Source organism: Leiobunum rupestre, chromosome 4, assembly GCF_980474605.1.
Source record: "Leiobunum rupestre chromosome 4, qqLeiRupe1.1.hap1, whole genome shotgun sequence".
Lineage (NCBI taxonomy): Eukaryota > Metazoa > Arthropoda > Arachnida > Opiliones > Sclerosomatidae > Leiobunum > Leiobunum rupestre.
In genome coordinates, this window is record NC_143387.1 from 22,345,519 (window position 1) to 22,417,401 (window position 71,883).

The following is a 71,883-nucleotide window of genomic DNA, read 5'->3' on the forward strand; positions in this document are numbered from 1 at the left end:
AACAAAATCGGTGGGTTACACTTCGGGATGTCTCCTTGTTAGTTAAAGTCCTGGCCCCCATAGTTGGTAACAACACCCATCATATTGTTAATTCTTATGATTTTGTTGAAAAAATTAGAGTTGTTAAACTGGATAAATTAGATTGTATTCCTAGTTTGGACGTCGTAAGTTTATTTACTAATGTTCCTATATAGGGTGTCTACCGATTTGAGCCAAGACTTCATTTTGGACTTGACCAAGATATGTTGTGATAGGACATACTTTTCTTTCACCAATTTTGGCCAATTTCTATATGGAATATGCTGAAAGCAAGATCCTGTCTAACATTAAAAACAGTCGACGTATAAAATACTGGTTCAGATATGTTGATGATATTTTTATTGTTTTTTAGAATATTAGAGTCGGTACGGATAATTTGATGGATTTTGTTAATTCGGTTGATGTATCTATAGAGTTCACCCTTGAGATGGATTCTGTAAGAAAACTTCCATTCATTGAACACACCGGGAATGGAAATTTGAAGTGTCTTTGTATCAAAAACCAACGCATTGTAAACAGTTTCAGAATTTTCAATCTAACAGATAAAAATAGGCATCGGTTATTTCGGATACCCCTGTTTCTGATATAAATATTGTCACTTCCCATTGAATTGGTTCTGGTTACCCCAAATCTCTCGTGTCTGGAATTTTGAAGTTACAAAATTTAAAAAACCACCAATTGACACCGGTGAATGGTAATTCCATCCCAGTGTTAGTTTTACCGTACGTTAAGGATAAAAGCGAAACTGTCGTGACGACCATTTTCGTAAGCTAGGCTTATTTAGTATTAGGCTGTATATAATATGACATGTCAGTCAATCTCGTTAAATTTTAAATTTTAATACAAGAGTTCTGACTCTTTCTCTAGCCCTGCTCAAAATTTCAGAAACATATTAACATTCTTTCCTTTTCCAATCGGCCCATGTGTCATTGTTCGGACGCTCCCTCTCCATCTTTGCCGCTGGCCGTTGAAGATGTGGAGAGCGTTGTGAATAAGCTGTTCTTGGCCGAATTGCCCCAATTACCGAGTGAAGGATTTATGGTATTTAATGGCCATAGGCTACTGTACCCCATCACCCCTTTCTTATCTTTAAAACGTCGCTTGAAGATTTTGGAATGTCCGCGGTGGCCATAGAAGTTCAGGGTTTTCCCCCAAGGTGCTATGAGATCTGCTAGGGTAGTTCGTATTTTTATAGATATTATTTTTGTGTTATTCCCTCTCTATATTGTTTGATTTTCTGGGAAAACTGTTGTATTTCGAAAGTATTGTATTTCTTAAACCGTAAAAAGTATAATTTGAGAATGCGGGCAAGCGAGGACTGCGGTACCTAAATATAAGTATGGGTTATGGGCACTGCTGTCGTGATTTATAGTAACAGTAAGTGCTCTCTAGTGAAATATTTCGAGTTACGAAGCGGTAAGGTCTTTGATTAGACCCTGGGAGAGAATTCCTAGAGCAATTAGGATGGTGGGAGGTTTTCACTTTCCCACGACCTCTGACCTGGCGGAGCGACCATAAAACCAAGTTCGGCCCCCCTTGGCCTATTGGTCAATTTGAATTGAGCACGCCTTGCCGTAATTGGAGGACCAGGTCAGGAAGAGGGCACCAGGATGAGCTTGGTCACGTGACCTCCTGGTAAAAACGAGGAACCCGCGCTGTCGGAAGATGATGTTGTCCCGAAATCTTGAAGGAAGCAGAGTTCCGGAGTTGGAGACCAAGCTGCTCAGTCGTTAAGCCCGGAGCCTGGAGAAAGACGCTTAAAGCGGTTCAGCAAGTTAACGGTTCTCGAGACTTAGCATTTTTCGGAAGTCGTAATGACTCGCGACTGAGTTCGGAACTTCGGTTCGGATTGAAGCGAGGTCCATCGAGACACCGGCTGCGTGGCCCAACCGTGACTCTCAGTAAAGCTTAAATTTAACGGAAACGTTGGCAGATCTAATTTTTCTTACTCAAGAAAGGCTTATCTAAAGGTCCCCTAGACAACGACCTACTCGTTAACGCCCAATAGTAAAAGTTACACGAGTAACCTCTGTATCAATAATCCCTCGTATTGTAGCCTTGGTAATTTGGCTTTCGGGTTAAGAACAGCGTGTAAGTGAAGTATTTTGAGATGCAAATTAAAGGGCAACACTGCCAATAGACTTCTAAAGAGCAAATTTAATAAAAGATTGGTGAGTAGTGGTGGTAAAAATCTTAAATGTATTTTTAAAAATAATTCCGGGGAAAATTCTGATATTAATGAAAAAATATATATAATGTGAGATGCGTGGTGTATAGTTTGAATGCATGTGTAGCAACCTTATGTTGGAGAAATAAAGTAAACGTGTAAGTGAACATTAATGCTGTATAAAAACTGGTGATTTCGGAAAATGGGATGGCAAACGCGATTTACCAAGATGTCAAGTAAAAAAATATCTCGATGTGGTTCCATATCAGGTTTTAAGAAGTAGTAGTCACGTGACTTTGTGGAGAACTAAAGCGCCATCTATCCTAAGAAATACCAATTATTATTCATTTTCTTTGGCTAATGGCGGTTTAAATTTTTATCGATTCATCTAAATTATCTAATTATAATTATTATTTAAAACATCTTGTAATAAAAAGGTAGTTCGTCTGCGGTATCTGGAAGGATTTTTTTTACGGCCATTTATGAACACGAGTTACCGAATCGAAGTTGGCTGTGATATGGTAGTCAAGTGATTTTGTTTTCCCATCTTAATAAGTTGGTTAAGATCAGATTTACTTTATAGTTTCGCCTATTCCGAACAATTTATAACCATGCGCTCTCACTAATATAAATAAAATGAATAGAGAATATCGCACGGAGAGGAAGCACGTGGTGATTGTGAGCGTGAGGGAGCTTTTTAAAATGGAGGCGCGTGAATAGAGCCGTTAGGGATTAGTTTTAAAAGTGTGAAGACGTGTAAAAATATTGGAAAAATATATTAAATCTTACATTTAAGAAAAACGTGCTTCCCCGCAGTACATGCTTTTATTGATTGATCCTTTCAAAATGGGGGGGGGGATGGAAAACAACGGGGGTAGATACTATGACGTCAGTTTAGGGAGTGCCCTTTTCCCTCGTCAGGTGTAGTTTTACTCGGGTGTAGTAATATTTGGATATTTTAGTGCTTAACTAAATAAAAATTAAAGTTGCAATATATTATGGTTAATTGCTGTAGTGCGTATGGTGAAGAAAGGTTTGTAACCAATTAGAAAAGTGAACGGTAAACTGTCGCAAGGGCAAAATGTTTTCCGATTTTATTTTACCTAATATGTCTTCAGCTGAGTTTGTAATAGTTCTTTTTATAAAATAACTTTGGCCATCTTGTTGAAATGTTGTCTCCCCGCTTCGGCTGTGGATCCGTTTTCTCTCCCACTAAAGAGTTTATGAACTTATTCTTAGGCATTGGCTAAACTATTCCAGGGCAACATTTCAACAAAATAACAAGTAATGAATAAAATATTTTTTATTTGGCACCGATATTAAAGAACAATAATTTATTTTACGTTTAGTGTATTTACATTTTAGGAAGGTAAGAAAGCCAAAAGAATAGTTTCTTTCAGATTGGTAATTAGGTTATCTACCAGATAGCTCCGAGTCCAGCGAGTGGAGCAGCCTTGACGGCAAGTGGAACCTTTTGGATGGCGACAACGGAAGCTGGGATGGCTCCACCAACGGCGGATGAGACCACTTGGGCTCCGATGGATCCGAGGTTGGCTCCGGCTTGAGCGGCTCCTTTAACGGCTCCAGTGGAAGCGATGAGAGTGGCTGATGGACCATCGATGACAGATTGAACACCCACGACGGTGACGGCGGTCTTTGGGCCAACTTGGTTAGCTCCTAATATGTAATATTCAATTTTTAATCACGATTTAATACACCGGGAGTTTCTTTGGGCTTAGATGAGACCACGTTCTAAATAACTTACCAATGTTGATTCCTGGAATGGTGGAAGTAACAGTTCCGCCGGGGCTGGAGGCAATGGCGCCAGAAGCTCCGATGGCTCCGAGTGGGCCCACAACAGCGGCTGAAGCCAGCAGACCTCCGTGAGCTAGACCCAAGGCGCCAATTCCGGTATAGCCCAAAGTGTTGACGCCAGCCAATCCGTATGGACCGACTCCGGCGAGACCCAAAGTGTTGAGTCCGGCGAGACCATAAGTGTTGAGTCCGGCGAGACCATAAGTGTTGACTCCGGCGAGACCATAAGTGTTGACTCCGGCGAGACCATAAGTGTTGACTCCGGCGAGACCATAAGTGTTGACTCCAGCTAGACCCAATGGGCCCACTCCTACGACTCCAGCGTTTGCAGTGCCGAAAACGGCCAAAACCAAAATAGCTACCTGTAAGCATGGGCCAATAAAAGCCCATGCTGTAAGGATGTAAACCGCTGTTACTGAATACAACTTAAGACTGTCGTATTGATAATTCAAGGCTGTAAAGCACTTTATGCACAGTTCTTTTTTTTTGCCCTAAACTAATAGTTTAAAAATAAATGTTCTTTGTATTAAACTAAAATAGAACGTTAGCTTGACTGGTTTATAAAACTAAGCTGAACAAATTTTAATACTTTATCAATATGGATTAGCATTACATGTAGCTTTTACATTTCGTTAAAAAAATACAATAATGTTTACTATTTTTTACAAACTCATTTCAAATTGCCTTCCCTTTAAAATATTTGTAAATTACGTTACTCTTAAATTTAACACGAAATAATGAGCGTTGTATATTTTCGTTTATAGAGTAAATGGGAATAGATATAGAAATGTATTTGTTACCTTGTACATGACGGTTCGCAGGGGCGTCTGAAGGGCGGAGAGTGGAGCGGTGTTGATTTCCGGAAATAATTGGGATAACGCAAACTCGCTATTTATATCAGCTTCGGAAAATACGACAGGACCAGTTTTGCGTTTAATTTCATTCACAATTTATTATTCTCGGTAGAAGGAAAATTATTAATAATCCAATGACAAACCAAGGTTTTTTAAACGAATGAATATTTCAATTAACAAAATAGTTTAAATACCAAACAAATAAAAATAAAAATTAACAAATAAATTAGTTAGGCTAATAATAGGCTAATATCCAAGGCACCACCTTAGGCCTAAGTCATCAAGCGACTTTTGAAGCCATTAATTCAGGTGGCCGGGTTACAATGCGTAGGAGGGTGGTGGCAAGCCCTGCATGCCACGAGCTCGAGCCAACAGCTCCCTACACCAACTATTACCGTTAACCTCGACAAGTTTTTATGGAAGGGGAAACCGAAGAACTCGAGGGAAAACCCCTTAAACCAGTGGGGAGAGAACTTGCAAACTCAACGCAGAAGGAGTTGTTCCGAGTTTTCACCCAGTGCCACAAGCTGGGATCGAACCCGGCTCCTCTTGCTGCGAGGCGAAAGTGCTAACCACTCCGCCACCCCACTTATTTAGTTTAGTTTAGTTTAAAATTCTACCGTTAGATTATATTTGTACTTGAACTCTATGTTACCTGCTCGACTGTTAAAATTCCAGATGATTCTTGTATGTCAATCGTCCTTTTGGAGGAATATATCATTTAACATCAGTTAAAAATCACAAAGGTGGTATAATCTTAATGAAATGAAAATTGAAATGCCGGTTTCCGTTGTAATATTTACTGTTTCATCATGAGCAACTAAAGACGAAACAATAACGAACTCAAACTAGTCGTGTATTTCCACGCAATCCCCAAGCGATTTGTGCGTACTCGTTTCACGTACAATGTGGCCACTGATGCTGACGATTCTCGCGCCGAACTATACAAAACCCCTTAACAATTAGGTCTAAAAGGGTCAAACATATGTCAAAGGATAGAGAAAATAATGTCCACGGTAGCTCATAATTTGGCGATTGTCCTACAACTTTTAAGTGCGTGATTTGCCCATTTTAGTGATTATTTTCTATTTCGTTGAAAATTATAATAATAATTAATCCTCGTCAGTTACCTTTTACGATTATCGTTGCATCAACCACAACCCGGACACGCACTTTTGTGGTATTGGAATTTTGTACCAATTCAAGATTTAGAAACAAGTGCCATCTGTCTCCAAATATTGGATCTTCGCCCTTGAAAAGCTCTAAATACTGTGTCTATTTTCTGCTACAGGGCGTTGGCTATGCTACCTTAAGCAATATTGGCTATTTCTAGATAAGATGTTGGCCGTGTTAGGATATTTTAACAAGAAGAAGATGCCAACGGCCATTGAATTAAAAATATAAATTATACATAATAAATTAAAAAATAATAATTAACGGTACTATTAACATTGTTTTACTTTATTCATGTTACATGTATGTTGTGATATCTTGGGTTTTTTCGGAGTTTGTTGCTTTACCAATGCACCAATTGCTAAAATAGATTTTTCAATGGATGAATGCCAAGGTCATTGGGTTGGTTTTTAATATACTAGGATGTTGAGAAAATGCTGCTTTGAATTTTTTTGTCGTAAAGTTAATCTTTGTTTGTTAAGGATAAGTGCCCAGATTATGTTAATTTATTGTTCTGGTGTTTGGGATATTTTGGTGAAATTTGCGCTTACAGAGTCATTGAAATATTGTTCATAATTAATGGACAGGGTGATTAATAAAGCGTGGTCATGGATTTTTCTTGTAATTACGATTACGTCTTTTAAATGGACTTCAACCCCTTACAGCTCTCCTTTGAAAGTACCTTTAATTATATAAAACAACATGGTGATTTAGATCTGGTTTTTACTATACAGGGCGGATGGAAAAACGCTCATTTTCGACTCAATTTATCTTGGGTTAATGAACAGTTAATATAATAAAAATTTGTTCAAACTTAAATTTAATATTAAAAAATATTTAGAACATTGAAGGGATCGTCTGTAGTTAGATGTCTGTGACATCCTGTTATTTCATTTTATAACTGGCCGGTCTATTACTCAATATCACTTATTTCATTTATATGTTTGTGTGTAATTTATGTTGGTAAGTAATTTTGGAATAATCTTAGAAAGTTTAACCATAGATCAATTGACAGTTTTGTTTGTTGTATAGCTGTAGTTGTATTTACGAAATAAAGATTTTCGAACAAATCGGTTTCGAGGAACCATTTTCGCTATCTGCATTGCCTGTGACTAAATGCATGTAGACAGTTTTTGAAAACGGAGGTTTTGAACTATTCGCTATATTTTATACTATATTTGAAATCTGTATATCTGTTATAAAATATATAAGGAGTGCCCAGACTGGGACTATAGTTTAAGAAATTCACCCTATTAGATATACTAAGTATTTGGAAAATCCTAAAGGTGTTGAAGCAACTGAAAGTGTTTCTTGGCAAAGAGAAAGGTCAACCGAGCTGCGCAATATGAGTTAAACCAGTAATGGGTGATTAAGTGTCTAGCAAATGAACGTAAATCTAAAACTATACGCAAAATGATTTTTGAAAAGATAACAGCTATTCTGATCTTGTTAATGAGATATGTATGTATTTGTCGGCGCTATGAGAGAAACCACTTTATACTGAACGATTAGAAGTCGATTTCACCTTCGGGATGCTTGTTTCCCCTCATGAGAGAAAAACGTCAATGAAATTAGTGTAAACGTTGGGCGTGCCTTATTGCTTCGAGATCTGTATAAATAGCGCCCTTCCCAGATTGGAAGTCATTCAATCGACCAGCTCTCACCCCTTCAACACCAGAAGCCAGGACAACAGTCATGTACAAGGTAAATGCCATTTCGACAATCTTTCGGTTAAAGTAAATCCAATATTCTTTGGTCGACTTAAAAATATCAATATCAAGTTGGAACAATAAGTAACTTATTCAATTACAATTATTCAAGCTTCCATAGGTATTCTTTTAATTGTTTCTTAGAAATAAATGCAAATTGAGTTTAAATCATCAAAGGGAAAATTATAATTACAAACAACGTTGTAAATTGCCACTTTGAACACATTTGTTTCTTAAAACGAGAATTCATAAAATTCACTTTTAACACCTTAGGCATCAGAGTAGAACCAGATTGAATAAACTCTTTTTAAGTGAAAAGAAGAAAAAAGTTTTAGTTTTTCATTTTTTAAAAGGCTTAATAAGTAATAATGCAACTCTTTAAAAATTCCATTTATCAAATATAAATAATAAAATAATAAAATAATATTTTTTATATTTATATTTAACCGTTCATTCTTATTATTAAAATAATAAAATAATAAAATAATAAAATAATAAAATAATAAAATAATAAAATAATAAAATAATAAATAATAAAATAATAAAATAATAAAATAATAAAATAATAAAATAATAAAATAATAAAATAATAAAATAATAAAATAATGAAATAATGAAATAATATAATAATAAAATAATAAAATAATAAAATAATAAAATAATAAAATAATAAAATAATATTTTTTATATTTATATTTAACCGTTCATTCTTATGATTTCTTTTCGTTGTTGCTTAGGCCTACGTTAATCGGAAATTGCATTTAATTACACCGGTTTACATTTAACGCATTACAGGTAGCTATTTTGGTTTTGGCTGTTTTCGGCGCTGTGAACGCTGGAGTCGTAGGAGTTGGTCCATTGGGTCTAGCTGGAGTCAACACTTATGGTCTCGCCGGAGTCGGTCCATACGGGTTGGCTGGAGTAAACAATTTGGGTCTCGCCGGAGTCTCTCCATATGGATTGGCTGGCGTCAACACTTTAGGCTACGCCGGAATTGGCACCTTGGGTCTAGCTCACGGAGGCCTGCTGGCACCAGCCGGTGTTGTGGGCCCACTTGGAGCCATCGGAGCTTCTGGTGCCATTGCCTCCAACCTTGGAGGAACTGTCGCCGCCGCCGTCCCAGGAATCAACATTGGTAAGTTATTTAGGGCGTGGTCTCACCAAAACCTCAAGAAATCAACAGTGTATTAAATAGTGATATGATATAAAATGGGATTTTCCAAATTAGGAGCTGACCAAGTTGGCCCAAAGACTGCCGCCACCGTCGTTGGTGTACAGTCTGTCATCGATGGTCCATCCGCCACTCTCATCGCTTCCACTGGAGCCGTTAAAGGAGCCGCTCAAGCCGGAGCCAACCTCGGATCCATCGGAGCCCAAGTAGTCCCATCCGCCGCTGGTGGCGCCATCCCAGCTTCCGTTGTCGCCATCCAAAAGGTTCCAGTGGTCATCAAAGCCCCACTTGCTGGACTCGGAGCCATCTGGTAGAGAACCTTATTACCAATCTGAAAGAAACTGTTCCTATTTCTAAAATGTAAATACGCTTTACGTATTTTAAATTATTGTTCTTTGGATTTTCTATTTTTTCTGCAAAATTAAACAAATTTTAATTTAATCAGTACTCCTCCTTGTGTCTTATTATTTATTAAACAAAGACGTACTAAATAATTTAACCGAGAAGGAATATCTGTTACTTTGTCTGATAACACCAAGAGTTATTTAACTCTATCCAAATCAGATTAACACCATTTTTAAGCCCACTGTGGAAAACAGATAGTAATCTGAATAAACAAATAGAAATGAAAATTTATCCGTTGTCTTTAACCTATTTTAATATCCGTTTCTTCACCTGAGATATCAGATATTAAAGGTTTTAAAAAGCTTTAACGTTGTATAAGTATTTTAAATGCTTTTAGCTGGCAAAAATAAAAATAAAGCTTCTCTAAATTATTTTACTATTTTCTTATTGAACAACATAATATTAAATCAGTGATTAACTGATTTTTTATTTCAAAAATCAGATCAGTTAAGAAATTCAGATAAGGTGTGGAAAAAAAGGTCGTTTCATCCAAATTAAAATAAATAATTATACTTAAAACCAAAAATAAAACTGAACTAAGAATTAAATGTATTTAGAACCATAAACTAAAGTAGTTTTAAACCTCCAAAAATTGTAGGTGTAAATATATATAAAAGGTATTCATTTGTATATGTAATATATTTTAGCGCATTTAACTTTAAAATTAAGAACGCGTGAAAAAGGCAGGAGAGTTGTGTTTTGAATTCTACCACGAGCGGTCGTGTGAAATTTGTCTTGAATAAAAGCTTATATATTTGAAAGTTATTCTTAACTTTTTTTGGATTTAATTATAACGGTTAAGCCTAGCGAGCAGTTTATATATGATCCTAGTTTTTCAGTCGCTTAGGATTAGCTTAGAGAATAGTTAAACGCTCTCCCACAAGTACGCGACGGGCTACTCCGTTTCTAAAATAGTCGCTTCATAATTTGGTGCCGAAACCCGGGAAACTTTTAAGGACTATTTTGTGAAGTGCTACTACAAACGAAGGTGAAAAATTGATATAAACAAACAAAAAAGTACAAGAGCCGCTATCCGGAAGAACATTACTACAGCTACATCGCAGATCGATACTCTACTAAGAAGTCCTCAAGTTACGGTTCTATCGCTCGAAGAACAGCTATCACTAATCAGCATAAAGGAAAAATCACTAAAAGAATTGGACTCTCAAATCTTGACCTTATGGCCGCCCGTGGAAACAGAGGAAGACGTGGCGTTGATGAAAGAATTATCGACGGTGATGGAATACGAAGACAAGATCGACTTGGCAAAAACCAGAGCAAACAAGAAGATACAGTCGCTGAACCCAAATGCCGGAGGTCCGTTGGCCAGCGGTTCATCAAACCATGAATCTACACAGCCGAGGAAAGAAGAGTGCCGACTACCTACGCTACAAATAAGAAAATTCAAGGGAGACTACGCGGAATGGCCAGGCTTCTGGAGTCAATTCAAATCAGCAGTCCAAGAAAAGCAGGGACTTTCAAAAGTAGAAATGTTTTATTACCTAGATTCCTATTTGGAAGGAGATGCTAGAGAGATTATAGGAGGTTTAAGAGCCTCAGACGAAAATTACGTTGTCGCGATTAAATTACTTAACGATAGATACGGTCAAGAACACTTAGTGATTCGTGAACTCATGAACAAATTCCATAGAATTAAGGGCTTAGAAAATTCAAACGATACGCACACTTTGAGGGAATTATACGACTCTTTCACGTCGAATATTAGAAGCCTTAGAGCGCTTGGCGTCGACACCACTGCCAATGGCATATCTTTGTGTTCAAAAATAATAGGCACTTTGCCATACGAAATTAGATTAAAGCGTACTATGAATTGTAAAGCCAATGAGGAGTTTGATGTTGATGTTTTGTTGAATTTCATAAGACGCGAAGTTGAAGCGAGATAAATATGTGCCGTTCTAAAAAGTGATACCGCCGAGAAACACGTAACGCAAACACGAGAAAGCTCCCGAGAAAATTCAGCTACCGGATATGGGAAATACGAAACGTGCGAAAGAAGATCGCGCCTGGCAGCGGCAGTGTTCTCGACGAAGGTATCGGAGAAAACCAAAGGCGTCTATTGCATCTTCTGCAAATCATCAGCTCACTCCACCAACGATTGCGGAATCTACACTCTAGAAGAAAAAACGCGCGTGTAGAATCTGTGGAAAAAGACACAACTCAGCTATTTGTCCAGAAAACAAATCTCACAAAGCTGAAGCCAAAGACTTTTCAGATCCGAGAAAAGACAAACGGGAGGAAACTAAAGTCAAGGTCACGTCGGGAGTCGTCGGCTTACGCAAGACCGTCTTGTTGCAAACAGCTAAAGCTAGGGCAGAAAACCCAGAGAAAACAGGCCGCAGTCAAATAGTACGATGTCTATTGGACAACGGCAGCCAGGGAACCTTTGTCACGGAAGAGGTATCTAGAAGTTTGGAGTTACCCGTTTACGGAGAGAGGGACGTCGAAGTCGAAAATTTTGGAAATCAGAAACCAACTACAGTCAGACGAAAAATTGTTAAACTTACCATTCAAAACGTGAGGGGAGGAAGTGGACCGAGAATTGAAATACTGGCCGTCGAAGTACCGTACATCTGCAGGGCGTTAACCCTGGTAGACTGTAGCGAAGTTATGGCATTCATAAACTCAAGAGGGTATTATCTAGCGGATGAACCCACGGAAGACACGCACACTGTGTCAGCTATAGGTGTTTTAATAGGAGTAGACTATTACTTAGGCGTAGCAACGGGAGCTATAGAAAGAATTACCCAGAACCTAATCGCCGCAGAAACTAAACTAGGATGGGCTATCCAAGGTCCATTGAGCACTACACTCTTAGAAAAAAGGTTCCAAACCAAGTCCAAAATTGCACATAGGACGATATGTACAAATTTGTTCAATTTGGGAACCAGTAATCCAAATTTTTCTCTCTACACGATTTTGGGTAAAATTGTGTTCAATCGTTTTCAGAAGTGTCCAATATACGTGGCTGAGAGTTAACCCCGTCATTACCCCACCCAATACAGGAGGAGGTGATATATTTAATTTTTAACACTCTTCAAAACATAATCGTTTAAATATTTCAAAATTAATAGGTCGAAACGTTCATTACCTTTTTCTTGATATCTTTACGGAGCGATTTCGTTATGTAGTTTTTACATTAAACTTAAAATAGAGTTATTATAGAATCGATGTGATTCTCAAACATTTTATCGTATGTTTTTTAAAATTCATTATAAATTATTACCAAGAATGTATTTATTAATATAAATAAATACATTCTTGTTATTACTTTCTAAAAATATAAACTTCCGTATCTATAACTATAAGTCTTGAAGCCTAGAGTAAACCACTCACATAGAGTGGAAGTATCAGCGAAACTTGTTAACACTGTTCGTACGCAACGTCTTGGTTCCGAGGCGTGAAATAAACAAGTTGGCCTAAAGGTAATATACGATATGTAGATAAAAAAGTAAGTTTATACTCTAAAAAATGTAAAACCAACACCATCCCTCTTCGGACTATATTTATTCACGCCACGAAAACAAGTTGGCCCGTTAGGATGGATATTTCATGCGCTTCCATAGGGCTTTCCACTCTATGCGAGTGGGTTACTCTATGTCTTGAAGCTTGTCCTTTTATGTGTGCGTGTATGGGTGTATGTGGGTGTGGTTGTGGGTGTGGTTATAATTAGGCGGTAGCGCCATCTTTTTTTTTGTAAAGTTATGTGGCTAAAAATAAATAATTATTAGCTAACTCGCGTTACTTGAGTTAAAAAGGATCGTGTTGACAGAATAAAATTATTTTTAACTTCAAAGATTTGTTTGTTACGAGTAATCATACATTTCAATTTCGCATCAGATTCGCGAAAAAATTCAATTGCAATATAGTTGCCACCACTAGAGACAGATGCCGCCACGGTAGAACGATAAAGTTGATAAAGTCTCCTTATTGAACGAAATTTGTCCCGCGCCAGCCAGATTTAGTTGTACCTCTATTTATTCCCATCTCAATGCTTCTAAACTATCGAACTCAATGGAACACATTGTTAACCAGTTATTATTATAAATAAAATTATTACTTAACTTATTCTTTCAATTATACCTTGAAACATAATTGTAACACTAATTTAAGACCCTGTAGTGAACATTTAATTTAATAGCGTAACTTGAAATCAAAATAAGGAAATAAGGCGATCTAACAGTTCATTGTCTAAAGTCAACACTATGTATTGGACGGTACTACCTAAAGAAATAAATCTATGGAACCGCTGATATTCAACGATTGTGCGTTCGTTATTATTTAAATTATTACTCAATATCAAATAATTTCTGCTCCAAAATCATACAATTTAGAAATTGATGTTGATGGGAATAGTGTTCACTATCGAACAGGACCAGAAAACTTTCAAAATTGGACAAATAAATAGTTAATTTAACACGAATTAAACTTCAATATCGGACAAATAACCTCCTAGTGTTGAACATAACAACTTTCGAAATTGGACAAATAAATAGTTAATATTACACGAATTAAACTTCAATATCGGACAAATAACCTCCAAATTTTGAACATAACAACTTTAAAAATTGGACAAATAAATAGTTAATATTACACGAATTAAACTCCAATATCGGACGAATCCCCTCCCAATTTTGAACATAACTACTTTCAAAATTGGACCAATAAATTAATATTACATGAATTAAACTCCAATATCGGACGAATCACCTCCCAATTTTGGACAATTTGAGTCCCAAAATTAAAATATATTTGATGCTATATTGTACAATAATGGACAATTTAACTACCAATATATCCCGTAATAATGTGCAATATTGGATCCACATAAAGTCCAACGTTGCACGTATTGTTTTTGTATTGGAATGCTCTCGCATTATGTAGTTCGCGCTAAAATACTGTTTTAAAAACGTTGGAAGATACCAGAATTACAATGGGACGACGATTTATCATCAGAACTAAAACGAGAATTCGAACTATGGCGCCAGGGAATGATGTCAATAAGAAAAATTAAGCTAAGCCATTGTTACTTTACCGAAGAGAATATTATTTATCAAGAATTACACGTTTTCTGTGACGCCAGTTGTAAAGCTTACGCCACTGTAATTTATCTTCGATCCGTAACTTCGTCCAACGAAATTGGTGTTTCATTTGTCGCTTCGAAATCTTGAGTTGCGCCACTCAAACCAAACTTAACAATTCCACGTCTCGAACTGATGGCTTGCTTATTGGGCGCCCGCCTACTTTCTCATATCGAAGAAACATTCGAATATGAAAACATCTCCAAATTTCTGTGGACCGATTCGATGGACGCTCTCCATTGGATAAAGGACACCGAAAAATGTTGGCCTCCATTTGTACGGAACAGAACTACGGAGATACAGCAGCTAACAAAAACACATAATTGGAATCACTGCGCAGGCGTGGACAATCCTGCAGACATACCTCCAAGGGGCCCTAAAGCCGAAGATTTAATAATCAAAGCGACGTGGTTCAACGGCGTACCGTGGTTAAAGAAAGATCGGAAAAATTGGCCAAAAAGTAAACTAAACGGAGAATTCAGCAAGGAAGCCGAAGCCGAAAGAAAGACGAAAGTGATAGGTCTTACCGTGAGTCTAGAAGCAGATAACGAAAATGGCCTTCACATATTGATAGATCTCACAAGATATAACTCTGCAAATAAAGCCTTCAGAATTACTGCCTACGTGTTGAGATACCTTGACATAAAACTCAAAAGAAAACTGAAACCTGGTCCGGTTACCACTGAAGAAATGTGTGATGCCGAAGTTAGATGGATCAGATGTATCAAGGCGCAAGACTACAAAGATGAAATCACAGCAATCAAACAAGGATCTAAAATCGAAAAGAACTCGAAAATCGTCTCGCTTAAACCGATTATCACAGAAGGATTCTTAAGAGTAGGAGGGAGATTGGACGAATCCAGACTAAAGGAGGAAGTGAAACACCCGATCATATTAAGCAAAAATCGAAGACTAACGAATTTAATTGTCAAGAGAAGCCATGAACAGGTATATCACTCCGGGATTCAGAGTACACTCACGCAAACAAGAGGTCGCTACTGGATCATTTCCGCTAGACAAGTAGTCAAACAAGTAGTAAAGAAATGCTCCACTCTCCCCCCTTCAAACGCCCCTGCGAACAGTCATGTACAAGGTAGCAAATACATTTCTATATCTATTTCCATTTACTCCATAAAAATATACCAAGCTCATTATTTCGTATTAAATTTAGGAGTAATTTAATTCAGAAATACTTTAAAGAGAAAGAAATTTTAATTGAGTAAACATTACTGGATTTAAATGGCGAACTGTAAAAGCTAATGTAAACGATTTTGATAAAATATGCAAATTTGTTCAGCATAGTTTTTTATAGCAGTCAGGCTTAAGTGTAAAAAAGGAGGATAGAAAGTTTTTAAGAAGCTGTGATTATTTTTGTTCATTACAAAGAACATTTATTTTATAACGATTGGTTTAGGGCAAAAAAGATTTATGCATAAAGTGCTTTGAAAACATAAATTACTTATACTTTAAGATTTATTTAGTAATAAGGGTTTACACCCTTACAGGTAGCTATTTTGATTTTGGCTGTTTTCGGCGCTGCGAACGCTGGAGTCATAGGAGTTGATCCATTGGGTCTAGCTGGAGTCAACACTTTGGGTCTCACCGGATCCGGTCCATATGGTTAATACTTTGGGTCTTGCCGGAACTGGCGCCTTGAATCTGGCTCCTGCCAGTGTTGTGGGACCCCTCGGTGCCATCGGAGCTTCTGGCGCCATTTCCACCAGCATTGGAGGAACTGTTGCCGCTGCCGTCCCAGGAATCAACAGTGGTAGGTTATTAAGACATGGTCTCACCGAAAACCAAAGAAACTCAACTACTACTTGTTCGGTTTCCCCAGTTTATTAAAGTGTTGGTTGCACGAAATTTTAGCTATGGCTAATTAATGGTTAAGTGGTCTTTGAATTATTATAAAAAGAAGTCGAAATGGTGGAAATCGAGTTTTTCGGCGAATTTCCAGACTTCTCGGCACCCATGACGTCAGAAAATGCGAAGCGTATCATTGGCTAATTGTCTGTAATACATTTCTTTACATCTGGGATTAAAAGCAGGTTGATTTAACACCCAGGAAAAAGTCCTACGCAGTAGTAATTGAAATAGGCATACACAAGACTACGTAGTAGAAAAACGATATGAGACCGAAGGCTCCTTGTAAATTCTTCTTAAAACGTCGGGTCGCGCGCGCCGCGTAGCGCGCGAGTAAAAAAATATTTTTTATTTCGATAATAAGCGTAATATTATGATTAAAAACCTCTGGTTTGAAAACTTCTACAAGTAAACAGAATCCCTCCACTTCAGTTCCTTCTATTTTAGGAATAAAACTACAGCTTCGTTTTGCCCCAAATTGCTCGTGCTACGGAGGAGAAAAATTCGCCGAAAATTTCAGGATTTTGGGGAGCGAAAAAGGTCAGTTTCGGACTCAAAGTTAATACACTTTGGCTTGGAAATTTGTTTCGACAATGACATTTTTGGAAAGAGAACGTCCTGGGCTTCAAAACAAGCCCGCATTCATTCGTTTTTATTACTATCGATTTTTCGTGCAACCGACACTTTAAATCATGATTTAAAATTGAATATTCCAAAAAAGAAGCTAACCAAGCTGGCCCAAAAACCACCGCCACCGATATTGGAGTTTAATTCGTGTAATATTAATTTATTGGTCCAATTTTGAAAGTAGTTATGTCCAAAATTGGGAGGTGATTCGTCCGATATTGGAGTTTAATTCGTGTAATATTAACTATTTATTTGTCCAATTTCGAAGGTTGTTATGTTCAACACTAGGAGGTTATTTGTTAAATTAACTATTTATTTGTCAAATTTTGAAAGTTTTCTGGTCCTGTTCGATAGCGAACACTATTCCCATCAACATCTAAATTGTATGGTTTTGGAGCTGATATTATTTGATAATGAGTAATAACTTAAATAATGACGAACGCACAATCGTTGAATATTAGCGGTTCCATAGATTTATTTCTTTAGGTAGTACCGTCCAATACATAGTGTTGACTTTAGACAATGAACTGTTAGATCGCCTTATTTCCTTATTTTGATTTCAAGTTACGCTATTAAATTAAATGTTCACTACAGGGTCTTAAATTAGTGTTACAATTATGTTTCAAGGTATAATTGAAAGAATAAGTTAAGTAATAATTTTATTTATAATAATAACTGGTTAACAATGTGTTCCATTGAGTTCGATAGTTTAGAAGCATTGAGATGGGAATAAATAGAGGTACAACTAAATCTGGCTGGCGCGGGACAAATTTCTTTCAATAAGGAGACTTTATCAACTTTATCGTTCTACCGTGGCGGCATCTGTCTCTAGTGGTGGCAACTATATTGCAATTGAATTTTTTCGCGAATCTGATGCGAAATTGAAATGTATGATTACTCGTAACAAACAAATCTTTGAAGTTAAAAATAATTTTATTCTGTCAACACGATCCTTTTTAACTCAAGTAACGCGAGTTAGCTAATAATTATTTATTTTTAGCCAAATTATAAAGATGAATTTACAAATATCCACGCATACAACCACACCCACATACACCCATACACGCACACATAAAAGGACAAGCTTCAAGACATAGAGTAACCCACTCGCATAGAGTGGAAAGCCCTATGGAAGCGCATGAAATATCCATTCTAACGGGCCAACTTGTTTTCGTGGCGTGAATAAATATAGTCCGAAGAGGGATGGTGTTGGTTTTACATTTTTTAGAGTATAAACTTACTTTTTTATCTACATATCGTACATTACCTTTAGGCCAACTTGTTTATTTCACGCCTTGGAACCAAGACGTTGCGTACGAACAGTGTTAACAAGTTTCGCTGATACTTCCACTCTATGTGAGTGGTTTACTCTAGGCTTCAAGACTTATAGTTATAGATACGGAAGTTTATATTTTTAGAAAGTAATAACAAGAATGTATTTATTTATATTAATAAATACATTCTTGGTAATAATTTATAATGAATTTTAAAAAACATACGATAAAATGTTTGAGAATCACATCGATTCTATAATAACTCTATTTTAAGTTTAATGTAAAAACTACATAACGAAATCGCTCCGTAAAGATATCAAGAAAAAGGTAATGAACGTTTCGACCTATTAATTTTGAAATATTTAAACGATTATGTTTTGAAGAGTGTTAAAAATTAAATATATCACCTCCTCCTGTATTGGGTGGGGTAATGACGGGGTTAACTCTCAGCCACGTATATTGGACACTTCTGAAAACGATTGAACACAATTTTACCCAAAATCGTGTAGAGAGAAAAATTTGGATTACTGGTTCCCAAATTGAACAAATTTGTACATATCGTCCTATGTGCAATTTTGGACTTGGTTTGGAACCTTTTTTCTAAGAGTGTAGTGCTCAATGGACCTTGGATAGCCCATCCTAGTTTAGTTTCTGCGGCGATTAGGTTCTGGGTAATTCTTTCTATAGCTCCCGTTGCTACGCCTAAGTAATAGTCTACTCCTATTAAAACACCTATAGCTGACACAGTGTGCGTGTCTTCCGTGGGTTCATCCGCTAGATAATACCCTCTTGAGTTTATGAATGTCATAACTTCGCTACAGTCTACCAGGGTTAACGCCCTGCAGATGTACGGTACTTCGACGGCCAGTATTTCAATTCTCGGTCCACTTCCTCCCCTCACGTTTTGAATGGTAAGTTTAACAATTTTTCGTCTGACTGTAGTTGGTTTCTGATTTCCAAAATTTTCGACTTCGACGTCCCTCTCTCCGTAAACGGGTAACTCCAAACTTCTAGATACCTCTTCCGTGACAAAGGTTCCCTGGCTGCCGTTGTCCAATAGACATCGTACTATTTGACTGCGGCCTGTTTTCTCTGGGTTTTCTGCCCTAGCTTTAGCTGTTTGCAACAAGACGGTCTTGCGTAAGCCGACGACTCCCGACGTGACCTTGACTTTAGTTTCCTCCCGTTTGTCTTTTCTCGGATCTGAAAAGTCTTTGGCTTCAGCTTTGTGAGATTTGTTTTCTGGACAAATAGCTGAGTTGTGTCTTTTTCCACAGATTCTACACGCGCGTTTTTTCTTCTAGAGTGTAGATTCCGCAATCGTTGGTGGAGTGAGCTGATGATTTGCAGAAGATGCAATAGACGCCTTTGGTTTTCTCCGATACCTTCGTCGAGAACACTGCCGCTGCCAGGCGCGATCTTCTTTCGCACGTTTCGTATTTCCCATATCCGGTAGCTGAATTTTCTCGGGAGCTTTCTCGTGTTTGCGTTACGTGTTTCTCGGCGGTATCACTTTTTAGAACGGCACATATTTATCTCGCTTCAACTTCGCGTCTTATGAAATTCAACAAAACATCAACATCAAACTCCTCATTGGCTTTACAATTCATAGTACGCTTTAATCTAATTTCGTATGGCAAAGTGCCTATTATTTTTGAACACAAAGATATGCCATTGGCAGTGGTGTCGACGCCAAGCGCTCTAAGGCTTCTAATATTCGACGTGAAAGAGTCGTATAATTCCCTCAAAGTGTGCGTATCGTTTGAATTTTCTAAGCCCTTAATTCTATGGAATTTGTTCATGAGTTCACGAATCACTAAGTGTTCTTGACCGTATCTATCGTTAAGTAATTTAATCGCGACAACGTAATTTTCGTCTGAGGCTCTTAAACCTCCTATTATCTCTCTAGCATCTCCTTCCAAATAGGAATCTAGGTAATAAAACATTTCTACTTTTGAAAGTCCCTGCTTTTCTTGGACTGCTGATTTGAATTGACTCCAGAAGCCTGGCCATTCCGCGTAGTCTCCCTTGAATTTTCTTATTTGTAGCGTAGGTAGTCGGCACTCTTCTTTCCTCGGCTGTGTAGATTCATGGTTTGATGAACCGCTGGCCAACGGACCTCCGGCATTTGGGTTCAGCGACTGTATCTTCTTGTTTGCTCTGGTTTTTGCCAAGTCGATCTTGTCTTCGTATTCCATCACCGTCGATAATTCTTTCATCAACGCCACGTCTTCCTCTGTTTCCACGGGCGGCCATAAGGTCAAGATTTGAGAGTCCAATTCTTTTAGTGATTTTTCCTTTATGCTGATTAGTGATAGCTGTTCTTCGAGCGATAGAACCGTAACTTGAGGACTTCTTAGTAGAGTATCGATCTGCGATGTAGCTGTAGTAATGTTCTTCCGGATAGCGGCTCTTGTACTTTTTTGTTTGTTTATATCAATTTTTCACCTTCGTTTGTAGTAGCACTTCACAAAATAGTCCTTAAAAGTTTCCCGGGTTTCGGCACCAAATTATGAAGCGACTATTTTAGAAACGGAATAGCCCGTCGCGTACTTGTGGGAGAGCGTTTAACTATTCTCTAAGCTAATCCTAATCGACTGAAAAACTAGGATCATATATAAACTGTTCGCTAGGCTTAACCGTTGTAATTAAATCCAAAAAAAAACGTTAAGAATAACTTTCAAATATATAAGCTTTTATTCAAGACAAATTTCACACGACCGCTCGTGGTAGAATTCAAAACACAACTCTCCTGCCTTTTTCACGGGTTCTTAATTTTAAAGTTAAATGCGCTAAAATATATTACATATACAAATGAATACCTTTTATATATATTTACACCTACATTTTTTGGAGGTTTAAAACTACTTTAGTTTATGGTTCTACATACATTTAATTCTTAGTTCAGTTTTATTTTTGGTTTTAAGTATAATTATTTATTTTAATTTGGATGAAATGACCTATTTTTCCACACTTTATCTGAATTTCTTAACTGATCTGATTTTTGAAATAAAAAATCAGTTAATCACTGATTTAATATTATGTTGTTCAATAAGAAAATAGTAAAATAATTTAGAGAAGCTTTATTTTTATTTTTGCCAGCTAAAAGCATTTAAAATACTTATACAACGTTAAAGCTTTTTAAAACCTTTAATATCTGATATCTCAGGTGAAGAAACGGATATTAAAATAGGTTAAAGACAACGGATAAATTTTCATTTCTATTTGTTTATTCGGATTACTATCTGTTTTCTACAGTGGGCTTAAAAATGGTGTTAATCTGATTTGGATAGAGTTAAATAACTCTTGGTGTTATCAGACAAAGTAAAAGATATTCCTTCTCGGTTAAATTATTTAGTACGTCTTTGTTTAATAAATAATAAGACACAAGGAGGAGTACTGATTAAATTAAAATTTGTTTAATTTTGCAGAAAAAATAGAAAATCCAAAGAACAATAATTTAAAATACGTAAAGCGTATTTACATTTTAGAAATAGGAACAGTTTCTTTCAGATTGGTACAAAGGTTCTCTACCAGATGGCTCCGAGTCCAGCAAGTGGGGCTTTGACGACCACTGGAACCTTTTGGATGGCGACAACGGAAGCTGGGATGGCTCCACCAGCGGCGGATGGGACTACTTGGGCTCCGATGGATCCGAGGTTGGCTCCGGCTTGAGAGGCTCCTTTAACGGCTCCAGTGGAAGCGATGAGAGTGGCGGATGGACCATCGATGACAGACTGTACACCAACGACGGTGGCGGCAGTCTTTGGGCCAACTTGGTCAGCTCCTAATTTGGAAAATCCCATTTTATATCATATCACTATTTAATACACTGTTGATTTCTTGAGGTTTTGGTGAGACCACGCCCTAAATAACTTACCAATGTTGATTCCTGGGACGGCGGCGGCAACAGTTCCTCCAAGGTTGGAGGCAATGGCACCAGAAGCTCCGATGGCTCCAAGTGGGCCCACAACACCGGCTGGTGCCAGCAGGCTTCCGTGAGCTAGACCCAAGGTGCCAATTCCGGCGTAGCCTAAAGTGTTGACGCCAGCCAATCCATATGGAGAGACTCCGGCGAGACCCAAATTGTTTACTCCAGCCAACCCGTATGGACCGACTCCTGCGAGACCATAAGTGTTGACTCCAGCTAGACCCAATGGACCAACTCCTACGACTCCAGCGTTCACAGCGCCGAAAACAGCCAAAATCAAAATAGCTACCTGTAATGCGTTAAATGTAAACCGGTGTAATTAAATGCAATTTCCGATTAACGTAGGCCTAAGCAACAACGAAAAGAAATCATAAGAATGAACGGTTAAATATAAATATAAAAAATATTATTTTATTATTTTATTATTTTATTATTTATATTTGATAAATGGAATTTTTAAAGAGTTGCATTATTAGTTATTAAGCCTTTTAAAAAATGAAAAACTAAAAATAAAACTTTTTTCTTCTTTTCACTTAAAAAGAGTTTATTCAATCTGGTTCTACTCTGATGCCTAAGGTGTTAAAAGTGAATTTTATGAATTCTCGTTTTAAGAAACAAATGTGTTCAAAGGGGCAATTTACAACGTTGATTGTAATTATAATTTTCCCTTTGATGATTTAAACTCAATTTGCATTTATTTCTAAGAAACAATTAAAAGAATACCTATGGAAGCTTGAATAATTGTAATTGAATAAGTTACTTATTGTTCCAACTTGATATTGATATTTTTAAGTCGACCAAAGAATATTGGATTTACTTTAATCGAAAGCTTGTCGAAATGGCATTTACCTTGTACATGACTGTTGTCCTGGCTTCTGGTGTTGAAGGGGTGAGAGCTGGTCGATTGAATGACTTCCAATCTGGGAAGGGCGCTATTTATACAGATCTCGAAGCAATAAGGCACGCCCAACGTTTAAACTATTTTCATTGACGTTTTTCTCTCATGAGGGAAAACAAGCATCCCGAAGGTGAAATCGACTTCTAATCGTTCAGTATAAAGTGGTTTATCTCATAGCGCCGACAAATACATACATATCTCATTAACAAGATCAGAATAGCTGTTATCTTTTCAAAAATCATTTTGCGTATATAATTTTAGATTTACGTTCATTTGCTAGACACTTAATCACCCATTACTGGTTTAACTCATATTGCGCAGCTCGGTTGACCTTTCTCTTTGCCAAGAAACACTTTCAGTTGCTTCAACACCTTTAGGATTTTCCAAATACTTAGTATATCTAATAGGGTGAATTTCTTAAACTATAGTCCAAGTCTGGGCACTCCTTATATATTTTATAACAGATATACAGATTTCAAATATAGTATAAAAATAGCGAATAGTTCAAAACCTCCGTTTTCAAAAACTGTCTACATGCATTTAGTCACAGGCAATGCAGATAGCGAAAATGGTTCATCGAAACCGATTTGTTCGAAAATCTTTATTTCGTAAATACAACAAAAGCTATACAACAAACAAAACTGTCAATTGATCTATGGTTAAACTTTCTAAGATTATTCCAAAATTACTTACCAACATAAATTACACACAAACATATAAATGAAATAAGTGATATTGAGTAATAGACCGGCCAGTTATAAAATGAAATAACAGGATGTCACAGACATCTAACTACAGACGATCCCTTCAATGTTCTAAATATTTTTTAATATTAAATTTAAGTTTGAACAAATTTTTATTCTATTAACTGTTCATTAACCCAAGAGAAATTGAGTCGAAAATGAGCGTTTTTCCATCCGCCCTGTATAGTAAAAACCAGATCTAAATCACCATGGTGTTTTATATAATTAAAGTTACTTTCAAAGGAGAGCTGTAAGGGGTTGAAGTCCATTTAAAAGACGTAATCGCAATTACAAGAAAAATCCATGACCACGCTTTATTAATCACCCTGTCCATTAATTATGAATAATATTTCAATGACTCTGTGAGCGCAAATTTCACCAAAATATCCCAAACACCAGAACAATAAATTAACATAATCTGGGCACTTATCCTTAACAAACAAAGATTAACTTTACGACAAAAAAATTGAAAGCAGCAATTTCTCAACATCCTAGTATATTAAAAATCAACCCAATGACCTTGGCATTCATCCATTGAAAAATCTATTTTAGCAATTGGTGCATTGGTAAAGCAACAAACTCCGAAAAAACCCAAGATATCACAACATACATGTAACATGAATAAAGTAAAACAATGTTAATAGTACCGTTAATTATTATTTTTTAATTTATTATGTATATTTTATATTTTTAATTCAATGGCCGTTGGCATCTTCTTCTTGTTAAAATATCCTAACACGGCCAACATCTTATCTAGAAATAGCCAATATTGCTTAAGGTAGCATAGCCAACGCCCTGTAGCAGAAAATAGACACAGTATTTAGAGCTTTTCAAGGGCGAAGATCCAATATTTGGAGACAGATGGCACTTGTTTCTAAATCTTGAATTGGTACAAAATTCCAATACCACAAAAGTGCGTGTCCGGGTTGTGGTTGATGCAACGATAATCGTAAAAGGTAACTGACGAGGATTAATTATTATTATAATTTTCAACGAAATAGAAAATAATCACTAAAATGGGCAAATCACGCACTTAAAAGTTGTAGGACAATCGCCAAATTATGAGCTACCGTGGACATTATTTTCTCTATCCTTTGACATATGTTTGACCCTTTTAGACCTAATTGTTAAGGGGTTTTGTATAGTTCGGCGCGAGAATCGTCAGCATCAGTGGCCACATTGTACGTGAAACGAGTACGCACAAATCGCTTGGGGATTGCGTGGAAATACACGACTAGTTTGAGTTCGTTATTGTTTCGTCTTTAGTTGCTCATGATGAAACAGTAAATATTACAACGGAAACCGGCATTTCAATTTTCATTTCATTAAGATTATACCACCTTTGTGATTTTTAACTGATGTTAAATGATATATTCCTCCAAAAGGACGATTGACATACAAGAATCATCTGGAATTTTAACAGTCGAGCAGGTAACATAGAGTTCAAGTACAAATATAATCTAACGGTAGAATTTTAAACTAAACTAAACTAAATAAGTGGGGTGGCGGAGTGGTTAGCACTTTCGCCTCGCAGCAAGAGGAGCCGGGTTCGATCCCAGCTTGTGGCACTGGGTGAAAACTCGGAACAACTCCTTCTGCGTTGAGTTTGCAAGTTCTCTCCCCACTGGTTTAAGGGGTTTTCCCTCGAGTTCTTCGGTTTCCCCTTCCATAAAAACTTGTCGAGGTTAACGGTAATAGTTGGTGTAGGGAGCTGTTGGCTCGAGCTCGTGGCATGCAGGGCTTGCCACCACCCTCCTACGCATTGTAACCCGGCCACCTGAATTAATGGCTTCAAAAGTCGCTTGATGACTTAGGCCTAAGGTGGTGCCTTGGATATTAGCCTATTATTAGCCTAACTAATTTATTTGTTAATTTTTATTTTTATTTGTTTGGTATTTAAACTATTTTGTTAATTGAAATATTCATTCGTTTAAAAAACCTTGGTTTGTCATTGGATTATTAATAATTTTCCTTCTACCGAGAATAAGAAATTGTGAATGAAATTAAACGCAAAACTGGTCCTGTCGTATTTTCCGAAGCTGATATAAATAGCGAGTTTGCGTTATCCCAATTATTTCCGGAAATCAACACCGCTCCACTCTCCGCCCTTCAGACGCCCCTGCGAACCGTCATGTACAAGGTAACAAATACATTTCTATATCTATTCCCATTTACTCTATAAACGAAAATATACAACGCTCATTATTTCGTGTTAAATTTAAGAGTAATGTAATTTACAAATATTTTAAAGGGAAGGCAATTTGAAATGAGTTTGTAAAAAATAGTAAACATTATTGTATTTTTTTAACGAAATGTAAAAGCTACATGTAATGCTAATCCATATTGATAAAGTATTAAAATTTGTTCAGCTTAGTTTTATAAACCAGTCAAGCTAACGTTCTATTTTAGTTTAATACAAAGAACATTTATTTTTAAACTATTAGTTTAGGGCAAAAAAAAAGAACTGTGCATAAAGTGCTTTACAGCCTTGAATTATCAATACGACAGTCTTAAGTTGTATTCAGTAACAGCGGTTTACATCCTTACAGCATCGGCTTTTATTGGCCCATGCTTACAGGTAGCTATTTTGGTTTTGGCCGTTTTCGGCACTGCAAACGCTGGAGTCGTAGGAGTGGGCCCATTGGGTCTAGCTGGAGTCAACACTTATGGTCTCGCCGGAGTCAACACTTATGGTCTCGCCGGAGTCAACACTTATGGTCTCGCCGGAGTCAACACTTATGGTCTCGCCGGAGTCAACACTTATGGTCTCGCCGGACTCAACACTTATGGTCTCGCCGGACTCAACACTTTGGGTCTCGCCGGAGTCGGTCCATACGGATTGGCTGGCGTCAACACTTTGGGCTATACCGGAATTGGCGCCTTGGGTCTAGCTCACGGAGGTCTGCTGGCTTCAGCCGCTGTTGTGGGCCCACTCGGAGCCATCGGAGCTTCTGGCGCCATTGCCTCCAGCCCCGGCGGAACTGTTACTTCCACCATTCCAGGAATCAACATTGGTAAGTTATTTAGAACGTGGTCTCATCTAAGCCCAAAGAAACTCCCGGTGTATTAAATCGTGATTAAAAATTGAATATTACATATTAGGAGCTAACCAAGTTGGCCCAAAGACCGCCGTCACCGTCGTGGGTGTTCAATCTGTCATCGATGGTCCATCAGCCACTCTCATCGCTTCCACTGGAGCCGTTAAAGGAGCCGCTCAAGCCGGAGCCAACCTCGGATCCATCGGAGCCCAAGTGGTCTCATCCGCCGCTGGTGGAGCCATCCCAGCTTCCGTTGTCGCCATCCAAAAGGTTCCACTTGCCGTCAAGGCTGCTCCACTCGCTGGACTCGGAGCTATCTGGTAGATAACCTAATTACCAATCTGAAAGAAACTATTCTATTGGCTTTCTTACCTTCCTAAAATGTAAATACACTAAACGTAAAATAAATTATTGTTCTTTAATATCGGTGCCAAATAAAAAATATTTTATTCATTACTTGTTATTTTGTTGAAATGTTGCCCTGGAATAGTTTAGCCAATGCCTAAGAATAAGTTCATAAACTCTTTAGTGGGAGAGAAAACGGATCCACAGCCGAAGCGGGGAGACAACATTTCAACAAGATGGCCAAAGTTATTTTATAAAAAGAACTATTACAAACTCAGCTGAAGACATATTAGGTAAAATAAAATCGGAAAACATTTTGCCCTTGCGACAGTTTACCGTTCACTTTTCTAATTGGTTACAAACCTTTCTTCACCATACGCACTACAGCAATTAACCATAATATATTTCAACTTTAATTTTTATTTAGTTAAGCACTAAAATATCCAAATATTACTACACCCGAGTAAAACTACACCTGACGAGGGAAAAGGGCACTCCCTAAACTGACGTCATAGTATCTACCCCCGTTGTTTCCCCCCCCCATTTTGAAAGGAGCAATCAATAAAAGCGTGTACTGCGGGGAAGCACGTTTTTCTTAAATGTAAGATTTAATATATTTTTCCAATATTTTTACACGTCTTCACACTTTTAAAACTAATCCATAACGGCTCTATTCACGCGCCTCCATTTTAAAAAGCTCCCTCACGCTCACAATCACCACGTGCTTCCTCTCCGTGCGATATTCTCTATTCATTTTATTTATATTAGTGAGAGCGCATGGTTATAAATTGTTCGGAATAGGCGAAACTATAAAGTAAATCTGATCTTAACCAACTTATTAAGATGGGAAAACAAAATCACTTGACTACCATATCACAGCCAACTTCGATTCGGTAACTCGTGTTCATAAATGGCCGTAAAAAAAATCCTTCCAGATACCGCAGACGAACTACCTTTTTATTACAAGATGTTTTAAATAATAATTATAATTAGATAATTTAGATGAATCGATAAAAATTTAAACCGCCATTAGCCAAAGAAAATGAATAATAATTGGTATTTCTTAGGATAGATGGCGCTTTAGTTCTCCACAAAGTCACGTGACTACTACTTGTTAAAACCTGATATGGAACCACATCGAGATATTTTTTTACTTGACATCTTGGTAAATCGCGTTGGCCATCCCATTTTCCGAAATCACCAGTTTTTATACAGTATTAATGTTCACTTACACGTTTACTTTATTTCTCCAACACAAGGTTGCTACACATGCATTCAAATCTATACACCACGCATCTCACATTATATATATTTTTTCATTAATATCAGTATTTTCCCCGGAATTATTCTTAAAAATACATTTAAGATTTTTACCACCACTACTCACCAATCTTTTATTAAATTTGCTCTTTAGAAGTCTATTGGCAGTGTAGCCCTTTAATTTGCATCTCAAAATACTTCACTTACACGCTGTTCTTAACCCGAAAGCCAAATTACCAAATTACGAGGGATTATTGATACAGAGGTTACTCGTGTAACTTTTACTATTGGGCGTTAACGAGTAGGTCGTTGTCTAGGGGACCTTTAGATAAGCCTTTCTTGAGTAAGAAAAATTAGATCTGCCAACGTTTCCGTTAAATTTAAGCTTTTCTGAGAATCACGGTTGGGCCACGCAACCGGTGTCTCGATGGACCTCGCTTCAATCCGAACCGAAGTTCCGAACTCAGTCGCGAGTCATTACGACTTCCGAAAAATGCTAAATCCCGAGAACCGTTAACTTGCTGAACCGCTTTAAGCGTCTTTCTCCAGGCTCCGGGCTTAACGACTGAGCAGCTTGGTCTCCAACTCCGGAACTCTGCTTCCTTCAAGATTTCGGGACAACATCATCTTCCGACAGCGCGGGTTCCTCGTTTTTACCTGGTCCTCCAATTACGGCAAATTGACCAATAGGCCAATGGGGGCCGAACTTGGTTTTATGGTCGCTCCGCCAGGTCAGAGGTCGTGGGAAAGTGAAAACCTCCCACCATCCTAATTGCTCTAGGAATTCTCTCCCAGGGTCTAATCAAAGACCTTACCGCTTCGTAACTCGAAATATTTCACTAGAGAGCACTTACTGTTACTATAAATCACGACAGCAGTGCCCATAAACCAGACTTCTATTTAGGTACCGCAGTCCTCGCTTGCCCGCATTCTCAAATTATACTTTTTATGGTTTAAGAAATACAATACTTTCGAAATACAACAGTTTTCGCAGAAAATCAAACAATATAGAGAGGGAATAACACAAAAATAATATCTATAAAAATACGAACTACCCTAGCAGATCTCATAGCACCTTGGGGGAAAACCCTGAACTTCTATGGCCACCGCGGACATTCCAAAATCTTCAAGCGACGTTTTAAAGATAAGAAAGGGGTGATGGGGTACAGTAGCCTATGGCCATTAAACTATCATAAATCCTTCACCCGGTAATTGGGGCCATTCGGCCAAGAACAGCTTATTCACAACGCTCTCCACATCTTCATCGGCCAGCGGCAAAGATGGAGAGGGAGCGTCCGAACAATGACACATGGGCCGATTGGAAAAGGAAAGGATGTTAATAGGTTTCTGAAATTTTGAGCAGGGCTAGAGAAAGAGTCAGAACTCTTGTATTAAAATTTAAAATTTAACGAGATTGACTGACATGTCATATTATATACAGCCTAATACTAAATAAGCCTAGCTTACGAAAATGGTCGTCACAACAGTTTCGCTTTTATCCTTAACGTATCCTTACCATTCACCGGTGTCAATTGGTGGTTTTTTAAATTTTGTTCAGTTAGTATATTTTGTCGTCAATATTGGTTTCTTCGTGTATACGGTAATACCTAAAAAACAGCAGGAAAATCGGTGGGTATGCTAAAATCTTGGCTACCAGTAATCCACGATGGATATTAATCGGTTAAATGTGAAAAACCTTTTGCGAAGGAGTTATTCAAGAACCTGTGTAACATTTTAAAGGAATACACATTTCTAGAGGAAGAACTAGTTGGTATGATTTTATATTTAACAGGTGTAGTAGAAACACGTAAAATAAAATAAAACTATAGATAATACTAAAAATATTTAATTTTGTTTTTGGTTGAAATTACTTTATAATTTCGATTTACATCTTTTAATGTAATATTTAGTAAATTACGTAGTAAACTAATTCTTATTGTAATTTTAAATAAATTAGTTAGTATAATAATTTTAGTGTAATAATTACGTAGTATATTAATTTATTTCATTTAAAATAATTATTAATTTTTAAAATTTATGATAAACTGATTTTAAATTAGGGAAAATAATATAAATACTTAAATTAAAATTAAAATTAATAGTAAAATAGTGATCTATTTTAAATTAAATTAAAATTATTATAAAATAGTAACTTATTTTAAATTAAAATTAAAATTATTAGTAAAATAATTATTTATTTTATATAACAATAAAATAAATTAAGTTAATAAATTAAAATGAATAATATTAATAAATTTAATTTAATTTTAATTAATAAATAATTTAACGAAAGTAAATATTTTCATTAAAAAATTATAATCTAAAATAGTTAAAAATAAAATAAATAAAAGGAAACAGTTAATATTATTTAATTAACTCTTTGATCGTGTCTTTACTCGACGCCGCCATTTTCATACAGGACTTGAGATCCACTGTTAAAACATAGACAGTATATATCCCTAAGGGGACGAGAATACGCTCTGATTTTTAGACCCCCACCCCAGTCGCTTTGCGGCCAGCTGCAAGAGTTCGTGTCGATGCTAGGGCCCCAACCGAATAAAGACGGCCGTACTTTAAAAACGGGAACTTTCAAGGTCATTTGAAGCGCTTAGAAGCTTACGTGTCCCGTCCCCCCCCTCTTTCAATAACAGAGCGTCAGTGAGAGAAACAGCGACGTTAATGCAGTGGAAGGTAGGTGATTTCTCGTCCCCTTAGGGATATATACTGTCTATGGTTAAAATGTGTCCCCTTAAACCGGTTTTGGGGGTCTGTAAGACAATGACGGCGGATTTGGAGAGCACGTAAAAGAGTGAATAGGAAATAATTCAAATTATAGATTATATTAATAGTTAAAATTAAACATTATCGGCATTTTTAATGGTTTTAATATAATACTGCAAAAATATTTATGAAAAAAATTCATTTTAAAAATTTTGCTAATTTTGATCTATTATTTTCCAAATTTGGAAAATAATTTAAAAAAAAGCAATTTATTTATATAAATAATTTTCCAACAATTCATATCAATTTTGATCGTTTTTTAGTGTTATTAACATTTTTCAATTTTGAAAAAAATATTTCAAACAATTATGAGATAGTTGGTCAAATTTAGTTTATCTTTACATAATTATTACACAACTTTAAAATTGGGCTAATTTTGGTCAAGTTTGATCAAATTGACCAAAATAATTACTTTGTTTTTCAAAAAATCGCAATTTATCTATACATTAATCCAATTTTACACAACTTATAAAAATTTCCGTCAATTCCTATGAATTTTGATCGAAACTACTGTTTTTGATCAATATTTTTCCAATTTTATATATTTTTTTCAATTTTGAAAAAAAAATTATTTCAATCAATTTTGAAATATTTTTTTCAATGTTAGTATTTTTTATTTTTTTTATCAAATTTTTTCAAATTCTAGACATATCGGTTCATTTTTACCCAATTGGTTTAAATTGATCAAAATGTGATCAATTTTGATTTTTTTCGTCAATTTTTATAAATTTTTTATAATTTTGGTACTTTAAATTTTTTTAAAATCTTCCTATGGTCCCTTTCCCCCCTTGGAATCGGTCAAAATCCCATGTTATTTTCAATGGAAAAATTTCCATTTTGTATTGTCAAAAACATTTTTCGTTGCCATGGCAAAACCGTTGTCCATTGAATAAAACCCTTAAGGGTTTTTCAAGTTACAAGAAGGTCTACCAATCTCCCGTGTAACACCTCGCGTCGTCTCCTTGTAAGTGGGGTTGGGCAGCTGTATGGTTAAAGGATTATCATTGTTGATAGGCGTGAAGTTTTAGGGGAGAGTTAGTACGCGTCCGTTGTGGTCCGGAGTTGCTCATCACAAGTGCTATTCAACCCGTGGCTCTTAAACCATGTTCGCACTCAGTATTCCGACTTGACTTAGGGGGGGTGAGCTCTCCTCCCAGGGGAGTCCGACGACTGTTCGGACGTCGGGTTTTTTTCTTCGATTTCTCCGAATTTTGGAAAGCCGAAAGTTGTTCGCACGTGTCATTTTCTCTCCCATTTTTAGATCAGTTCCATTTTCAATATTTAATTATTCGGACATGGCTCATGAGGTAGAAATTGAAACTATTATGAGTTTGTTTATAGCAATTCAGGCCAAATTTCTTAATAATTAATCAACGTTTGATAACCCGTCTGATAAATGAAAAGAAATCTATAAACCAAAAAAGACAATTTATAATGAGTCAACAAAGACAATTTATAATCAGTCAACAAAGACAATTTATAATGAGTCAACAAAGACAATTTATAATGAGTCAACAAAAACAATTTATAATGAGTCAACAAAGACAATTTATAATGAGTCAACAAAGACAATTTATAATGAGTCAACAAAAACAATTTATAATGAGTCAACAAAGACAATTTATAATGAGTCAACAAAGACAACTCTATGCTAAACGGAAAAGGTAAACTACATACAAATTCATTTCATAGAGAACAGCCACTGCAGTACTGTGATTTCATTATTTTGTTTTTAATTTTGTTAAGTGGGTGTAGGGGGCTTCCCGTTCTGGTTTTCTCAAATATATTGAGAAAGAAACTACAGAAAGCTGTTCGCACGTGCATATTTTATCGAAACTGGACTTTCCATAATCCGTCAATTGTTCGCACGAAAGAAAATTTTTCGTATCTCACCCCCCTAGGTAACGAAAACGTCGGAGACGAACATCTTCGAGGTTCGCCTCCGATTTTTGGTTCCTTCTTTTCGAGTAGCGTTCGGACGACAACGGATCTCACCTAGGGGGGTGAATTGACCCTCCCAGGGTAGTCGGAGTTCTCCGTGCGAACAAGGTTTTAGACCGTGGAGAACGCGGTTTACAGTTGGTCAAGAGCCGCGATGCGCTAGCCTTCTCGTGAATTATTTCATTATCCGACACCTACTTAAGAGTACTTATCTGTTTTATTTTACTGCTTACTGGCTTTGGCGGTTCGAATTCAAACATTTTTCTTCCCCTTTTTGAAATCATTTAAAAATTTGCCGAATTAAGTACTCGCCACATCATTCCGAGACGCTGCTCGATAAAAGTTTGTAAACAAAACATTTTATAAATAATAATCGGAAATAAAAAGTAGTTCAGTTTCCCTTGTGGAAAACTTCACTATTGAATTATGGGAGCTAGCAGTGCTAAAAAGACTTTCGTCGGATTGCAGTAGTTGCGTAAGTAAAATACTACTAGTATGGACCGGTTTGATAACTTCCTTTGTTAACTTCTGTTGAAATACGTCCTCGCTCTCGTGTTAGCCGACAGAACGTCACAAAATATTCCTCTTAAATTAGCCTGTCCGCAAGAATAACGCTTACCCGAAGTACATTGGTGTAGATAAGACCTTCGCAGACACCGCAATGCAGCGACCTCGACATCTAGGGGCCCCAAATAGTAAGAGCTGAATAATAACTATCCTTTCACTCACCATTTCCTAACAACAAGTAAAAGTTCAGCAAAAGGGTTTTGCGGGCGGTTCATGATGTCTATCTACGCCACTGAAGTATCTACGACGTTTCTAAAATTGATATTGGGACTTTTTAGATTCTGGCAATAACAATGGACAACGCATCAAATAATGATACGTTTAGCCATGAGCTTGAGAAACAGAGTAGAGACATTGGAATCCGGTACAGTTCGGGCTCTCGTATACGATGCTTTGCCCACATTCTGAAGCTTACGGTGCAAGACCTCCTTAAAAAACTCAAGTCGCAAACACGTTGCGACAAGGAAGAGCAGTATTTAGAATTGCCCGAAGATATTAATGCTCCGGCAGATATCAACGTTGGTAACGCAGTTACAAAGGTAATTAAATGAATTTGAATAGAATGTTGTAACACGCGAGGCAGAGGCGTAGTCCGGATTTTCTGTTGGCAGGGGCACATAGCTGATTGATCTTGTTTCGGTGGGAGGGGGACATGCTACCGATTTTATTTTCGTATTAATGGAGAGATTTGAACTCTAACACATTTCATAATGGGCGCGGGCCGCTTGTGCTCTCCCCCTAGTTATGCCACTGACTTAAGGGTATAAGAACGGATAAAATTGAAAGGTTTAACGGTGTTATGCAGGGCCGCCGAGAACGGGCCCCTGTCAAACAATACTTTCGGGCCTCAAAAGCTACCTTATTTTTCTAAATAACCATGGTTCGCGGGAGAACTACAGTATAAGGGCTCAAATGCGGGCCCCCAAAGGTTGTACGGGCCCCGGTAATTTGTACCGGCTTCCCCTTCTCTTGTCTTACCTGGTGTCCTCTTCAAACGAAATTAGTAAGACCTAGTTCACCCGGGTCTTTAAACTTGTTCTGACATCGGTCGCAGTTAAAATCAATATTGTACTATGAAATGAGCCTAAGTGAGCTAGGACAATTTGCTTGATTATTTCAGATTAGGTCTATCGTCACGAAAATTCGGTTGTCAGTCCAACGGGAAAAGGCACTGTCAGACCTCAATGTCTCTCGGTCTTTCGGACCTAAAAGTTATCCTCGATGTGAAAACCAGGTGGAATTCCACTTACGCGATGCTGGCCAGAGCCTTATATTTGAAACAGGTTTTACTAATAACATTATCAAGAATCGAACGCTCTGTGTAGTTTCTCTAAATGCTAACTGTTTAAGTTATTGCAGTCTTTAGAATCAATGATGACGACAGATAAAGACTTGAGAGTACTAGAATTGTCGGAGGTGGAGTGGGATATCTTGTAAAAACTAATGGATCTTTTAAAGGTTTTAAATATACATTGTAGCATATATTCATACTTCTGTAATTTTCTTAACACGTAATTTTCCCAGGAGTTTGATGTTGCATCCACTTTGCTTACCTCCGCAACATATCCTACCATCTCAATGGTAATGCCGGCTTACCATTGGCTACGCAGCAAATTACATAAAGGCGACCGTGACCATATTTTTGAAGATGCCTGCTCTGCTGCGAGAGAAAAGTTATCGACTTACAAGGAAGCCTCAGATATCGAAGCTTTTTGGGTAGCAATTGGTAGGAAAATATACTTTCACCAACACCGTTGCTAATCGCCAATTACATTTCCTTGTGGTCTGCATTATACAGGATTTTAACTAAAAAATGGACCAGGGTGAATATCCTAATGTGTTTTAGTGACGATTTGGAAATTTTAGGGTGTTATAGAGCGCTCAGGGGTTCAACCGACTATGAAGATGTCAATGACCTTCACCAATGTCTTCAATATTCCCCCTGGTCCATTTTTTAGAAAACACTATGGTTTATTTCCTATTTGTACTTTAAAAGCCCACTCAACAACGTGGAAAAAATATAACTTAAAAGTCCCTTAAATTGTAATCTGTTGTGATTAAAAGTAAACAAATCGAAGTTATCCAATGCGGCCCTTAACCACTACCCCCGTCTATCGTAAACTAGAAACTGCCCTATAAGTGTTTATAGTGAAAATCAATTTTGGAAGGGCCTAAATTTTATTCATAAGTTTCCAGTCACAAATTTCGAATTTTGCCACTTTACGGACCGATTGCGAAACGTTGGGTTTTTCCACCGATTTGACAAAATTATTCGACATTGGAGAAGTAGGTGTTGCAATTTGTGGAAAACCCCCGCGTTTGGGAATCGGTCGGTAACGAGGTAAAATGCGAAATTCGCGACTGCCAAATGGACGAAAAATTTGTCTGTATTTCGCGACACACTATACTAGAATTTAGGCGCTTCTACAGCCTATTTCCACTACAGTCGCTTAAGAGCAAACACAAAATTCATCTGGCACCAAAAGACGCTCCAGAAAATCTATAATGGGCTTTTGAACTAAGTATTCGTATGTTTTTGTACGCGGCTCTGGACCCAACTTTGAAAATGGATTTTGTAGAAAAGCACTATGGGAAACCAACTGTGAAAAAAATTAAATCTATGGTTTTGAACGTTTTCAATACATTTCATGAAAAAAGTCCGATACCAACAACAGTAGTAGAAGACACTGAAGGAATATTCGCGTTTTATCCAAAGCGATCTTACAAGTTATCAAAGACAATTTACAACCACATAGAACTAATATATTAGAATGGTGGAAGGTACGTATTGAGCTACTAGTGAAAGATTGTGCAAAGAACATTTAATTTTGATTATCCCAATATCCCTGTCCTTCAAGTGTGTAGTCCAGCATATATTAAAAGCGCATATTTACAGCAAGTTTCGGAGACGCTACGCCGCAAAGTTGCGATTGTTATGATATTTCAGTCGGTTGGTTAGTCATTTGTACTCGAGAGGCGGTCAACGCGCGCCTCTCCTTAAAACGTTCAAAAAGCTCATAATTTCGCCGGAATAATATAACAAGCTCAATTGCGTAATAGATATTTTTAATAGTGAAATGGCCTGGTTTTGATGTAACTCTTACGTCACTGTCTTTAGCTTTTACCAGCTTGCTAGCGCGCGCTCTAGTCACGAGGACCTTCCGATTCAATTAGCGCGCGTGCAAATAGCTCGTGCCTTTCTATAAAGCTCAGCCTCGAGAAGTAAGAACTGCATTCTATAGGCCAAAACTATTAGCTCGTTTTGGGACGAAAGGAGTAACAATTTTACCCCAAACTACAAACTTCTTCCATACAATAACAACCAAACTGCATTTTGAAGTTGCCCGCTATTTACAAAAATTTACTCCAAAACTAGCGAATAGTTTTCGCCTAATATCTTTACTTTTTATTCTATTTTATAGAAAGACCTTGTTAAGCGTTTTGGAATGGGCGCTAAGTCAGCTTTACTTTAACGTTGACTTATACCATGTATACATTAAATTAATAATGTTAATCTGCAATAAGCTCTATTCGTTTTATCTGATTCAATAAAATTTATTCGGGTTATCGAATTCGATAAAATCTATTCGTATTAGCTAAACTCTGCTCACCTTATCTGAATTCCTTAACTGATCTTATTTTTGAAATAAAAAATCAGTTAATCAATGATTCAATATTATGTTTTTCAATAAGAAAATAGTAAAATAATTTAGAGAAACTTTATTTTTATTTTTGACTGCAGCTCAAAGCATTTAAAATACTTATACAACGTTAAAGCTTTTTAAAACATTTAATTTCTGATATCTCAGGTGAAGAAACAGATAATAAGATAGGTTAAAGACAAGGGATAAATTTTCATTTCTATTTGTTTATTCAGATTACTATCTGTTTTCTACAGTGGGCTTAAAAATGGTGTTAATCTGATTTGGATAGAGTTAAATAACTCTTGGTGTTATCAGACCAAGTAACAGATAATCCATCTCGGTTAAATTATTTAGTACCTCTTTGTTTAATAAATAATAAGACACAAGGAGGAGTACTGATTAAATTAAAATTTGTTTAATTTTGCAGAAAAAATTGAAAATCCAAAGAACAATAATTTAAAATCCGTAAAGCGTATTTACATTTTAGAAATAGGAACAGTTTCTTTCAGATTGGTAATAAGGTTCTCTACCAGATGGCTCCGAGTCCAGTGAGTGGGGCCTTGACGACCACTGGAACCTTTTGGATGGCGACAACCGAAGCTGGGATGGCGCCACCAGCGGCGGATGGGACTACTTGGGCTCCGATGGATCCGAGGTTGGCTCCGGCTTGAGCAGCTCCTTTAACGGCTCCAGTGGAAGCGATGAGAGTGGCGGATGGACCATCGATGACAGACTGTACACCAACGACGGTGGCGGCGGTCTTTGGGCCAACTTGGTCAGCTCCTAATTTGGAAAATCCCATTTTATATCCTATCACTATTAATACACTGGGGATTTCTTGAAGTTTTGGTGAGACCACGCCCTAAATAACTTACCAATGTTGATTCCTGGGACGGCGGCGGCGACAGTTCCTCCAAGGTTGGAAGCGATGGCACCAGAAGCTCCGATGGCTCCGAGTGGGCCCACAACACCGGCTGGTGCCAGCAGGCCTCCGTGAGCTAGACCCAAGGCGCCAATTCCGGCGTAGCCTAAAGTGTTGACGCCAGCCAATCCATATGGAAAGACTCCGGCGAGACCCAAATTGTTTACTCCAGCCAACCCGTATGGACCGACTCCGGCGAGACCATAAGTGTTGACTCCAGGTAGACCCAATGGACCAACTCCTACGACTCCAGCGTTCACAGCGCCGAAAACGGCCAAAACCAAAATAGCTACCTGTAATGCGTTAAATTTAAACCGGTGTAATTAAATGCAATTTCCGATTAACGTAGGCCTAAGCAACAACGAAATGAAATCATAAGAATGAACGGTTAAATATAAATATTATTTTATTATTTTATTATATTATTATTTTATTATTTTATTATTTTATTATTTTATTATATTATTATATTATTATTTTATTATTTTATTATTTTATTATTTTATTATTTTATTATTTTATTATTTTATTATTTTATTATTTTATTATTTTATTATTTTATTATTTTATTATTTTATTATTTTATTATTTTATTATTTTATTATTTTATTATTTTATTATTTTATTATTTTATTATTTTATTATTTTATTATTTTATTATTTTATTATTTTATTATTTTATTATTTGAGTATTTGATTATTTGATTATTTTATTATTTTATTATTTTATTATTTTATTATTTTATTATTTTATTATTTTATTATTTTATTATTTTATTATTTTATTATTTTATTATATAAGAGTTTAGTGCTTGATAAATGGAATTTTTAAAGAGTTGCATTATTACTTATTAAGCCTTTTAAAAAATGAAAAACTAAAAATAAAACTTTTTTCTTCTTTTCACTTAAAAAGAGTTTATTGAAACTGGTTCTACTCTGATGCCTAAGGTGTTAAAAGTGAATTTTATGAATTCTCGTTTTAAGAAACAAATTTGTTCAAAATGGCAATTTACAACGTTGACTGTAATTATAATTTTCCCTTTGATGATTTAAAATCAATTTGCATTTATTTCTGAGAAAAAATTAAAAGGATACCTATGGAAGCTGGAATAATTGTAATTGAATAAGTTACTTATTGTTCCAACTTGATATTGATATTTTTAAGTCGACCAAAGAATATTGGATTTACTTTAATCGAAAGCTTGTCGAAATGGCATTTACCTTGTACATGACTGTTGTCCTGGCTTCTGGTGTTGAAGGGGTGAGAGCTGGTCGATTGAATGACTTCCAATCTGGGAAGGGCGCTATTTATACAGATCTCGGAGCAATAAGGCACGCCCAACGTTTACACTAATTTCATTGACGTTTTTCTCTCATGAGGGGAAACAAGCCTCCCGAAGGTGAAATCGACCTCTAATCGTTCAGTATAAAGCGGGTTCTTTCATAGCGCCGACAAATACATACAAACTCAATAATAAGAGAATAATTTTTGATATCTTTAAAAACAATCTCCTACATTCAATCCATAGTGTTTTTAAATATAATACTACTTTTAGGTTCATTTGCTGTTTCATTTTTCCTCTGGCAGAATTTTGTTTGAAAATATGCGGTTCCATGAATAGGTGCTTCACGGTCAATTTTATATTTATAATCATCAAGTTCAGCTTTTTTGATAGATACACGATAAATCTGGTGTTCAATTTGATTAATAAAAAATATTTCCAAATCTTATGAAATCGTTGATATTGAAATATCCTTTGAAAATTAAAAATAATCAAAAATAAATCTATAAATGTGAAAAAATCTTTAATGAATGTATTAAAAATCAACAAATATTAAACGATAAATAGAAACCATAAAATCATTGAGGTTGAACAGATTTTTGTTTGAAAATCAGGTAAATCTTTTAAAATTAGTAAAAATCCCGGGAAATCATGGCTTCAACACAAAAAATCGAATAATATTTCACGGAAATCTTGAAAATCCAAAATTTATTTTCGAATGAAATCTTTATAAATTGAACGAAATCTTTTGCAATCAGATATTTGTTGTACAATTTTTACTGATGTGATATTTCACTTTGCCTAAAATATTTCTGAAGCACCTGCCAATATTTCTGAAAAGTGACTCTTGTAATCCCAACAGAAAATCTTTCATTCCAAAAATCACTTTGAGGAAACCAAAATTATATATTTATGAAAATACTAATGATATACTTTCTCCAAAACAAAATTTTAAATAAAATGTTTTCGGTTCTCAAAATATGTTTCGTTATGTGCCTTTATTCCGAGTTCCCTGGAAACTTTCCATTTAACACTCATAAATTAATTACAATTTTTGGATAGCTCGTATGTTTATGACTTAAACGCTTCCAAAATTGAAGACCTGGCGGAAACACTGGACCGATGCTTAATCTTTTCGTTTGAAATACTCCTGGTACTCTACACCGACATTGAAGAGCATGAATGAATCTTCCACCTTTCTAGGACTTATTGTAGCGCCCCCTCAAAAATGAATATAATTTCAGAGTAGTTATCTTACTTTGTAGAAAATAATTGAAAAGGGTAGATCCATAGTTGCATAAAAACTTGTTGAAGTTAGCGGTAATAGTTAGTTTAGGGAGCTGTTGGCTCGTGTGTCATGAAGGGCTTGCCACCACCCTCCTACGCATCGTAACCCTGCCATCTGAATTAATGGCTTTAAAAGTCGCTTGATGACCTAGGCCTTAGGCGGTGCCTTGGGTATTAGAATAGCTGATTGTTAATGTAAATTGAAAATAAACTTTTCTAGTAGCGGAAGTTACCATAGACAAGCTATAGAAAATTTCACCTTCCCACTGGTAATTGTAGTGTCACTTATTTTGAACATTTATTATTCCAAATTATTTTATTGCGCTCTTATTTCTTTAACAACATAGGTATTAAGGGCCAAGTCAGCAGTGACTTATATAGCCCAGGACAGATACGGTTTGACCCGGAACATTTTCCCATAGGAAGTTTTTGACCCCAAAAAATATACTAAAAGTCCCCACCTCTGGAACGTGAGTTTCCGACGCCATCTTGGAAAATGGCCGTCAAGCACGCCTGACGTCATAAATTAAATGAAAGTGTCCAAAAAGGTTAAAAATTGGTATATTACACATTTAAGGCTTTCGGAATACAACCGTTATTTTTGCCACCATCTTGGAAAATGGCAGCCAAAAAGGTTTTCCACGTAACTTTCCACTATATGTTTCAATATGTTTGAAAATTGGTATAGTTTCATTCCGACTGTGTAAACATAGTTACAAAATCTTTTGGATCTGCGACCGTTATATCGTCCACCATCTTGGAAAATGGCGGACTGCAATACCGAATTTGGCATTCAAAATTGAATGATTTAGTCCGATTGTTTTCAAATTTGGTATATGTTTTGTTTCTGACGCTGAGAACACTATTACCAAATCTTAAAGGTATTTGACGGTTACTCCGTTCGCCATCTTGAAAAATGGCCGCCTGGAAAATATTCACCTTGTTGATAGCATTCTTATAACTATTTCGAATCACTTAAGGGTTAGATTGTTAGTTTTTAAAATCTGGAAAATGAAAACTGGTGATACACATATAACACATGTATTTGTAGTAAACATTTTATTAGGAAATGCCCAAAACTGTTTAATTAACTATATAATAAGCTTTGGCGATGTATCGTTTTTCATGATTTGGATTCGAACTGTCGATGGGCTTTCCTTTCTCTCTACAGGCCACGTGTTTTAATTTAATAGAGAACGGTCTATATCCCCGGGTCCTGGCAGTAAAGGGCCCATGAGGTACTGATTTGGGCCCCTAGGTCAAGGAGGGGGAGAAAGTCAATAACATTTTGAAAACGTTAGTGGAGTCCGGGGTCTAAATCATTTGCCCCGGGCCCCAAAAAAATAGCAATGCTCTGGCGGTAGTTTTAAGAGGTTCATGGGGCTCCTTATAGGAGTACACTGATATTTATAGAGGTACACGGTACACGACGTTAAAGGGGTCAGCTAGGTTACTGATTCTAAAGCAGTCTAAAAGGTTTCTTAGAGGAGTCTATAAGAGTACTTCGAAATTTTAGAGTAAAGGCGTTATACAATCTAATAAACCGGTTCTAAACGATCAACTGTGTTTCTTATAGTGGTACATGGTTATTTTTTTAGGTACAAAATCTTTAATATATCAGTGTTTAAATTTAAACCAGAATAAAATCATATTTATTCAATCCTGCCATTTTGATCCTTCAAATCGTTGCAGTGGCACACGCGGGTGGTGGCAGAAGGCCCGGCCCCCTCCAAGAACAAAAAGAAAACTCGGTTTTTTGCTAATTATTTCAACTAAAGCAGTCGAAAGAGTTTTGATCTTCACGCCCCCCCCCCAGAAAACAATCCTGGGTGCGCCACTGGATCGTTGTTAGGAAACTGCGCGATATTGTGTAGCAATTTTGGTGCAATCCTTTCCATCGGTGTACGATAAGTATCGTCGTTTTATACATGAGAAAATATATGGAGATACAAAATCTTGCAGTGATTGAATTTATGGCTTTACGAATTATACGATCAATGCAACTATATGTGGGACCCGGTTGAAGGTCAGGCTTCCCAGCTACTTCCTAATATTTACAAATCGAAAATTATAAATCTCGTCGTCTTCTTCAATCAAATATTTCTAAGGGTTACTTCAGATCATTCCAAACATTGCAGAGCAAACGAGACCAGATCTTTTGCAATCGCAGTTTTTAAGGCAAGTCTTTCTACAGTTACACGAAGTGAGTGTGAATATGTGTGTACGTGTTTTACAGGCAAACGCTCATTCGTAAAGGGGTAATTTTAAAGTAATTTAAGCTCACAAAAATTGATATCAATCGTTAGAGTTATATTTGAAACCATATCTTTTGTTTCCATTCTGTAACCGTAAAGAAGTAACTCGCAACTCTTTCCTTACTCTCTATGAACTACTGAAATCAGAAAACGATTACTTCCACCAGAATGGTTAGTTAGCAAAGTATTAATCATGTAACGACTAATAGATTTTAAATTTTAATATCTACATATATAAACCGGTGTGTTTTAATTGCGAAATGTCTTGCTAGAGAGATGGGCAACGACATTTATTATTATTTGGACAAAGAAAGATGTATGTTTCTTGGTACGAGCTGCAGTAACTGATAAATGTTTCATTGAATATTTTAAGAATATTTAAATAGTTTTGGGCATTTCCTATATAAATGTGTTATATTATTGTTATTAAATATGTTATATTATTTATATGTATATATACATTTGTATCATCGGTTTTCATTTTCCAGATTATAAAATCTAACAATCTAACCCTAAAGCGGTTCGAAATAGTTATAAAAATGCTATGAACAAGGTGAGTATTTACCAGACGGCCATTTTACTAGATGGCGAACAAGTAACTGTCAGATACCTTTAAGATTTGGAAATAGTGTTCTCAGCGTCATAATTAAAAAATGTACCACATTTGAAAACAATCGGACTATATCATTCAATTTTGAATGCGAAATTCGGCATTGCAGTCCGCCATTTTCTAAGATGGCGGATGAAATAACGGTCGCAAAACCATAGGATTTTGTAACTATGTTCAAAGGACGTAATAAAACTATATACCAATTTTCAAACATATTGAAACATATAGTGGAAAGTTACGTGGAAAACCTTTTTGGCTGCCATTTTCCAAGATGGCGGCAAAAATAACGGTTGTACACCAATTTTCATCTTTATGGGAAATTTTTCTGGGTCAAGCCCTTTTTTAGTCTATCTGTCCTGGGCTATATAGCCCTATATATTAAATTTACAAATAGGTTTTAACAAATTTCCAAAAAATAAATGAAAAATTATAAAAAATTAAATAAAAAGTAACAAAGGCTAGAAATATAAAATACGATAACCACAGAACTAATCTAAGTTTTTACTTTATCGGAAAATTTTAAAAAAATACTTAATTACTTTTTTTAATATTAACTATCCTTTTTTGCACCATATTTTACTCAAGTTCTAAATGGCATTATCAATTAATAACAATATACGGCAATTGTACACCTGAGAATTTGATGACAATTTGAGTCTACCAAATTCTCAATTGCTGAGAATTATCCAAATAAAGTATACTAAACCATCTTGTATTGTTATTGTTGAAAATAGAAACCGCTAATAAACGTTGTGATTGGAAAACAACGTATGCTGCCCGCGGCACTAAAGAGCGTACAGCGCCATCCAAACTTAAACTTTAAATCACACGGCATTGTTGCATTGACGCGTGTTTAATTAACGGTTGTTAGACCACTAGAGAATATTTCTGAAATAGATCTACACTTACTTAGGCTTGAGTGAACGACGGGCTACACAGCTATTACATAATTAAAGAAAATGACCAGTAACGATTAAAATATTTATGTTTATTTTGTCTTCCATATAGCGTAGTTACATTTTAGAAATGGTGAGACCGACCAAAGAACAGCTTCTTTCAGATTTGTCATTAGGTTCTCTACCAGATGGCTCAGAGTCCAGCGAGTGGAGCAGCCTTGATGGCAATTGGAACCTTTTGGATGGCGACAGAGGAAGCTGGGATGGCTCTACCAGCGGCGGATGGGACCACTTGGGCTCCGATGGATCCGAGGTTAGCTCCGGCTTGAGCGGCTCCTTTAACGGCTCCAGTGGAAATGATGAGAGTGGCGGATGGACCATCGATGACAGACTGTACACCCACGACGGTGGCGGTGGTTTTTGGGCCAACTTGGTTAGCTCCTTATTTGGAATATTCAATCTTAAATCATGAGTTAATAAACTGAGGAAACCGAACTAAGAGTAGTTGAGTTTCTTTGGGTTTCGATGAGACCATGTCTTATTAACTTACCACTGTTGATTCCTGGGACGGTAGCGGAAACAGTTCCTCCAATGCTGGAGGAAATGGCGCCAGAAGCTCCGATGGCTCCGAGGGGTCCCACAACACTGGCCGGAGCCAGATTCAAGGCACCAGTTCCGGTAAGATCCAAAGTATTGACTACAGCCAAACCATATGGACCGGCTCCGGTGAGTCCCAAAGTGTTGACTCCAGCCAAACCATATGGACCTGCTCCGGTGAGACCCAATGTGTTGATTCCGGTCAGACCCAAGGTGTTGAATCCAGCTAGACCCAATGGATCAACTCCTACAACTCCAGCGTTCGCAACGCCGAAAACGGCCAAAATCAAAATAGCTACCTGTAAGGGTGTAAACCCTTATTACGAAATAAAAGTTAAAGTATAAGTAATTTATGTTTTCAAAGCACTTTATGCATAAATCTTTTTTGGCCTAAGCTAATCGTTATAAAATAAATGTTCTTTGTAATGAACTAAACTAATCACAGCTTCTTAAAAACTTTCTATCCTCCTTTATTATCCTTAAGCCTGACTGGTAATTAAAACTATGTTGAACAAATTTGCATATTTTATCAAAATCCTTTAACATTAGCTTTTACAGTTCGCCATTTAAATCCAGTGATGTTTACACTTTTCAAATTTCTTTCTCTTTAAAGTATTTCTGAATTAAATTACTCCTAAATTTAATACGAAATAACGAGCTTGGTATATTTTTTATGGAGTAAATGGAAATGCATATAGAAATGTATTTGCTACCTTGTACATGACTGTTCGCAGTGGCGTCTGAAGGGGGGAGAGTGGAGCGGTGTTGATTTCCGGAAAGAATTGGGATCTCGCAAACTCGCTATTTTATCAACTTCGGAAAATACGACAGGACCAGTTTTGGCGCTTAATTTCATTCACAATTTCTGATTCTCGGTGGAAAAAACTATTAATGATCCAATGACAAACCAAGGTTTTATAAATAGCGGGAAATATCGTCGAACAAATCTGGTTTATAGTTAGGGATAAATAGTTTAAAAATCACAATAATAATAAAAATAAAAATAAATTCAAGATCATCAACTATTATTAGTTCCCTATAGGCCCCCTTTCAAATAAATCGTCAGATTGTTGAAATCAATGTTAGTCGATCCACGAACATAATGCTAAGAGGTTACGATGCGTAAGAGGGTGCAGGCAATCCCTTTATGCCACGCTAGCCAACATCTGCATACACTGTTGAATGTTCATAATTCAATGTTGCTCTTTTCAGATCACATTGGGATAGTATAATTATAGTGAATAGATCATATAATATGATATCCAGTCAATTTCTTTGTAGGTTTCATTAGAAGACGGAAATGACCCGCATCATAGTAAATGCTTTCTACACTGAGAAAAAAAAAGTAGTTTCAACAGTAATCAATAATGTAAAATATACAAATCCTTTCGTATTATATAGTTTACTCCACATCACTGTGGTTTTTACAAGTCCATCCCTTACTTCTTAAAACAAGCAGTTGTAATTGGTTTTTAACTTTTACTAACTGTAAATAAAAAATAAGCGCATTCGTATTTTTTTCATGTAATTACTAGTAATTTTTACATGGGCATGGTTAGTAAGTTAACACAACCAAAGACTAAATCTTACAACTTTCATTTTGATTTTACATAAGATCTGTAATACATTATTACAGATTATTACTGTTTTTTTCAACGACTAATTCTTGTTTTTGTAACTGGGCTCGCATTATTCAGATATTAAAGTTTATTCACACTAAATATTACCTTATAGTACGTATTTTGTACTAACTGAATACTAGTAAAATGGTAGCTTTTTAAAAAACAAACCCAGAAATATTTTTATATTTTTACACGGTAAAGCCCATTTTACATTAAGTCTGTAGACAGTGGTGTAACTTAGGACCCGCAGAGCCCGCGACCGCCCGATGGTCCATGACAAATAGGAGGCCCTTTCGTTTTAAGGGCCCACCGAAGAAGGTCAAGGAGGGGGGGGGGCGTGCAAATCTAAACGATTGAAAACGCTTTGAATAAGCTCGAGGGGTAGGGGGTGCAAATGCTTCATCTATATATAAATAAAATCTGATGGTTGTATGTATATATATTGGTTTGCTACCTTCTATGCACGCCCAAGATAATTGTCCGATTCGCACGAAATTTGGCCTGTGGCATTGTGGCCCCTTTCGTCAGGTTATAGGGTCGTCTTGAGATTTCTAACATTTGTAGTTTTTGACCACGGGACCAATAACTGGTGACCGCAAGACCGACGCTGTAATCATTTATGGTTGCCCCTGGAAAGGTGCCGTGAATCCTGCAACCTACATACACCTATACAAACAATATTTTTCTGCCTCAGTCAATTTCGCGGCTGCGCTGGGGGGGGGGGGGGGGGCGTATTCATTATACGCATACCCATAATACCAACCGATATGCCATTTGATTTTGAACGCCTGCAATTTCCAATCAATCTTAGCTTCGCAATGACCATTAATAAAGCGCAAGGACAGTCACTTAAAACTGCGGTAAACCCATGCTTTATGTGGCGTGCTCAAGAGTTGGAGCTGCAAATAACCTGTACATACTTCCTCCAAACGTTGAAACTAAAAATATTGTGCACAAAAACGCTTTATCATAATTGCATCTTACACTAATCAAAGAAATCAAATATATGTTTATTTATCATAATTACATCTTAAACTAATCCAAGAAATCAAATATAAGTTAATATTACAAGATATGATATTCTGCACTATTAAACGTTTGTAATTTAAAAAATGTCTATTTACTATTTAAAAATAATTTAATTTGCATATTTCAAGTAAAGTGCATTTTGTTCCCGTTTTCTAAACCCGAATTTACTCAACTAGCTGAAAGCACGGCCGGAGGCCGGGCTTCTCAGCTAGTAACAAATAAAAAGGTCCTGAATTAGTGAATGAATGAATATTTATTAACTCTTTGCAAGAAACAAATCCCTTTTGTAACAGGGAGGAATTAACATTACAATGAATCCGCAAGTTTTAGACCAAAAATCATCAAAATAAACAGGAAGTAAATCATATGTTTAGAATGAAAATAGACATAATAATACACAGAATTAAAAATTAATATCTTGATATATTGTGGGGGCTGGGGGCGGGGTAAATTTTTTCGTTACGCCATGGTCTGTAGACCTTAAATTGCGTGTAGTTTCATGGTATTACATATTTTTTTAATATTCATATTATTATTATTAAAATAGTGATAATAAGACTATATTATTATTTTAATAAAAACACATTGGCTTGTTTATATTATTGCACAATATTATTTATTTAAATCGATTTCAAGCAAATAAACTAATTAAATTTAAATGGTTATATTGAGGTATATTTTATCTTAATTCTAATTAAGATATCATATACTTAAATTATATAATTAACATTATTTTTACTGATCCTCTTGTAAAAATTACTTCAAGATAATTTAAAATTTTAATAAATGGTCTTTGATAAATTTTACCGCAAACCTTTATATTTTACATTATATAGATTGTTATATTAACAGGGTTTATATTTAATAGTACAAGCAAGTTCTTGTTAAATCGACAAAATATACACTGAGGAAAAAAATAGTTTAAACAGTAATCAATAATGTCAAATATAGGCTACATATCCTTTGATATTATATATTTTACTCTACATTTTTGTGGTTTTTACAAGTCCATCCTTTACTTTTTAAAACAAGCTGTTGAAATTGGTTTTTAACTTTTACTAACTGTAAATAAAAAGTGAGCATTATTGTTTTTACAATAAATTACTAGTAATGTTTACATCAGTATGGTTAGTAAGTTAACACAGCGAAAGACTAAATTTTACAACTTAAAGTTTGATTATACATGAGTTCTGTAATGCATATTATTACAGATTATTCCTTTTTTTTCAACGATTAATTCTTGTTTATGTAACTAGGCTAGCATTATATATAAAAGATACTACACTTTGGTCTTAGCCAAAAGACCGAGTTTCTACATTCTTTGGCCATACACACGAAAAATGCTTAAATTATAGCAATTTTTTAAAGCCTTCTACTATAGACACTAAGCCGTATAATAAAAGACAAATGATTATGTAAGCAAGGTATAATTGGTTAAAATTGTAATTAATCAGTTGGTTTTATAGGGTACGCTGCCATGCCTAGAGAGTTATAGCAGCGTCTCTTCCATATTCGCTTTTTTGTATAGTTCTTTACAGAACTGCACTTAATAACAAAGGGCACTTAGATGTACATTTCGGTAATACACATATTTCCCTTAGAAAAACCTGTCGTTACCTGAAATAGGTGTATTTTCTCGGAAAATAATAACTTTTTACTGTAATAGGCTTATTTCCCCAGGAAATTTAGGGAACCCCGGCTAGTCAAGCCCAAATGTTATTAATATAATTTATCGGTATGAATTTTAAGCGAGGAACCGTAAAATTATTTTCTTTCAGCATTAGCTGCACTGATCCTCTCGTAAAAAGTACTTGAATATAGTATTAAATTACAATATATGGTATTTGATAAAATTTACCGCCAACCTGTATATTTTACACTATCTAGATTGTTATATTAACAGGATTTATAATTAAAAATACAAACAAGGTCTTGTTAAATCGACAAATATATTGTCAGTAAAATTGACTTTTTCAACGATAATTTAAAAAGTTTCGGAAGACCTATTTTATAAAGCGTAAATGTCATTAATATAATTTTACCGTGTAAATTTAACCATAATACCAAATGTACATTTTACATGGGGAACCATAAAAATTAGTTTCTGTTCACATTAGTATTACTGATCCTCTTGTAAAAACTACTTCAACATAGTTGAAATTTTAATAAATGGTAATAGATTAATTTTACCGCCAACCTGTATATTTAACATTATCTAGATTGTTATATTAACAGGATTTATAATTAAAAATACAAGCAAGGTCTTGTTAAATTGACAAATATATTGTCAGTAAAATTTACACCTACGAATTTGGATTATCAGATAACATCATAACTTATATAATTTAAGGGACCCTCTTGGCTTCACTGGAGTCCAAGAGTTTCCTGTAAATTTAACAATTTTTTTTTCTCAGTGTAGAGCTATAATTTGGTCGATTCAAAGTACACTACAAGTGTACAAACATTTTTGAATTGCTAATCGTCGTTTTCGGTATCAGAACCCGCACTAACGTCCAAATGAGAGGAGCTAGCTGTATAGACCTTAAATAATTCATACAGAGACGTTTTATCAACCGTTGCTTTAGCTACTTGAGCAGAGAAAATTTAAATAAAATGACTTTAAAACATAATTTTTCCATCAGTATGAACCCTTAATAACACAACAATAATAAATCCGAAACCATGCAGTCATGTTTTTCATGTTTTTTATAAATAAAGTTTGTTGTAAGCTAGAAATGTCGTATTTACACAGAATATCAAATTGGGATTAGGAAGGTACTATTTTCTAGGGATGCAACGGATAAGCGGAACCGGAACCGATAAGAACCGAGTAAATTCAAGGAACCGGATCCGAAACCGAAAACGATAATATAAAAATTTATAACCGTATCCGGAACCGGAACCGATATTTGTAAAAATATGATAACCGAAACCGGAACCGGAACCGAGTTTTTCATTGTTTTAAACGGTTTTTAAACGGTTCTATAACTTTATTTACCAACATTTAGCGCATGTGGAAATTTAGTAATTAAACTTCCTAATTGACTATTAGTTTTTCATATAAGCTCATCTTTATCCTATCTCAGATAACTCTTTGTGGGTTTCTGGACGCTTCAATAAAAGATACTCGGTTTTTACTCCCCTCTCCAAATTCATCTGGGAAGGACTATTTCCAGTCGGTCGGTTAAACGGTTAAAATGGATAGCCACAAAGTCATAGAGAATTTTGCGTCAGATAAGAAATGCGTCGGCTCACGTGTATAAGGAACATACTAATGTTAATTTTCGATAATATATTTTGAGGTAAAATATATATTGTTACTAAAACTAAGTATAAGAAGATAAAATTATTATTATTATCATCCTCTTATGGTATAAATAATTAAAATTATACGGAATATTTTTATATTACCGGGCAATTTTAAGGCTTCTCGTGGAGGCAGCTGAGTTAATTCATTTCGTATAAAATTATCTTTCGGAAAAAGACGAAAACTAATTCCTTTAGAACTAAACGTATTACCTTTGCAGTACGGTATGCAACAAGCGTTTCCTTTTAAGCAGGTAATTTTTTTGGCATGTTATGCTCGAGAAACGTTTCCAGCTTTCTAATATTTCAACAAGCACTATATAAATAGTAACTTATGAGTCCTGGAAATTTCTGGGAAGATGTTTTATTTAAGCGCCTATTGAAAATGGGCTCGTCCTCCAAATGTTTGCTTTAAAAACTAGAATAATCCGCAAATCCGCGATAGTTTAAATTTTATTTTCATCAGTCGGAAAACTCGACACCATTTCACAAATGTAGCAAAGGCCACAAAATAAATTTGTCGTCTACTGCTACTAGTGTGCCTTCCGAGCAATTATTTAGAGGAGAAACAACAGAGAAGCCATTGGCGTATATAACGCCCAGGCAGACTCCCCAATGTGGGGGGGGGGCTTCCATCGAGGGGCCCCCAAATTGCCCATGGGACTGTGTACAGTCCAGCCGCGCGAGGTCTCGTCTAGTTTTTTCTCTTGTCAGCTCAAGTGAATGTTTTACTTGCTTCAAATATTTATTTATGTTTCAACAGGCGCGCCCAAAACTTTATAAATACAACCACAATAACCGTCGCATAAATATAAAAACAACGTACATAATGAAAGTAACTTACTGAAGTTTGAAAAGTATTGAGACACGTGTTTTATAGCAGATCGTTAAACCTTGTAAATTAATAACTAAGTTGTGTTAGTGGCCTGGGTAGTTTTTGTCTAGAAAATCTAAAATTTCAACTTATGCATTTGCTTACATTTCACAAATGACCATGCTTATTGAACGAAATAATATGGAACTCCATTTAGAACGATATACTCAACTGAAATCAAAACGAGTCATAGAAATCCCGTATTTATATTTTTCAGTGAAATGAGGCAGGGGCGTAGGAACCAGGGGGGCAATGCCCCTCCCTAGAATTTTGTTGGGAGGGGCAACTAATGTTATTGAAATCTTCAAAAGCTCAAATTCTCAATTTAAAAGCATATAAAGCTTATAGAAGCTCAACTGTTGTAACGTTTCAACATTTATGAACAACCCCCATACTTTAACCGAGTGGCTAGCTCTATTAACCGTGGTTTTCCCGAGTGCGCGAGGACTGGTGTTTCCGCGTATTTCGCGATTGTTTGAAACACCACGCCGGCCAGCAAGCCTATGGAAAGTTTCCGACCTTGGAGCAACTCTTTTCAACCCCGTAGGGACGGAAGCCCTGTGTCACCCGAAGTGCATAAAAGGGGACACGTGCTTGAACTCTGCCTTCCTTCCCGAATTCACCCTCAGTGCGCTCTCTGATCCCTGCGTTCCACGAGACTCGTCTCCTTCCCAAGATGTGGGCGGTCGCCTGACCCGACTGACAAACTTTCAACCGGGCGAATGTATCTCTTTTTCCGCGCCCGTACTTCGCGCTAGGCGCTCTACAAGACTCCGCGGACGAACAACCACCGGACAGCCAACTCATTATCATCTTATAAAAGACGTAAGAACTTTTTATCTTCAAGGAGAACCCAGCCACCGAACACCCCTAACTCTTAAACTCGTAAAGCACCAAACTGTTTCAATTATCATTAAAATACAAACCTTTAAACCTTACCAATGTCGACACTTTACTTTTATACCTAAGTTATTTAATAAAACCCCTAGACCAAATTAATCGGACCCAATAACTACTTTAAACACATATTTATCCCAAAAAGTGTCACATTTTGGGGGCCCGTTTCCGGTTTTGAACTTCGGATTTTCTTTAATTTTGTAACTTTAATTACAATGGCCTTCTCATTAACTGTCGATTTTTTTTTTGTCGCGTTAAATGTTTCTTTTACTTGATCGGTTTAGCTTTTCATGTCGCAGTTTGATAGGATCTCGCGTTTATTTTTAGATTTTTTTTTCTCGCGGTAACGTTATTCGTTCATTGTTTTTTTTAAATTTTGTTATGATAGGTGTTTTGGTGCTTAGGTTAGGCTGGTCATCTCCCTCCCTTAATTTTTTTAATACTTGGTTTTGGTGTTTTGGCATGCTCTCATTGTTTTCGAGTACCTCGTACATTTTTGTTGGTTGATGCCGCTTTTTCGAGATATTCATACTCGTGGTTGTGCCCCAGCTTTAGGTCAAAATTTTAGTTGCCAAGAGTGTTTTGAAGTTTATTTTTTAACTACCCCTCCACCCCATTTAGACGCCATTATGCCGAATAATACCGCCAATAACGCCAATGGCGACTCCACTGCCAACGCGGCTGCGATCGCGGCCCTTCAGGTTCAGCTAGCCCTCCTCACTACTACCGTTCAAAATAATGCTCTCCCCCCCGCCGCTGCGGCCATGCCGGCTGCGTGGGCTCCCCCCGTCACTCTGCCTACTTTTTCGGGTAGTTTTTCGGACGGCACCGCGAAAGAGTTTCTAACAAAGGCGCGTCAAATTCTCGCTTCTCGCAACTGCCCCGAACCCTTCTTTGTCAAACATTGGGTGCCCGCTATGCTATCGGGTGCGGCCCTCGAGTGGTTTTACGCTCAGCCAGATTTCGCTTCCTTCGCCGACTTCTCGGCCACTCTTAACGCGGAATTTCAAGTTCAGAATAACGACGACCGTTTGTTAGATCAATTAGATTTTAATTTTCAAAAACCGGGTGAGTCAGTTGGTACGTACGTAGAGAGTATGATCGCGATAATTCGAAAATTATCCGCCCCTATGCCGGTCGCCACTCAGATTCGTAGTATTCGTCGGAATTTAAACGACGAGCTTCGCGTTGCTCTCGCCACGGATAACTTTACTTCGGTTCGCGACCTCGTGGCCAAGGCCGATTTAATTGAACAAGCGAAGGTTCCCCGGCGCGGTGCCGAGCCTTCCCGGAGTCAACCCGCGAGAATGGTCGACCCATCGGTTGCCGGTAATATTGTTTGCCTTCGTTGCGGGGAACGCGGCCATTATCAGAGCCACTGTCCGACCTTACGTAACCCCTCTCCTCGTAACGGCGCTTCTAATTCCCAGTATCAGGGTAATTTTCAGTCTCGGGACTCTTATAATCGCAACGGTGCTGGCGACAGAAATACCCGGGGGCGTACCTTTTTTGGATCTAACGCTCCTCGTTCGGGCGGGGTAGTTTGCCATTATTGTCACACGCCGGGTCATATTCGTCCAGAGTGCGGGCAATATTTGGGTTTCTTAGCGTCTCAGTCTCAGTCACAGCCCTCCCAACCCCCCCGTAACAATTTGGGAAACCGGAACGCGGGAGGCTCCGGCCCCGCCTCCCGCACTCGCAACCTTCCCGCCAACGCTCCCCACCGAAATTAAAATTTCCAGTTTGTAGCGCAGGGTCCACACGTCGCATTTTTCCAAATTCTGATTTGCCATCTTTGGCCAAAATAAAAATTTCTATTAATGGTTCAACTCCTTGTCTCGCCCTTGTGGATCCTGGGTCAACTTACACGTTAGTCAATGATAAATTTCGTAGCGTCATTTTACGTGATGTTCGTAATAAGAGTAAACGCGTTAAGCTAGGCATTAAACTCGCGAACAAAACCCGCGTCACTTCGACTGGTAGCGGTACTGCCCAAATTAATCTTCCGGGGAAGGAAACCACTCACGTTGTACATTTTGTCAAAAATTTAATTTTTCCTTGTATATTGGGTTTAGATTTATTGCAAACTTTAGGTTTTGTTTTAGATTGCTCCGATATGAGCTTTTGGTGGCGCGCTTCCCCTTCCGACCCGCCGTCGGAAAAATATTTTTTCCTTCGCAATTTTGGCGACCTCCCGCCAGCTATTGTTAGTACCGCGGCTGACCCACGCGAATTTGACGAGGCCGATCTTCGAAAAGCTCTTTTGTTAGCCAAAGTATCTCCCACCGAGCGCGCGGTTCTCGAGTCCCTCGTTTACGAATTTAAAAACCTTTTCGCGACAACCCCCGGCCTTACTAACGCTGCCACGCATTTCATTGACACGGGTGACGCTTGTCCAGTTTCCTGCGCCCCCTATCGTTACTCCCCCCATAAGCGTGACAAGATAGACGCGATCATTGACGAAATGCTAGAAGATGACTTAATCGAACCAAGTAACTCCCCCTGGTGTTCCCCTTGCGTTCTCGTTGGTAAGAAAGATGGCGGCTCTCGTCTTTGTATCGATTATTCGGCGCTTAACAAACTTACGAAAAAAGATTCATACCCCTTGCCACGAATAGATGATATCCTTGATTCTCTTCAGCATCCCAAGTTTATCACGACTTTGGACATGAAGAGCGGATATTGGCAAATTCCGCTCGATGTTCAAAGCCGTGATAAAGCTTCCTTCGTAACTCACAGAGGGCTATTTCGTCCTAAAGTCCTCATGTTTGGACTCACGTCGGCTCCCGCAACCTTCCAAAGGATGGTTGATCATTTATTTGCCCCTTTGCGCCGCGAAGGCGTATCCGCTTATCTTGATGATATCATCATTATTTCGGCATCTTTTGATGAACATATGTCCACCCTCCGAAAAGTATTTAATATTATGAATAATGCCGGTTTAACCATCAAAGCGAGTAAAACCCATTTCTGCGAGACCGAAGCCCTCATTTTGGGTCATGTTATTAATGAGAAAGGTGTTACTGTCGATCCCTCTAAAACTTCCGCTATCAGTGATAAACCCCCTCCGAAAACTTTAAAACAATTACGCGGCTTTTTGGGCGCTGCCTCTTATTACCGTAGATTTATAAAAAATTTCGCCACTATCGCGGCCCCCCTCCATGCTCTCTTACATAAAGATGCTCTCTGGTGTTGGACCCCCACGCATCAGCGCGCTTTCGATTCCCTTAAAACTGCCTTAACTTCTGCTCCAATTTTAGCTCAACCCGATTTCGATAAGCCCTTTAGTGTTTTTTCTGACGCGTCTAACTCCGGTCTCGGTGCAATTTTGAGTCAGGATAACGATGGTAAGCCCGTAGTTATTCAATACGCTAGTCGCGCTTTAAGTGGCCCAGAAAAAAAATATTCAGTAACTGAGCGCGAATGCTTAGCTATTAAATGGGCAATTGATAAATTTCGACCTTATATAGAAGGTGGTCAAGTTACCGTTTACACTGACCACAGCGCTCTGCAGTGGTTGCGGACCGCTCGCGACCCCACGGGTAAATTAGCTCGTTGGCGTTTAGCTATTCAACCTTACGTATCGGCCATTAAGCATATTCCAGGCAAGTGTAACGGCATAGCGGACGCGTTATCCCGTTTCCCAGACGACGAAAATTCAAACTCGCCGGTCGAGGATGAAACTAGTTTTCTGGACCTTCCTGTTTTAGCTTCTGTCATTGACGATCAGACTAGCCCGCCTATTAATTTTGATGAGAAGGTTTTAATCAACGCTCAGTTAGCTGACCCCAATCTTCAGGCTCTTCGTAACTATCTGCAGAATTCGGTAACTCCCACTAATTCTCAATTAAATGAATTTGTAGTAGAACACGCCCCCCAGTGCACTCTTTCTGACGGTATTCTTTATAAAAATATTTGCTCCCCCTCTTCTGATAGTAGTTCGTTTAGAATTTGGATCCCTGATTCTTTGGTAACCACCGTTTTGCAATTAAATCACGACATTCCCAGCTCCGGGCACCTCGGTATTTTTAAAACGCTCCGTAGAATTCAATCTCGCTATTTTTGGAAAAAAATGACAACCTCAGTGACTCGTTACGTTCGCTCCTGCCACACTTGTCAGGCGAATAAGAGCCCCAATGTCGCGCCCGCTGGTCATATGAAATCCTCCTTGCCCTCGGATCCATGGCAGGTGGTTTCCATTGATTTAAAGGGACCTTTCGTTCCTAGTAAGCGCGGCTTCACTCAATTGCTCGTCGTAGTCGACACCTTGTCTAAATGGGTCGAAATGTTTCCATTGCGACGTGGTACGACAAAGGCTATAGTAACTAAATTAGTAGACGAGGTATTTTCGCGTTTCGGCGTTCCCGCCACCGTTATCTCGGATAATGGAAAACAATTTGTGAGTAAAATTATGACCGCGGCCTATAAAAGAATGGGCATTAATCGACGTTTTACGTCATATTACTCTCCGCGCGGTAATCCGGTTGAACGGTATAATCGCACGGTCGGTACAATGATCTCGTCTTACATCACCGATAATCATAGGGACTGGGATTTGAATCTGGCAGAAAAAGCGATGGCCCTCAGGACCGTGCCCAATGAAACCACTAAATTCTCCCCCGCTTATTTAAATTTTGGACGCGAATTGCGCGCCCCCTATGACATTACCCCAACTTGTCCCCCCGATCAAAATTTTGCGGATTCTAACGTTCGTACCCACGCGAATAGCATTCAAGACCGTGTTACGGCAGCTGTAAATACCGCGAAGGATAACATTTTAATTGCGCAAGATAAACAAGCTAAGTATTTTAATTCTCGTCGACGCGACTTCGAATTTACAGTCGGTCAGTTAGTTTGGCGAAAGACTCATTTTCAGTCTTCAGCTGGAGCTCGTTTTATGGCAAAATTGGCAGATAAATGGGATGGACCTTTCCTTATAGGAAATAAGCTTAGTTCCCACACTTATCAATTAGCGAACGTTACAACCAAGCGTCTAATTACAGGCACTTACCACGTTGACCAACTTAAGCCGTACATAGCTCGTGACTCTGAGAGTGTCCCAGGCCCTTCCCCTACTTTAACTCCACTTGCGGAGCGCGATTTCCCCCCTCTCGTCCTAGCTCCCCTGACTCTTCGGATGGTGACCAACCTCCTATTCTTAGGCGGCTTAGGCCTCGAGATAAATTAACTAAAAGAGTAATTACTGTCGGTGTTTAGTTTTTTTTTGTGTGCTTTTACTGTTAATATTAATTTTAGTTTGATTGCTTGTTTAATTTAATTTTATTTGTCTTGAATTGCTCTTCATTTACTATATTCTGCATTACGATTTTTTTTTTTTGCAAAAAGAATATATCTCGAGCCTCTAATTTTAAACGTACTTTTGCGTAGCTAGTGTATTTTTGTATAATTCATTTCATTGTTTAATTTTAGTGTTTAATTTTAGTGTTTAATTTTAGTGTTTAATTATAGTGTTTAATTTTAGTGTTTAATTTTAGTGTTTAATTATAGTGTTTAATTTTAGTGTTTAATTTTTATGGCCATTGTATATAGTGTCAATATGTATCCGTATGTTCCTATATTTAACCCCCGATTTTTGTTATTAATTTTCACGATTCATTCCTAGTTCTAATATTTGGTCTTTTGATGTACCTAATTCCAATTTTAAATTGGTGAAAATTTTGTTGCTAATTTGCATCTGTATTTTTGTGTATTTTTTCTCTTGGTGCCTATATTTGTGTTTATACTTGTCAAATGTTTTTGGTGCTTTTACGTTATTTTGTTTCCTCCCCCTTCGCTTGTTTTTATGGTCAACCGAGGACGTTTGACATTTCGTTGTGGGGAATTTGTAACGTTTCAACATTTATGAACAACCCCCATACTTTAACCGAGTGGCTAGCTCTATTAACCGTGGTTTTCCCGAGTGCGCGAGGACTGGTGTTTCCGCGTATTTCGCGATTGTTTGAAACACCACGCCGGCCAGCAAGCCTATGGAAAGTTTCCGACCTTGGAGCAACTCTTTTCAACCCCGTAGGGACGGAAGCCCTGTGTCACCCGAAGTGCATAAAAGGGGACACGTGCTTGAACTCTGCCTTCCTTCCCGAATTCACCCTCAGTGCGCTCTCTGATCCCTGCGTTCCACGAGACTCGTCTCCTTCCCAAGATGTGGGCGGTCGCCTGACCCGACTGACAAACTTTCAACCGGGCGAATGTATCTCTTTTTCCGCGCCCGTACTTCGCGCTAGGCGCTCTACAAGACTCCGCGGACGAACAACCACCGGACAGCCAACTCATTATCATCTTATAAAAGACGTAAGAACTTTTTATCTTCAAGGAGAACCCAGCCACCGAACACCCCTAACTCTTAAACTCGTAAAGCACCAAACTGTTTCAATTATCATTAAAATACAAACCTTTAAACCTTACCAATGTCGACACTTTACTTTTATACCTAAGTTATTTAATAAAACCCCTAGACCAAATTAATCGGACCCAATAACTACTTTAAACACATATTTATCCCAAAAAGTGTCACACTGTGTCTTTTCCCGCCAATTTAAATATAGTAGTCAAACGGTAACACATGCATTCGGTGAAGCTACACTCCTTTAAAAATTCAAAACCATTCTAATTTTATTATTGTGGATTTGTGTACCTTAAATTCATAAACGACTCTAAAGACTAAAATACACTTCGTATGATAATTGTTGTTACTGTTAATTCCTTAATGACATTCGCGACCGATTACTCACTCTACATTGGGGGCTAAGCTCCTAGACCCCCGTTTCGTTTCTCTTTTCCCCCTCCAGCTTCTAAAACGTTCCTACGCCCCTGAAATGAGGAGCGGAAGGGAATGCAATGTCTCCCCAAAACTTGAAAGTACATCATCGCCCCCCCCCCCCTCACCTCCATCTTGAAACGATGAAACCGTGGGAATTTTCAAACAGAAGATTTCATTTTTACCCTACTTTATTGAATAAACAAATAACGCGCTTACATGAGTTCCCTACGAGAGAATAGTAGCAATAATTTTTATAATTTTTTTACATTAAGTCATCTAGATCGTGATTCTGGTCGGAATTGGGAGTCTGAACTCCAGACTTCCAAGTTCTACCAGAACCTTTGTTTTTAATGCTCCAGACGCTGATTGCCGAGTTTTATCTTAATCGTTTCCCTTGGGGCTTAAAACCATTTTTAATCGTTTTATATATTTAACATGCAAGTACGTGTTAAATCTAATTGTAGAAGGCGATACATGTTAGCCCTAACTCTAGATGGCGATCATCGCGACTCGGCCTTAATGATTATAAGGGACCCCAAAAACAGTTTCGCGGGAGGACCCCGAACCCATAGCTACGTCACTGAGAAAGCTACTATTTTTAAAATATAATTTATCAAAAACAAATTTTATATTCTAAATAAATAAATTTGGTGGATTTTATTTATCTTTAACTTCATTTGAATTGCTTGTGTATGTAACTTTAATTAATACTAAACTCACTGGAACCGTATAGGAACCGTTTAGGAACCGGAACCGATCGGTTCTAAATTTTGAGAACCGGAACCGATAAATTAAAATTTTAAGAACCGGAACCGTAACCGGAACCAATAAACCAAAAATTTAAGAACCGAAACCGGAACCGGAGCCGAGATAGTCCAAAAAAGTGGAACCATTGCATCCCTACTATTTTCGCCTGGTAAGTAGCCGCGGAAGACGCCTCCGCCGTTCTGGACGTCACTCCAATTACAGATGTACTATAGACCCTCGATAAACCCATATACATTTTGGCGATAGGGGCCCACAACTTGGTCATTTGCCCATTTTAGGTATGCTAAAAAAATCTTCCACCAATGAGGTTAATATAATAAATCCGCGTTCACACCTATCCTTGGAAACTTTTTGGGTCTTTTCAATTCACAGCGGCTCGTATATCGTCTGAAATTCCGTTTTGAAGACACGTCAAAATTTAAGCGCGTTTTAATGAGCTTAACCCAAATAGACGGATTATGTTCGTCTACACGTTCGTCTGAGTTACAATATAAAGCGTTGTAATTAAAGATCGAAGGAAATCTGTTGTATTTCATAGACAAATTGAACATTGATAGACCAAAACCATAAAAATTACATCGAGTGCGAAAAATGCAAGTTTGTGGTTCTTCACAATGAGACACATGGAAATTTATCGTAATGATGTCACGAATCACTGCGAAACTGGTAAGCTAAGCGGCTCAGACGAAACGATCTTAAGGCCTCGCAATTGTTTTCGGGGGTACGTGTGAATGCTTCTAAAATCATTTGAAAGGGAATTACCCTACTCTAGCTGACCTAAGATCAATTTTTTAGATCGGGGGAGCAGAACGTAAGTATACAGTTTGCATTATTTCAGTTTACATGATCAAAATCAGGTATTTTTAAAATAAACTTGGGGAGCATGACTATGATGAGACGATTTTCAGTGATGATCTCCAATTAATAAACAGGGTGATTGGCGTAACGTTATAATGAATGTATTAAAAGGCGGGGTAGTTGAGATTTTGTTCTTAATGTAGACTAGAAGAAGATTTAAAAAACTAATCTTTAGTTCGTGCTGTTATGGTTCTTTGTTGCACGTAAATGAAAGAATACAGAGTAAGGTGTCACCCATTTAGAAACCATACGAATGGTGGGGCTCTACTTTATTGAATAAAGAAGCAACAGACCCTGCATGTTTGTTAAGCACACATTTATTTCAGTTAAGCCATAGAAAGCAGAGGCACAAATCTTGGTCTAGATAATTTGGATTAAGTATTATGTTTTTTTTAAATTGACATATAAGTTTGAAAAAATTAATTCCTTAAATTTGTCGTATGGAAAATCCAAAATAAAAGGGGCCACATCCCACTGGCCTTTCCCCCTTTGCAACGACGTCCCTGCTGACATTCATCGTTTGTAATCATAATTGAGACGAAAGCTCTGTTTAAACTCAGACTAAAAAAGCCAGTCAAATAGCGCCTGCTTAATGCTTCTCATTTCCATCTGTCCAGGAATATTTGTATCCTATTCCCAAACACTCTGTTTTATAAAGTCAACTTGGCAAAGAAAACCCGTTCCCTTGTCTAATCTTAGAAAAGCTATTCGTCTTATCTGATGAGATAAAATCTTTTCGAGTTATCAGATTTCATAAAAAAATCGTGTTATTGGATTAGATAGAATCTATTCGTGTTATTGGATTAGATAGAATCTATTCGTGTTATTGGATTAGATAGAATCTATTCGTGTTATTGGATTAGATAGAATCTATTCGTGTTATTAAATCAGATAAAATCTACTTATGTAATCAGATCAGAAAAAATCTATTCGTGTTATCAGATCATATAAAATCTATTCGTGTTATCAGATCAGAAAAAATCTATTCGTGTTATATGATCAGATAAAATCTATTCGTTTTATCTGATTCAATAAAATTTATTCGGGTTATCGGATTCTATAAAATCTATTCGTATTAGCTAAACTCTGCTCACCTTATCTGAATTCCTTAACTGATCTGATTTTTGAAATAAAAAAAAGTTAATCAATGATTCAATATTATGTTGTTCAATAAGAAAATAGTAAAATAATTTAGATAAACTTTATTTTTATTTTTGCCAGCTAAAAGCATTTAAAATACTTATACAACGTTAAAGCTTTTTAAAACCTTAAATATCTGATATCTCAGGTGAAGAAACGGATATTAAAATAGGATAAAGACAACGGATAAATTTTCATTTCTATTTGTTTATTCAGATTACTAGCTGTTTTATACAGTGGGCTTAAAAATGATTTAATCTGATTTGGATCGAGTTTAATAACTCTTGGTGTTATCAGACAAAGTAACAGATATTCCTTCTCGGTTAAATTATTTAGTACGTCTTTGTTTAATAAATAATAAGACACAAGGAGGAGTACTGATTAAATTAAAATTTGTTTAATTTTGCAGAAAAAATAGAAAATCCAAAGAACAATAATTTAAAATACGTAAAGCGTATTTACATTTAAGAAATAGGAACAGTTTCTTTCAGATTGGTAATAAGGTTCTCTACCAGATGGCTCCGAGTCCAGCAAGTGGGGCTTTGACGACCACTGGAACCTTTTGGATGGCGACAACGGAAGCTGGGATGGCTCCACCAGCGGCGGATGGGACTACTTGGGCTCCAATGGATCCGAGGTTGGCTCCGGCTTGAGCGGCTCCTTTAACGGCTCCAGTGGAAGCGATGAGAGTGGCGGATGGACCATCGATGACAGACTGTACACCAACGACAGTGGCGGCAGTCTTTGGGCCAACTTGGTCAGCTCCTTATTTGGAAAATCCCATTTTATATCATATCACTATTTAATACACTGTTGATTTCTTGAGGTTTTGGTGAGACCACGCCCTAAGTAACTTACCAATGTTGATTCCTGGGACGGCGGCGGCGACAGTTCCTCCAAGGTTGGAGGCAATGGCACCAGAAGCTCCGATGGCTCCAAGTGGGCCCACAACACCGGCTGGTGCCAGCAGGCCTCCGTGAGCTAGACCCAAGGCGCCAATTCCGGCGTAGCCTAAAGTGTTGACGCCAGCCAATCCATATGGAGAGACTCCGGCGAGACCCAAAGTGTTTACTCCAGCCAACCCGTATGGACCGACTCCGGCGAGACCATAAGTGTTGACTCCAGCTAGACCCAATGGACCAACTCCTACGACTCCGGCGTTCACAGCGCCGAAAACGGCCAAAACAAAAATAGCTACCTGTAATGCGTTAAATTTAAACCGGTGTAATTAAATGCAATTTCCGATTAACGTAGGCCTAAGCAACAACGAAAAGAAATCATAAGAATGAACGGTTAAATATAAATATAAAAAATATTATTTTATTATTTTATTATTTATATTTATTTATTTATCATATAAGAGTTTATTGCTTGATAAATGGAATTTTTAAAGCCTTTTAAAAAATGAAAAACTAAAAATAAAACTTTTTTCTTCTTTTCACTTAAAAAGGGTTTATTCAAACTGGTTCTACTCTGATGCCTAAGGTGTTAAAAGTGAATTTTATGAATTCTCGTTTTAAGAAACAAATGTGTTCAAAGTGGCAATTTACAACGTTGACTGTAATTATAATTTTCCCTTTGATGATCTTAAATCAATTTGCATTTATTTATAAGAAACAATTAAAAGAATACCTATGGAAGCTTGAATAATTGTAATTGAATAAGTTACTTATTGTTCCAACTTGATATTGATATTTTTAAGTCGACCAAAGAATAATGGATTTACTTTAACCGAAAGATTGTCGAAATGGCATTTACCTTGTACATGACTGTTGTCCGGGCTTCTGGTGTTGAAGGGGTGAGAGCTGGTCGATTGAATGACTTCCAATCTGGGAAGAGCGCTATTTATACAGATCTCGAAGCAATAAGGCACGCCCAACGTTTACACTAATTTCATTGACGTTTTTCTCTCATGAGGGGAAACAAGCCTCCCGAAGGTGAAATCGACTTCTAATCGTTCAGTATAAAGTGGTTTATCTCATAGCGCCGACAAATACATACATATCTCATTTACAAGATCAGAAATGCTGTTATCTTTTCAAAAATCGTTTTGCGTATAATTTTAGATTTACGTTCATTTGCTATTGGCTATTTTATCTGGTATAATTTAGTTTACAAAATACACCGTTCCATGATTAGACACATAATCGCCCATTACTGGTTTAACTCATATTGCGCAGCTCGGTTGGCCTTTCTCTTTGCCAAGGATTTTCCAAATACTTAGTATATCTAACTATAGTCCAAGTCTGGGCACTCATTATATATTTTATAACAGATATACAGATTTCAAATATAGTATAAAATATAGCGAATAGTTCAAAACCTCCGTTTTCAAAAACTGTCTACTTTCATTTAGTCACAGGCAATGCAGACTAATTAATTAATTCATAATTACAACTACAGCTATACAACAAACAAAACTGTCAATTGATCTATGGTTAAACTTTCGAAGATTATTAAAAAATTACTTACCAAAATAAATTACACAATTAAATAAGTGATTTTGAGTAAAAGACCGGAATTAACCCGGAAAGTTATAAAATGAAGAAACAGGATGTCACAGACATCTAACGACAGACAATCCCTTCAATGTTCTAAATATTGTTTAAGATTAAATTTAAGTTTGAACAAATTTTTATTCTATTAACTGTTCATTAACCCAAGAGAAATTGAGTCGAAAATGAGCGTTTTTCCATCCGCCCTGTATAGTAAAAACCAGTTCTCAATCACCATGTTGTTTTATATAATTAAAGGGACTTTCAAAGGAGAGCAGCTGTAAGGGGTTGAAGTCCATTTAAAAGACGTAATCGCAATTACAATAAAAATCCATGACCACGCTTTATTAATCACCCTGTCCATTAATTATGAACAATATTTCAATGACTCTGTAAGCGCAAATTTCACCAAAATATCACAAACACCAGAACAATAAATTAACATAATCTGGGCACTTATCCTTAACAAACAAAGATTAACTTTACGACAAAAAAATTCAAAGCAGCATTTTCTCAACATCCTAGTATATTAAAAACCAACCCAATGACCTTGGCATTCATTCATTGAAAAATCTATTTTAGCAATTGGTGCATTGGTAAAGCAACAAACTCCGAAAAAACCCAAGATATCACAACATACATGTAACATGAATAAAGTAAAACAATGTTAATAGTACCGTTAATTATTATTTTTTAATTTATGATATATATTTTATATTCTTAATTCAATGGCCGTTTGCATCTTCTTCTTGTTAAAATATCCTAACACGGCCAACATCTTATCTTCCAATAGCCAATAAGGCTTAAGGTAGCATAGCCAACGCCCTGTAGCAGAAAATAGACACAGTTTTTAGAGCTTTCCAAGGGCGAAGATCCAATATTTGGAGACAGATGGCACTTGTTTCTAAATCTTGAATTGGTACAAAATTCCAATACCACAAAAGTGCGTGTCCGGGTTGTGGTTGATGCAACGATAATCGTCAAAGGTAACTGACGAGGACTAATTATTAATATAATTTTCAACGAAATAGATAATATTCACTAAAATGGGAAAATCACGCACTTAAAAGTTGAAGGACAATCGCTAAATTATGAGCTACCGTGGACATGATTTTATCTATCCTTTGACATATGATTGACCCTTTTAGACCTAATTGTTAAGGGGTTTTGTATAATTCGGCGCGAGAATCGTCAGCATCAGTGGCCACATTGTACGTGAAATGAGTACGCACCAATCGCTTGGGGATTGTGTGGAAATACACGACTAGTTTGGGTTCGTTATTGTTTCGTCTTATGTGCTCAGAGTAAACACTTTGGGTCTCGCCGGAGTCTCTCCATATGGATTGGCTGGCGTCAACACTTTGGGCTACGCCGGAATTGGCGCCTTGGGTCTAGCTCACGGAGGACTGCTGGCACCAGCCGGTGTTGTGGGCCCACTCGGAGCCATCGGAGCTTCTGGTGCCATTGCCTCCAACCTTGGAGGAACTATCGCCGCCGCCGTCCCAGGAATCCACATTGGTAAGTTATTTAGGACGTGGTCTCACTGAAACCCCAAGAAATTCCCAGTGTAATAAATAGTGATATCAGGGTTGTAGAGAGATGGTTTGATCACTTAGCATTTTATTTGGCGAAATATTTTTCTACCACGGATGGCGCTAGTGACGCTTAGTATCCCCTACATATATATTGTGGGCTTTACCTCATTACACTAGAGTGCCTACGGAAAGGGAACACTACCAAGCTTTCGTGTCGATCGATCTCGGCTCTTTATGATCTATAAATTCGTTAATTGTCGCTTTGTTATAAATTCATTAATAATTTAATTTTCGAAAATTGCGAACAATCTAAGCAAAGCTGAGCTAATTAAGAGCAAAAAGGCAAAACTACGGTCAGTGTTGTTACTTTATTAATTCTAGTACAAAATTGGTATTTCATTTCAAATAAATATCTGAGAATCTGAAATTTAATATTTGGTAATTATAAATATTAAAAAAAAATTCCTTAAAATTCACAAGTGTAAAAACGAACCCGAAATTAAAGCGATCCCAGTTAGCTTGTCAAATTTCAATTTTCCGCTGTCTCCTATAAATTAGGCTGCACCTCAGTATTTCTATGCATTGGGGGAACACCCATAAGTATCCATCGGAGCCCAAATGGTCCCATCCGCCACTGGTGGAGCCATCCCAGCTTCCGCTGTCGCCATCCAAAATTAGGCTGCACCTCAGTATTTCTATGCATTGGGGGAACACCCATAAGTATCCATCGGAGCCCAAATGGTCCCATCCGCCACTGGTGGAGCCATCCCAGCTTCCGCTGTCGCCATCCAAAATGTTCCACTTGCCATCAAGGCTGCTCCACTCGTCGGAGCTATCTGGTAGATAATCGAATTACCTTGATTGTTCTTCTGATACACCCATGTGAAACTTTTTTTAAATTGTAAATACGTTTGATAAATTATTGTTTGTGTTATTTCCTTATTGCTGTGCTTGTTAAAAATTCTTTTATTTTATGTGTTAAACTTAACTCAATTATTTGACGCTAAATTACATACCAAACAACGAAATATTCGTCTACATCAAAAACGCGAGGTGAAACAGCACACTACATTTTAAATTCTTAATCAGCACACGTTTTTAGCTTGGTCCACTAATTTTCATATATAAATATTTTTTATTACGATATTAAAAATAAAATAAGTAATTACTGTTGAAACCACCAAAACAGTTTGGCAGAAATCTGTCGCTATCGAGCAAAAAAGTTGGTCGATTTCGTACGGAATTACCATAAAATTAAATATTGAAAAAGACAAGCTGTGCCCATTTGTCAGAGAATTACCCGAACCGTAACGCGGTGTATCCTTTCTGGATTTAAAGGTAAATTTGCACCAGTAATTTCCACGGCGGAGAGGATTAGATGGATATTTTGAACCGTAAGATATATATTAGATATTTTTGGTAAAAAGCTTTTGTCACCGACAAACGCAGCCAATTATCACACAAACAATTTTAACGTTTACCAGGCTTTCATACAACCGCCTAGTAGTTTCGGTTTAAATATTATTAATGCCACTCCTCCGTAACGTGTTTCGGAAACTACAACTTTCTACACAAGTTTCCCCTTCACGTTTTCGAGGAGTTGCCAACCTGTCTACGTGTATTTTAAGCTTAAAACAATTTTTGCGAAAATCATTACGGAAAACATAAGTAAATAACTGGCAAGAGTAAATCTTAAAGAGGAATTGCCACCACCCTAAAATTGGTTAAAAACCAATTCAATGGATAGAGGACGTCCGAAAATGGTTATGCAAAAAATTTCATGTTAATATTTCCAGTATTTGATTTATTATTAGCAACCAAATTTCGTGTTTTATCCCCCCCGACTCGAGAATATCCGAACCGCTTGGTTGAACCTACCTACCTGCAGCGCCACCTCGTGAACGAAATATTATTTTATCTGGTTTTATCGTTTTTCGGTCGGAACTGTCGTCTGCTACGACATTCTCCTTGGCTTTTTAACTGAGATATATTCGTAGATTGTAGTTTATCGTGTTTTTAAAATGCGTTACACGCCACCCTTTCTTAATTTTTTTCCGCTTCATTCTTTTGGCGCTGCACGTAGGTTCAACCGTGATTTCTGAAATTTTTTGGAGCCGTTTGATATAGGTTGCGGAAAAAGTAGCGTAACTTTTTAAATACTTTTCCAATAACTATACAATTTCAGAGACATAATCATTAATCTATTTTCTATCATTTTTTAAAAAAACCTCGTAAATTTTGGTTTTGGTGACAATTCCCCATTAAGGATGTTTTCTACTATTGCAACAAAGATACGAAGTTAGCTATCGCCCTCTATCGGTGCTAAAAAATATTAATTTCATCACGTGACGAGATGCTCTCGCACGATTTCTTAGTTTAAATGAGCAGGCGGCCATTAGATTCATTGTTGAGCTATTAATTAGCAAAGCCAGCAGATTCTAGAAATTGGTATTTAATCTACAAGGGAACTGCAACCTAGGAGCAACAAACTTAAGGAGAACGCAGCTAGCCTTTAAACACGCTAACGAAGGGTTGTGTCCGAATTTCATTGGACGAGCGCCACGAGCCTTTACGCTGAACGTTTTACGGGCGGGGGGGGGGAAGACAATTTACGAATTTTCCCCTTCCGACGCCAGCAGGCGCTAAAGCGTCTAGCCAATGAAAAACGTACACAAGAAAATCCTAGCTGTAAAGAATCAAGAAGACTATGCGTAAACTTGGCACGGGTTCAAACTTTTCATTAGTTAATTATCTTCTCGCCAACCAAATACATTTTTCAAGCAAATGCCCTAACCCTAGCCTTACTTTAAATAACCAAATCACAATTAAAACTAGACCTACCCATCGATTCGAGAGTTTAATAGACTCCGAATAAGAATCAAGATGGCGTGCAATACGTTTCGTCTTTATTATCAACAGATTGTGGTAGCATAATTACCAAATTCCGTCAGCTATGACAAGAATTTACAATAGGTTAATGTCTCTAATATAATTTTAGTATTTCAGGTTGGAGCAGTTTTATAATAAAGAAAAGTGAAAATGTTTAATTATTTTTAAAGAAAAAGTAGTGAATAGATTGGTTTTCAAATCAACAAATATAAATTACCGGTAACATTAGTTTATTGATGTAAATGTCTAAAAATATAAAAACCATTTGAAGGTTGAAATAAACGTTACATTATTTTCTTTATAGCCTGATAGAAACTAAACCGTTATGTATGAGTGAGAAAAGATGAAAAATAACATAAACTTTAGAAATGCCATTTGCCCTTTAAGAAATCGCGGTATTTGGATAATTAACAGCTGCCATAAAAAATATCTTCAGTTTCCGTATACAAAAGTTGTTTTGGTAAATATTTTAAATATTTGTTTTAAAAGTCGTATTAAGGAGTGACCTTGTGGTAGCATCTATTCTACAATTGGTTTCGCGCCTCTTGACGTTCTAATTAGGGAAACAGCCGAAACATTTGGTGAAAAACGAAGGCTCGAAGGGTGTGCCGACAAAATCCGCCAATACTATATATAGCGAGCACGACTTGGGAATCTTTAGCAGTTACAGCTTCTTTTGTCATTGATTCGGTAGCACATTGGATCATGTATCAGGTAAGTCACATTATTTCAATTTAACTCTATCGATATAAATTTTTCCAATGGATTAATCCATTATATCAGGGCAATTTAACAAAATATAATAGCCATGAAATCCAAGTCCTTCTTACTTAAGGATTATCGTTTCTGATTATCCAAATCTTTTTAATAGATTAATATCTACTTAGTTTAACTATAAAATTTACATTAAATTTATATCAATTTCATTTATCCTTCTCATGAAAATCATAAATTTAGTAATTTATTCGCGGTTCTGCTACATTTGGACTTCTGGTTTATTCCTCTAGGTTATTTTACTCGTCGCTTTAAGTTTAATGGGAAGAAGTTACGGCGGACTCATTGGCGTCGCGCCATTGGGAACTACGACGATTGGGCTGTACCCTTGGGGTTGGCCGCTTTGGAACCCCTACGCCGCATCCGCAGTTGGGTTTAGTAGTTGGGCCGCGGCTCCAGGATTTGTCGGGCCACACGGTGCCATTGGTCCGTCAGGAAGTATCACTTCCAATCCAGGTGGAACCGTTGCTACTGCCGTAGAAGGAACTAACATTGGTAAACATTTTGGGTCAAGTATTGATGTGAAAGGCTTATGGCTAAGCTCGTCGATAATTGACGACATTGCTCTCGATGCAGGAGGCGATCAAGTTGGTCCAAAAACTGACGCTGCTGTGGTTGGAGTACAAACTGTCATAGATGGGCCGTCCGCGACACTCATCGCTTCAACTGGCGCCGTGAGAGGAGCCACCGCGGCTGGGGCCAATCTGGGTTCAGTGGGCGGACAAGTTTCGCCTCAAGCGACCGGAGGGAACGTCCCGGCTTCCGTTACGGTCATTCAGAAATCGCCCACACCCAGACTTTGGTAGAGAAATCTCAGTAAGTTGCTTTTTAAGACATAAAAGTCATTAATACAATGGCAATATTAAACATTAATAAGCCTTCGGTAAAGACTTTTTCCGCGCATTGTCTCTAATAATAATAGTAATAATAATAATTAACTAAACCAACAGGCCTATAAGCCAGCTAGTGACTTTTAACTCTATTATTCCTTGCGGCCGAGTTATTTTTCGGGGGGGGGGGGGGGCGGTGGCAAGCCCTTCGTGCCACGCGAGCCAGTCGCTCCCTACAGTCACCATCATCGTTGACCTCTACAAGTTTTTATGAAAAAGAGAAACCGAAGAACTCGGGGAAAACCTCTTTAAACCAGGAGTAAGACATTAGGCCCTTAAGTCGACACTAGAATTCAGATTAAATTAAAAGCTTGAATGTAGAAGGGTCGATTGTCGTAGTAGTTAAAGTTTATCTCTCACTTTGGATCAAGGCTCCACCGGAGAGCGGATATAAATGGTTCAGATACCCGGGACATTCTATCAATATTTCTAGATATTTTTTATTAAAAATGGTACTCTTTCCGAAAGCTTACGGTATCCGTTAATTTTTTTTTCATCAGTGACTTAAATATTATTTTTTACAGCTTCAATACTTGACCCAGAACCGAAAATGTTTTTGACATGGAACCCATAGAACATATAAAACTACAATGTATTTAAGAAAGCAATAATTGATTAATAAAGAATCGAATTATAAAATGTTCTTCTTATACTTCTCAACTAGTTAAATAAAAACTACAATATCAATTGGTAAAAGTACTATTTAAGTAACAAGTAGTGGTTTAGCAGAATCTTCGATGCATTTGGTAATAAGCGATAAGAAATAAAGGCTTCAATATAATTTTCAACCTAAAACTATCAACAGCACTCTTAGTGACCGAAACATGAATATCA

General features: G+C 37.1%; 7 protein-coding genes across 8 annotated transcripts; 5 read left to right on the forward strand and 2 right to left on the reverse strand.

Annotated features, from left to right (window-relative positions):
• Nucleotides 1–3,513: 3,513 nt before the first annotated feature.
• Nucleotides 3,514–4,918, reverse strand: LOC149947162 (uncharacterized). Its single transcript, XM_090172188.1, has 3 exons — nt 4,822–4,918; nt 3,972–4,383; nt 3,514–3,883 (listed from the first exon to the last, which is right to left on the reverse strand). Exons 1-3 carry the CDS (start codon nt 4,828–4,830, stop codon nt 3,624–3,626), a joined length of 681 nt encoding a protein of 226 aa, XP_090028314.1. The 5' UTR covers nt 4,831–4,918; the 3' UTR covers nt 3,514–3,623.
• Nucleotides 4,919–7,667: 2,749 nt separating this feature from the next.
• Nucleotides 7,668–9,334, forward strand: LOC149947163 (uncharacterized). The gene is made up of 3 exons (XM_090172989.1): nt 7,668–7,752; nt 8,553–8,892; nt 8,986–9,334. The coding sequence occupies exons 1-3, from the start codon at nt 7,744–7,746 to the stop codon at nt 9,240–9,242; spliced, it is 606 nt and encodes a 201-aa protein (XP_090029115.1). The 5' UTR covers nt 7,668–7,743; the 3' UTR covers nt 9,243–9,334.
• A 1,216-nt stretch (nt 9,335–10,550) lies between these two features.
• On the forward strand, nt 10,551–11,237 carry LOC149947164 (uncharacterized). Its single transcript, XM_090170843.1, has one exon. The coding sequence runs from the start codon at nt 10,551–10,553 to the stop codon at nt 11,235–11,237; it is 687 nt and encodes a 228-aa protein (XP_090026969.1).
• A 3,330-nt stretch (nt 11,238–14,567) lies between these two features.
• Nucleotides 14,568–15,448, forward strand: LOC149947165 (uncharacterized). The gene is made up of 2 exons (XM_090170844.1): nt 14,568–15,380; nt 15,422–15,448. The coding sequence occupies exons 1-2, from the start codon at nt 14,568–14,570 to the stop codon at nt 15,446–15,448; spliced, it is 840 nt and encodes a 279-aa protein (XP_090026970.1).
• A 37-nt stretch (nt 15,449–15,485) lies between these two features.
• Nucleotides 15,486–27,223, forward strand: LOC149947166 (uncharacterized). Of its 2 annotated transcripts, none has more exons than XM_090172965.1 (3): nt 15,486–15,525; nt 26,347–26,782; nt 26,871–27,223. In XM_090172965.1, exons 1-3 carry the CDS (start codon nt 15,517–15,519, stop codon nt 27,128–27,130), a joined length of 705 nt encoding a protein of 234 aa, XP_090029091.1. In that variant the 5' UTR covers nt 15,486–15,516; the 3' UTR covers nt 27,131–27,223. The 2 variants fall into 2 exon arrangements, with proteins under 2 accessions (XP_090029091.1, XP_090029093.1); XM_090172967.1 differs by lacking the exon at nt 15,486–15,525 and adding an exon at nt 25,741–25,908.
• A 17,551-nt stretch (nt 27,224–44,774) lies between these two features.
• On the reverse strand, nt 44,775–64,262 carry LOC149947167 (uncharacterized). The gene is made up of 3 exons (XM_090172189.1): nt 64,225–64,262; nt 63,325–63,664; nt 44,775–45,038 (listed from the first exon to the last, which is right to left on the reverse strand). The coding sequence occupies exons 1-3, from the start codon at nt 64,231–64,233 to the stop codon at nt 44,791–44,793; spliced, it is 597 nt and encodes a 198-aa protein (XP_090028315.1). The 5' UTR covers nt 64,234–64,262; the 3' UTR covers nt 44,775–44,790.
• A 5,721-nt stretch (nt 64,263–69,983) lies between these two features.
• LOC149947168 (uncharacterized) lies at nt 69,984–71,658 on the forward strand. The gene is made up of 4 exons (XM_090173625.1): nt 69,984–70,099; nt 70,393–70,654; nt 70,736–70,975; nt 71,574–71,658. Exons 1-3 carry the CDS (start codon nt 70,091–70,093, stop codon nt 70,963–70,965), a joined length of 501 nt encoding a protein of 166 aa, XP_090029751.1. The 5' UTR covers nt 69,984–70,090; the 3' UTR covers nt 70,966–70,975; nt 71,574–71,658.
• The last annotated feature ends 225 nt before the right edge of the window (nt 71,659–71,883 follow it).

What these genes read in the sequence shown, in the direction of transcription:
- LOC149947162 (XM_090172188.1), bottom strand. An exon ending in CATTCCAGGAATCAACATTG is followed by an intron (nt 3,884 to 3,971) that starts GTAAGTTATTTA and finishes ATTACATATTAG; the next exon opens with GAGCTAACCAAGTTGGCCCA.
- LOC149947163 (XM_090172989.1), top strand. An exon ending in CGTCCCAGGAATCAACATTG is followed by an intron (nt 8,893 to 8,985) that starts GTAAGTTATTTA and finishes TTTCCAAATTAG; the next exon opens with GAGCTGACCAAGTTGGCCCA.
- LOC149947164 (XM_090170843.1), top strand. Translation starts at nt 10,551, where the DNA reads ATGAAAGAATTATCGACGGTGATGGAATACGAAGACAAGATCGACTTG.
- LOC149947165 (XM_090170844.1), top strand. Translation starts at nt 14,568, where the DNA reads ATGGCTTGCTTATTGGGCGCCCGCCTACTTTCTCATATCGAAGAAACA. An exon ending in TCAAGAGAAGCCATGAACAG is followed by an intron (nt 15,381 to 15,421) that starts GTATATCACTCC and finishes CACGCAAACAAG; the next exon opens with AGGTCGCTACTGGATCATTT.
- LOC149947166 (XM_090172965.1), top strand. An exon ending in CATTCCAGGAATCAACATTG is followed by an intron (nt 26,783 to 26,870) that starts GTAAGTTATTTA and finishes ATTACATATTAG; the next exon opens with GAGCTAACCAAGTTGGCCCA.
- LOC149947167 (XM_090172189.1), bottom strand. An exon ending in CGTCCCAGGAATCAACATTG is followed by an intron (nt 45,039 to 63,324) that starts GTAAGTTACTTA and finishes ATTCCAAATAAG; the next exon opens with GAGCTAACCAAGTTGGCCCA.
- LOC149947168 (XM_090173625.1), top strand. An exon ending in CGTAGAAGGAACTAACATTG is followed by an intron (nt 70,655 to 70,735) that starts GTAAACATTTTG and finishes CTCTCGATGCAG; the next exon opens with GAGGCGATCAAGTTGGTCCA.